At 40.1% G+C, this 72,089-nt stretch overlaps 1 protein-coding gene across 7 annotated transcripts; it reads left to right on the forward strand.

Moving 5' to 3' along the window:
- Nucleotides 1–5,513: 5,513 nt before the first annotated feature.
- Nucleotides 5,514–54,482, forward strand: CD47 (CD47 molecule). 7 transcript variants are annotated; one of them, XR_003518649.2, is made up of 12 exons: nucleotides 5,996–6,188; nucleotides 17,865–18,212; nucleotides 27,035–27,124; nucleotides 38,150–38,257; nucleotides 39,433–39,525; nucleotides 40,561–40,653; nucleotides 41,453–41,545; nucleotides 43,732–43,778; nucleotides 47,101–47,132; nucleotides 48,482–48,506; nucleotides 49,146–49,178; nucleotides 51,017–51,263. XR_003518649.2 is itself a non-coding variant. In XM_027587338.2 (11 exons), exons 2-11 carry the CDS (start codon nucleotides 17,978–17,980, stop codon nucleotides 51,019–51,021), a joined length of 807 nt encoding a protein of 268 aa, XP_027443139.1. In that variant the 5' UTR covers nucleotides 5,514–5,691; nucleotides 17,865–17,977; the 3' UTR covers nucleotides 51,022–54,482. The 7 variants fall into 7 exon arrangements, 4 of the variants coding, with proteins under 4 accessions (XP_027443139.1, XP_027443134.1, XP_027443135.1 ...); XM_027587338.2 differs by lacking the exons at nucleotides 5,996–6,188; nucleotides 43,732–43,778 and adding an exon at nucleotides 5,514–5,691 and having other exon boundaries at nucleotides 51,017–54,482; XR_003518648.2 differs by lacking the exon at nucleotides 49,146–49,178.
- Nucleotides 54,483–72,089: the final 17,607 nt, after the last annotated feature.

Below are 72,089 nucleotides of genomic sequence, written 5' to 3' on the forward strand. Positions count from 1 at the left end.
TGACAATAGCCATGCCTCCAGTATCCTAACAGTCTTCTTTAGCATATGAAAGTCCTTTTAGACACCTCCCTTTGTCCTTACCTTCCCCAACTCCCAGATATGTAATCAGCCACTCCTCACAACCCTGGTGCAGCAGCTCTTTATGCCCAAGGAGCCTGTCCCCGCGCTTTAATAAAACCACCGTTTTCCACACCAAAGATGTCTCAAGAATTCTTTCTTGGCCGTAGGCTCTGGACCCCAACAACACTCCATAACCACATCACTAGGATCCACCAAAACCTAGGAGGAGGCAAGGAAGGATTCTTATCTAGGCCCTCAGAGGAAGCATGGCTCCGCTGACACCTTATTTTCAGACTTCTAGCCTCCAGAACTATGAGAGAATAAATTTCTCCCATTTTAAGTCCCCTCGTTTGTGGTTGTTAGGGTAGAGCCCTAGGATACTAATACGCTGGGTGAAGTAAGTCACATCATCATACCCAATTGCAAGGGGATGGGGAGGGACAGTGCAGCTGTGCTGGGTACTCCCCCTCAGATCAGTTCTTCTTCTTCTTCTTCTCTTTAAAGATTTTATTTATTTATTTGACAGAGACACAGCGAGAGAGGGAACACAAGCAGGGGGGAGTGGGAGAGGGAGAAGCAGGCTTCCAGCCGAGCAGGGAGCCCAGTGTGGGGCTCCATCCCAGGACCCTGGGATCATGACCTGAGCCAAAGGGCAGACGCTTAATGACTGAGCCACCCAGGTGCCCCCCCTCAGAACAGTTCTGCTCTGCTCTGCGCCTGGAAAGCTAAGCTTTGAGAACTGTACAAATAGCCTCCTTTCCCTCTGGTTTCTGGTTGAGACTGACCCACAGCAGGAGTTCAGAGGGTGGGAGGAGAGTGAAGTTGGAGCATTTACCTTGCCCCCCGCCCCTTCCTCTCCGCAAGGCTGGCTGTAGCTGTTTTCCTCCACTAAAGCTGTCCTGCCAGGCAGCCCCCCTTCAGGTTCTCCTTCCTCTCAGGGTTCTGGTAACCCTGTCTTTCCCCCTTGCACCTCCAGACCAGGCACCTAGGGGCAGACAGCTGTTGTTAGATAACAGCATTTGGCCATTCCTTGTTGGTTTTCTTTTCACCCTGCCCACACCCTCGTATATTAATCTCCTCTAAATCACTCTATTTGAGCATGCCATCGGTTTTATCAGGGATCCAGTGGCTCATCGTCTCCCATACCTGGGAGGAGAGCTGGAAATCTGGGGGACACCTTGGTGACATCCTCACTAAGTTGAGAAGCAGCAATAGTGGGAAGTGCAGGGACAGCGACAGATCACACACCTGCTTTGCTTCCTATACTCCTCTGCAGAGGAAGGAGCGTGAGCTCTCAAGCAAGATTCACACCTCAGTCCACCATTTTTGCCTGTGGTATCAACCTCTCCCAACTTCAGTTTCTTCACCTACATGGTGGGTATGAACAATGCTTCTCTTACTGGGCTGTTACAAAGATTAAGGGAATAAATAGGAAAAAGAACCTAACTGCAGTACAGAGTAATGCCTCCCAAAGATTGCCAAGCCCTAATTCCTGCGAATCTGTATGTTGCTTTACATGGCAAAAGAGAGTTTGTGGATGTGATTAAGGTTACAGGCCTTAAAATAGTAAGATTATCCTGGATTGCCGGAGGGAGGGGCCCAATCTAATCACTTGAGCACTTAAAAGTAGAAGAGGAAGGCAGAAGAGTCAGTCATAGAAATGTGGCAGAAGAAGGGGAGGCAGAAGAGACATGCCAACATAAGAAGGATTTAGTGTACCACTGCTAGCTCTGACATACTCAGAGACCACATGCAACTACACACAATGGCCCAAAAGAGGCCTCTAGATGCTAAGCAGCACCTCCCAGTCCCCAGACAGCAGCCGGCAAGAAAATGGGGACCTCAGACACTGAATTCTGCCAACCACCTGAATAAACCTGGAAATGGATTCTCCCCTAGAGCCTCCAGAAGGGAAAGCAGCCCAGGCAATGCCTTGATTTTAGCCTGGTGGGGCCAGAAGCAAAGAAACCAGCTGAGTCCAGTGGACTTCCGACCTACAGAACTGTAAGATAATAAATGGGTGTTGTTTTAAGCCCCTAAATTTGTTCTGGCAGCAATAGAAAATAAATACACTAGTACAGTGAGGTCTTGGTGCATAGTCTGTACCCACTGCATGTATGTTATCTGCCCTCAAAAAGGAGAGTTAGGCAAGATACAGAAGGGCCTTCCCAGGACCCTAAACATTATGTGCTGTCAAAGAAATAAGTCTGCTGTGATTTTACAACCTAACCTAGAAGCTGGCTTTCTCTAGTGCTTTCCAGGTGTCATGAGTGTGGGTCGCCTACATGAGTAGCCTCCAGAAGGAGCAGGAGGGGGAGCAGGAAATGCTGTGTTTCCCCTGACTTAGGCAAAACAAGCCTGTGCACATCTGACATCCAGAAGGAAATTTACACTAGAGCCGACTGTTATCTCTCTGGTAGGATATTTCTTACCTGGAACCCTCAGTCCTGCCATTCTCCTACCTGGAGGCAGTTTCTGTTTCTAATATTTGCTTCTAATTGAAGCACGGACTAGGAAGATCATTTCCCGCTGTTAAAGCCTTCCGTTTCCCTAAGCCAAATCCATCTCTCCAACCACATGTCAGTATCTTCCAGCTGCCTAACCATCCAAACCTAGTCCTTAATCAGAGAACACAGACCCTCCTTGCTACACTACTTTATTTGATGACTGGAGCTCCTATGCTTTAATATCTAGGTCAAGTCGAAATAACACCCTAGGACACTGAGCCCTGAGCCAGGTGTCAGAGATGTGGGCCACTCAGCATTCAATCACTAACCAAGTGTGCAGAAAAGCAAGAGGATTAAGGGCTACCCACTGGGCACAGACATGTGCCTCTAGCTTGAATCAAACTGTAGACATTTTGCCAAGTCCCAGCACTTCTTTAAGGCTCCAGACCAGGAACTGGTGATCCTTTTGACAATAATTTTCACTACCCTTCCAGGAGAACCACCTCACTATAAGGAGATTGTAATAGTAAGAGCTAAATACTGTGTGCTTACTGTACAGCAGGCACTGCTCCATGTAACTGTGAAAGTGTTAACTTAGATACTCTCAAGGCAATCGAAGAGTTAATTTCTATTATTTTTATCATCTAGCTTTACAAAGGAGGAAACTAGGGCTCAGAAAGGTTAAGTAACTTGTCTGAGGTCACCTGGTAGTACATGGCTAGAGCTGAGACTCAAACCTAGGCTAAAATTTTTTTGCATACTATATATCACACTGATTTCTCTTGATTGAGTCAACGTAGACAGAGCCTTTAGGTCTCGACCAGGCACTGTGCCAGACCCTGGAGATGCAAATATACCCAGGAAAAAATTCATTTTCTCCGAGCTGACATGATAGAAGAGGAGACCGTTTTGTAGAAAGAAATATCTATTGCCACATTTTATTAGCGGCATGAACAAAGTGTAATGGAAGAAGTAATCGGACCCTCTAAGTGGTGGAGAATTATAGGAAAGAGAAAAAGGATTGAGAAAGTCTTCTTGGAGGAGGTCAAAAAGAGGACAAGGGAGACAGACATAAATGAAAGTCAGAGAAGTATCACATACAAGTGTGGGCAAAAAGCTCATTATCCCTCTTTCCCTTTGTTTCCTCATTGCTAAAATGGAGATCATAATACCCATTCTATGGCTGTTGCGAAGATTCATTTAGGTGATAAATTGAATGTGCATTACTTCTGTTCAAAACATTCTAATATATATTACTCCCTTGCCTTCCACCCTCCCCCACTCCACCAAAAAATAAAAAACAAAAAACCCTTATGTAAAGATCAGATGAACTCAAAAGCCAAATTAAAAGCCTTGGGAGCATTAAAAGGGAAACATAAATGTAAAGTGGTTAGATACTGGAGAAAGGAGCCCAAGGTTGTCTAAGAGAGATTTGGATTCTCTCTCCTGGAATAGGCCTCCTCTTGCTCCACCATCAAAACACATTCCCAAGAGTAGAGATATTCACCCGGGTGGCCTCTCATTAACCTGACTTAAGCCTACTGCATTTTCTGCACAGAGCTACATTAAGCATACAGCCTCAGCGGCTCCCGGTATGAAATAGAGCATCCCTCAATCTCTACCTCTGAAGATTGGGGACAGTCCTTCCCAGTCACTCTTCAGCTTTTAGGGGGGGTCGGTTGGTCTCAGGGACAGCTGACAGCCTTATTTAGGCAACCAGCTGCTCTGTGATACACAATGTCCTGAATGCTCAAAGTCTGGTGGATGATTCTTTTGTATCCATATAAGCAGCAGTTGGAGGAGAATCCATCAGTCCCTTTGGTAGCCTCAGGGTGTCAAGGCTGCCATTCAAATCATTACCACCATAATTATTAACCATTGTTTTAGTGAGATATCTGCTAGGCGATTGTTTTTCTTTCTTTTTCTAATCATTAAAAAACAATAAAATTTCACTGGAACAACGCTTGCCTCAAGTCACATCAACACATTTATTAAACCCCTTCTGTTTTCACAGTTCAACAGGAAGTCTTAGAGGAGGAAATACTTAAAATATTCTCTGATTTGAAAGAATTGATAATGCTGTGAGGAAGAGGTTAGACAACAAAGTAACTATAGGAAAAAGTCACACAAGTATACAATATACTGCTACAGTGTCAGAGAGGGGCAACTTTATTTCCTGGATTTTATTACAACGGGGATGGGGTGCAGTGGAGGCGTCACCACGGGTAAAAGATTCGGAGAAGTGGGATATTGTGGTGGGAAACTGCTTTCTTTGCCATCAGGTAAGAGAAAAACAACCAAGGGAGCAGACAGATATGCACCCATTAGAGTAGCCACCAGAGTCTGACTTTTCGACAAGAGAGTTCATTATTTAGGGTAAGTGTTAAAGGTAGAGCTTTTGCTTCAGGATGAATGATGTGTCCTGTGTGATTCAGTGAAGTCGTCAAAGTCCCTGTCCACATTTTGAACCCATTTTTCAAGCATGCTAACCCCAAACTGTAGAGGGCTGCGCGAGTTGCTGTCACTCACCAGGCTCAATGAGGATCCTGGACGGGATGTCTTGAGTGTGTCGTGTGTCGGCGAACGTGTACAACCATGCCTGATTGCCCCCGGGGGCTGCGGCGTTAACCACACCTAAAAATGTTTACCTCCACGACCGACCTGTTTGAGGAACCCTGTTCAAAGGAGGAAAATACTAACGAACAAGGCGAGAAAGCGCGCCGAGGGCTCACAACCGCAGCAGAAACAATAGCCCATGGGGCAGCGGGGGCTCGCTGAACTCCGGGCTGCTCGGGAGGCCCCGAGGCCGAGGGGGAGCTCGCTGCGGACAGGCCCGGCCGCCGGCCCGCTCTCAGCGAAGAGCCCCGGGCTCCCTGAACGCGGGGAAGCGTAGCGACGCCCCGACCCGACGCGCGCGCTTGCGGGGGCGTGGTGTTTAGGGGGCGCCGCCAGAGGTGGGGGCTAGGACGCGGCAGGGTCGACGCGCGAGCGGACGTCGGACGCGGGAGGGGGGAGAGATCAGGGGTTCGTGCGGGCCGGGGAGGCCAGGTCGGAGGGTGGCGCTCCTGAAGCGTGAGGGTGGGAGTGAAAGGGAGAGAGGACCGGCGAAGGGAGGACACCGGACCCAGGACGGTGTGAGAGGCGGGAGAGAACCGCGGAGAAGGCGGGTGCAAGGAGGTCCCCGGTGAGCGTAAGAATACACGCTCAGCCCTCAGCCTCCTGTGACGGGCTGACAAACAGACGGCGGGGGTGGGGAGTGGGGGATGACGGGACGTGACCGGAAAGTCCGGCGCGTGCCGCTGCGTGGGAGCGGGATCCAGGCCTCGTCGGAGCGGACTGGAGTGGGGACTCAAGCCCGCAAGGCAGGAGGGCGTCGCGTCAACAGTCCCGGCGGCGGGGCGGGGGCGAGTGCGCGTGCGCGGTTCGCGCGGCGGGAGAAGGGGGGTAGCGGGCGTGGGGTGGCAGGAGCGCGCGTGCGCGCGGCCAGGCAGCCTGGGCGGCGGGTCCTGCTTGTGACGGACGGCGGCGTCCGGTCCTGCCCGTGACGGCGGTGGCGGCCGATACTGCCTGTAACAGCTGCGGCGGCTGCTCCAGACACCTGCGGCGGCGCCGGCGGTAACCGCCCGGCGGCCGCGGAGATGTTGCCCCTGGTAGTGCTGCTGCTGGGCTCAGCGTGCTGCGGTGAGTGGCCCCTCTCTCCTGGCTCAGAGACTAGTGTTTCGCCGCCCCCAAGGCGCCCCCGCGGGTGTGTGGGCTGCGTCCCGGCTGGCCCGGCGGCGCTTTGGAGAGGGTGGTCAGAGCGCGGGACGCGCGGGCCCTGCTCGCCCCGGGTGCGGACGTAGGAGGGCCCGAGGGTAATCCTGCGCCCCCTTCCTTCCTTTCCCTCCTCTTCCTCTTCCCGCAGGGTGAGAGCGGGGTTTATCTCCTTCCCCCGTACTCCACCTCCAGATGCACACCAAGGAAGATTCTGAGCCGTGCATCTCACGCAAAAATTAACTGTAGAGAGAAAGGGCGCGATCAGAGGCGAGGGGTGGCAACTGTTAGGGCCCCCCCTCTTTTGCACCCCTCTTCCTCTTCGCTGCTCAAACGCATTTGGGGATGAAGAGGGAGAGTGGGAGGGCCCGGGCCTCTTGCAATAGAAGTGCGCATTTTGGAGAAGTCTGCAAGACGGGATTTCTCCTGTTTGCCTTCCCACAAGAACATAGAGTTAAAGAAACATAAAGGAACAATTAAGTTGCATTTCCAACCCAGCATTTAATCAGAAGAATCTTCTGGCCGCTTTTTTTTTTTTAACCTTAAAAATAAGCTACCTGGAAACTCCTACCCCCACGCCGTATCAACCACTTTAATATAGTCCAAATTGTACGTTCAAGTTTTTTCCACTTTATTTGGGCGAACCGTTTTAATAGTAATCCAGATTTCGCTTGAAATATGAAGACGTCAAACGGTATTTGCTGCAGAGTGGGATTTGGTGTCTTTCAACGCCAAAGGCGGTTGGCCCCCCAGGCTTTTGGAATCCATTATGCTCTTTTTTTTTTTTTTTTTTTTTTTTTTTGCGTGTGATTCGTCTGTAAAAAGTGAGGAATGGGAATTTTCGTGGTTCTACAGTGCCTGTCACACTTCACATCTGTACAGTCTTCTGTTAACTTTTTGTAAGATTCAGTATTGAATTTGAGTAGCGCAATTGTTACATTTAATTTTAGAATGCTAAATTAATTAGATTTTAAACTGATTATTAGCCTAAGTGTGCCATTTATAAACGCTTGTGGTTTCAAGCCATTTCCGTTATGCCTTTAAATGCTTGCTTACCACTTTCTCCAATCTCTGAAACATCCTAGGTTGTTGGAGTTGTTGACGATATCTTTATTATCTAAAGAGTTGATAATTAGATAAGGTAGTATTTCTTGTCATCATCATTAATGGCTTCTTACCATTACTATTACTATAGCAAAAATAATACTGCTTTCAAAAACCTGTTGTGTGATCAGAAAGCCTTCATATTGAACCAAATTACAAATATGTAATAAAATATCACTGATTCAGACTGTTGGCATCAAAGCTAGTCTGAAGAATAAAAAATGTCAATCATATACTATATTAAAAGCAGTGGTCCTGTTTCCAAGCAGATGGGAAAGAACTGCTATAATGGTACTTTTGGGGATAAGATTTCTGCTAGGCCTTATTTAATAATAGTTAAGCCACATATACTTAACACTCATTTACATGCAATATTAATGTGCTCAATTCCCTACAGATTCACAGAATTCACAATTTATAGTATTTTATTGTACTTAATAACCTGAAAAAAAAGTAAAATAGAGGCATTGTACATTTGAGTTCAGGAAGTGTTGACTATAAAACAGAAAGTGATAGTGTTTGTCCTAAGATATAATGGATTTTGTGTGTGTTTAATATGTAGTTTGAAAAAACACGTATGAAGATAGAACACAAGTCATTATCAACCAGGGTATTTAAGAGACTGAATTTAGAATTCAAAATGAGTAAAACAGTCACAGATGTGTACGTTTTGTACTGAAGTTTCATTTCGCTTTCAGTTTCATTTATAGATGACTGGTAATCCAAGGCATTTTTTGGAAGCCACTTAGTTTCAGTTGACCTTTGTGGTAAAAGAAGTTACCTGAAATGCTCCTTCCGTCTACTTACAGGCAAACTGCAACCCTATAAAACCCTATTGGTTTATAAGATGCAGAATGAATTACTACACTCCTTTCCTTCCCCCACCCCCCTATAAGTCCAATTATACTTTGTTTAAAAGCACATCAGTAGTTTCAGTAGTTTTTAGTAACTGGCAAATAAAATTTGACTTAGATAATGACAGTGACATGGACTGTCTTTTCAGTGGTTGAATAATTTTTCTTTGTTCCAAGTGAGTTTTCAAAATCAAGGGTGCACATGATTAGAAAACAGTTTTATTGTCTAACCCTGGTAGTAATTTGTCTTGCTTAAATGAAAACGTTTTCTCTTAAAGAATATATTACTTTTAAACACAGTTTGTTACTTTAAGGAAGTAAACGCCTATTAAAAGTATTTATTTATGGGGCCACCCCAGCAGTCTAGAGGCAGTGTGTTAAAGCATTACACTAAATGCCTAAATGTAAAAGCATACACTAATTACTGTTAGGATGCTTGCTCATGTGGTCATCTGTATTTTGGCAGATGTTTTATCTTTGCCACTGAGTTGTTAATGGAGATTTGAAAGGCCAGGTTCTAAAGAAGAAAAGTAGGTGTTTTTCCTAAGTTTGATAAATATTCTAAGTCCACAGTAATCACTCATATTATTAAAACCAAGTTTGCATTTCTTAATGTTCATTCACCTATAGCCAAATCAGCAGTTTTTAATACTTTAATGTTGTTTTTATGATACACTTTTCATATAAGCATTTTAGCCATCTTTTAGGTTTTTGCTGTTAGCTTTTTATACAAGCTTTTGTATAAAAGCTTGTATATTTTTTGTCTTGTATATTTTGATGTCTTGTATCTCAGCTTAATACAATGCACTCTTGGGTTGTCATAAAGCAAATTTTACGTTGTGTCTTAGTGCAGATAGTTCTTCCATGATAAAAGAACAAGAGTAATAGTGTAGGGTTGATTTTGTTAAACTCATTGTAGTACTAAAGTAAAAAATAGAGAGCACCCAAGAAATTTGATCCTGATATACCTAGACTGAGGCAATAGAACCTGGATTTTTCTCCTTCATAGTTGCATAGAGTTGAAACAGAAATTATAGTTCTACCCTCCTCTGAATATTGCATTCCTTATCTATGGGACAGTTAGGTAAGACTCAGAATCTGATCAACCCCAGGGTTTGAGATTCAAATTAAGAGAATAAATGTGCATATTTGAATACGTGTCACACTTATGGATTAAAGGCAAGGCAAGGCATTTGGCAAGTGCAGGGTCTGTCAAAACTGCTTTCTCCGTTGCAAGCGAGTATGAACCCATGCTGTGTTCTAAGCATTTTGCAAGGCCCTCTTGGTTATAACATAAATTTCAGACTGTATGCCTCTCAGTAACTTAAAATGTAGTGTACAAAGAGTAGGGATTTTTGTTTGTTTTTATCTCTTGGTGACATCTAATATATTTTAAATTCTAGATAAGCCCATAATTCTGGATGTTACTGACTTGAAACTGTTCTCTCTCCTGTAATTCTAGGTTTATCACTTCTGTTCTTATAAGGCCACTTTAAATCTAGTAGGGAATTACTTTGAGTCAGAACTAAACACTCTGTGGACATGCCTACTTTACCCTAGACCTTATTTGGTCTCTATTGAGGAGAGATCTGTCTGAATCCCCCTTTTTGACCCTAATTCTAGCCCGATTCAGTTTGAGACCTTCGTTCTTCATAACAGAAGCTTAATCTGATTGCAGAAACTGGTAGGATTCATTTTCAGCAGGTATCTTTGTTCATGAGCTTTGCTTCTTTTACCTTAGTGACTGTTGGGCTTCTTCCCCATTCCTGAACATCCATTTCAAGCAGATAATTGACTTCCTACTCTACTGCAAAAAATAGTGATGTGTGGTGTGGACTCTCCAAGCTTCCCTCCCACCATTACTAAACTTATCTACAAGATCTTAAGCAACCATCTCGTTCTCTTCCCTCCCCCAGTTTCAGAAGTATACGTATTCACCTTTCCAAGGAAAGGTTCACCTTTCTACAGCTCTTTCACTTTCACCATTTTGGAGACGGGCTCAACAGCTTAATTCTTCAGTCTTTCATCTTAGATCTTTCCCTCTCCATTGGCTCCTTCACTTTAGCTTGCACACATGCTCAAGTTTTACCCCATATTACAAACAAACAAGAAGAACCAAAAAACCTTGCCCTGGCCCCTGTCTTTACACTTTTCCTGTTGCCTTCTCTCTCTGCTTTCTTAGACTACAAAATTTAATGAAAGAGAATGCCTCTTCATTCTTCCCTCCCATTCCCTTCCCAAATGCAGTCTGACTTTTGATCCCACTAGTCTATTGACATTGCTATAGATAAAAAAGCTAATGATGTAGTTTTCAATCTAGAGGCTGATTTTACTCATACTATTTAACGTCAATTTTGTCCACATGAGGACCCTTCTTTAATGTCCTCCGTGGTATTTTTTGCTGCTCTCACTTCTTTTTCTCACTTCATTAGTTTATTCCTCTTTAACGATTTTTCCATAAATATTGGTGTTCCCCAACATTTTATTCCCTGGTTCCTCCTCTGTTTACTTTGCAGGGACTTTCTGGGCAATCTTGTTTATGCTCACAGTTTCACTTACCAGCTGTGATCTTGGTGATTCCCAAGTCTTCATTGCTCTGACCTTTCTTCTTAAATCCGGGTCCCTATGTCCTGGGGTCTACTGGACATCCTCGTTTCATTGTACCACAGGTACTTTAATACTCAGTCTATTAAATATTGAAAGAAGATTCCTTTGTAAATCTCCAAAATTTCTTTTCTCTATGAAATCCACAATATAGCTTGAAACGGGGAAGGGGGTGTTGTTAAAGTATATTAGGCAGTTACGCATGCTTTTAGTAAACAACTTTAATTCTTTCCTCTTCTCCCTTATTTCCCACATCCAACTTATGTTGATGTTCTTTGTTTTTTACTGTAATGTTTTGGCCTTCTCTCTAGGTGTCAATTACCTGGACTATTGCAGTGATCTCTTGAGGTCTCTCTTTCCCATCTCCCTTCTTGCCCTCAGTTCACCCTTCATGCTGCTGTATTATTTTTTTAAATGCAAGTAAATCTGCATATTTTGCTGTTGCTTATATTATCAAGTCCCAGTTCCTCAGAATGACATTCGGAAGCCTTTACACTATTTCTTAACCATCCCTTTTTCCTAGAGTTCACTTGAAGAATCTTCTGCCTCCAATTATTCATTTTTCCTCATTCCTCTGCACATGTTATGTACTCTGCCTAGAAAGCCTTTCCTTTTTTATATAATTCCTCCTCATCCTTCAAGACCTAGTTTAAACATCATCCTTTGGAAAGATCATTCTTAAACACATTCATGTAATTTTTAAGAAACTCTCCCATGCAATCTGCAACTGACTTGATCGAGATTTTCCATTAAAATATGTAGCTTCTCGATTCTATAATCAGGTCTATTGATGTGAAAAGCAGTGGAGGATTCTCTTGACAAATGGAAGAAGAGTGAATCCTCTCTGATATAGTTTTCCTTTCTTGGGATTCATACTTTAAATGCTTTATATTTATGAGGAATGTATTGGTTTGTACTTGCTGGACCCTGGATCCATAGGATACCAAATGAAGACATTGTCCTTCTTTCTCTACCTTTTGAGCCTAATGGAGAGATGAGTTAAGTAAAACAGTAATTTCAAGATTCAGTAGTAAGTGCAGTGACAGCACTTGAACAGGGGGCAATGGGAGCAATAAGGAGGGAATGGACACGATTGAGCAGTGGTGGGGAAGAGGAATAGGATTGAACATGTCCCTTTTGTTCTAGCAGGAAGAACTAAAGTTAGCAAACTATAGCTGCCATTAATTGAACATTCCCTATGTATGCGAAAGCACTGCAATAAGAACTTAATATTTATTATCTCATTAAGTCTTAACAAATTCTCTCTGAGGTATACACTCCCTTCACATTTTGTGGATGAGGAAACTGAGCTACAGAGGTTAAATAACTTGCCAAAGGTTATACAACTAGAAAGTGCAAGTCCTGAGCCAAGGTCTGACTCCACAGTGTGTGCTCTTACCTGGATACCAGATGAAGAAGTGTTTGCCAGCATGTCCAAAGGCATGGGTGGGGATGAGAGGGCATTTCCATATTCATGGAATTGCAGGAGGTCATTATGATTGGAGCTTAGTTTGGAAATGAGGGAGTCCAGGAGGTAGGGCTGGACAGGAGGAAGGACCTAGTTTGTATTCCATGCTAATGCATTAGAGTTTAGCTTGAAACGGGGAGGGGGGGTGTTGTTAAAGTATATTAGGCAGAAGAGTGCACATTTGCGTTTAGAACAGTTATTTTGAGAACTGTGGAAAATACATTGGGGCTGAGATGGGAAAACTTTTGAGGCTGGAGGTAGGGAGCTAGTTAAAAGGTTATGACAATATCTCAAAAGATAGGTGATAAATGTCTAATTCATAGAGCAGACATTGGATTGAGGAACCATTAAATAGGTTGAGCCTACTAAGAATTCTTCATAGCTAAGGAGAGGGAGGAATCTAGCATGATTTTTATTAGGTCCTGGTCTGGTTGACTGATTGGTAACAGAAAACACTTTGGATGGTGAGGATTTGGGAGGAGGCTAGGAAGAGGGTAAATAGGTTTTTGGACATGTTGACTTTGAATTAACTGTAGTACATTCAAATGGAAGTACAGCAGATAGTTGACTTTTCAGGTCTGCAGTTAAGGAGAAAGTGGGGCCTGGCTAAACAAAAAGTGTGTAGGTAGTTAAAACTGTGGAGTAAGAGAGAATGGTGGGCCCCAGGGGGTTGGGAGGAGGGCAGTGCTGGATATGAAGTTTTGAGGAACACTAATATTTATTGTGAGTCAAGGAATAGATTTCAATAAAGAAAGAAAGCTCTAATGGGGTGGACAAAGCAATAAGAGGAACTTCAAAATCAAGAGCTATTACAGAGGCCAAGAGATAAGCGCAAAAAAGGAGCTGCCTACTGGCTCAGGGACTATACAGTAGTCAAGACAGAGAGTAAAAACCGTGCACATTCCATTTTTCATAAGGGATTATTGGCTTTGGCATGAACTGTTGTAGTGAAGAAGAGGTAGAGGCCGTGTGGCAGAGATTTAAGAAGTGAATAGGAGGTGAAGAAATGCACTTAGATTATTATTTTAGGATGCTAGGGAGGAGACAAGTATGAGTGATTTTTTAAAAAGTTGGTCAATATTTAAGCATTTCTTTTATGTTAAAAAACACCTATGAACGGCATGGGGGGTGTAGGAAGCTGATAATCAACTAGGGAAAGTCCTTGGGGTGACTAGTGGGTGTGGAGGCAGAAATGAAAACTAATGGGTGAAGGGATACAGTTGTGAAGAGGAGGAATGTGAGGGGTCTGTGGATAGTTGGGGTTGCAGGTAACTTTGTAGGTGGGAAGTTTTGGAAGCTTCTGGCTTCTCATCTAAAGGACTCAAATTAAGAAATATGGCTTCTTTGGAGAGTACAGGATAAGCTTTTGCAAAAGGGGAGTGGTTTAAGGGTTACAAAGGAGAGAGAGAGAGGTTTTGCATGGAACATATAAAAAGATAAATGATTGAAGGCCCAGATGGGTGGGAGCTGTGACAATCTTCTGTTGTTCCCCTAGTAGCAATGCAAATTTTCTTAGAAATCTGTAAGACTGATTACTCTCCTGCCCATCTATAACACTTTGTTCATACCAAAGGATAGCACTTATGACCGACCTCCTGTTATAAAAAGTATGTATCATTGTTCCAAATGAGGATTGGAAGCTTCCAAAAGATAATTCCCATTTTTTTCTGTCATTGTATCCCCTCATCCTATCACAGTGTTTCAGATCAGATGGTTCTCAATAAGTGTTTGTTGCATTTGTACATTTCAGAGCTAGACTTGTGTGCTGGTAGTCTCTGCAACATGTAATAGCTGTTTTCAGGACTGTGGTCTGAGATGGTTTCAGTTGGTGGTCTGTATTTATAGAGGTTGTGAAGTCTAGTATTTTTGGCATTTTATATAAAATAATTTCCCCATTTCATTTGTTAATTTATCTGTAGCTCTTGCATCACTGATGGTTAGTTATATTTACCTATTCCTATCTGATTTAGACTGCTATAGGCATTTCTTGATTAATCAGTTTCCTTATGTTAATTATCTACATACTTTTATTTGCTCTCTATATTTTAAATCTTGTTTTTTCACTTTGATGTTTTATCAGAAAGCAGCAGGAAAAAGAAAACCCAAATCAGATAATTTTACTACTTAATAGTTTTGTTTTTTTAATAAATGTTTATAGAGGATGAAGCTGTAGTTAACAGTTGGTGGAGTGACATTTTTGGACTACCCTTATTTATTAATTAGCACAAGGGTTATTCAAGTTATGGCTTATTTAGGTCAATTTTACTTTTAATTTTATTGATAGCATTTATTCTACTTAAACTGCTTCAGCTATAAGATTGTTTTATTGCAACAAAAAATGCAGTACAGTTAGTGCTTTCTGTATTCTTTAGAAAATTCATTTTCTGTACATAAGATGAAATTGTGGAGTTTTACCAACCACTTCTTACTTAGAGCCTTCTAAAAAAGTTTGCTAGGATAACTGAGCTCTTTACTTATATCTATTTATTAAGGGGTAATTTTTAGAAATAATTTTTAAATCTTGACTGAAACAAATACAAAATGACCACATATCAAAGATTTTATTTCACATGTTAATTAGCAAGTAAACCAGCAAGATGGTAAAACCATCTCAGTTTTAAAAGAAGATTTAGAGAACAGACACATTTATTGGCAATCAGGAATGGTGAAATGAATTTTCAGATAGATGCAGTATTATCCTCAAGGCAATAAAATGTGGTTTTTTGAAATCTTCTCTTCTTTCACCAGGGAGAAGTGAATTGCAGAACAAAGTTTATTTGTATCTCTATGGACACAAATCATTTGCGTTGCCATCAGTTTTACCAAAATTGTAAAATAGCTCAGACAGATAAACACAGTGAAAGGCATAGGCCCCTACAGAATGAAATATTCCCAAGGAATTTGTCACACAATTCCCAGCACTCCATTGAAAGGACACTCAGTAATCTTTTTGTCCATTTCAAAACCTTTCACTATATTTTCTGACACGTTCCTTTCTTTCTGATTCCAGCATCATACTTTTTTCTCTCCTTTTTTTAAAAAAGATTTGTTCATGGGGCGCCTGGATGACTCAGTCAGTTAAGCGTCTGCTTTTGGCTCAGGTCATGATCCCAGGATCCTGGGATGGAGCCCTGCATCGGGCTCCCTGCTCAGCACAGACTGCTTCTCTTTCTCCCTCTTCCTCTGCTACTGCTCATGTGCTCGCTCTCTCTCTCTCACTCACTCACTTTCTCAAATAAATAAAATCTTTAAAAAAAAAGATATATTCATTTATTTAAGAGAGGTGGGGGGGGAGGGCGGGCAGAGGGAGAGAGAAAAATCTCAAGCAGACTCCCTGCTCAGTGTGGAGCCCGCTGTGGGGCTCAGTCCCACAACCCTGAGATCATGACCTGAGCCGAAACCAAGAGTCTGACACAACCGACTGAGCCACCCAGGCACCCCTACTTCTCTCCTTTTTGTACACTGTAGTTCCTCCCCTCCCCACCCCCAGTGCTTCTTTTTCAGGGAAGACAGTTCCCAAGCCCACGGCTTCGAAGAATGCAGCTGAAAGTCCAGGTTTTGCCGGAGGCTTCCTAATATTTGGATGGCAAGAAATGTAGAGAAGTGGGAAGAGGTGCGCTATGGATATCCCCAAGGCTAGTTCAAACTGCAAATTCCCAGAAATAAAACAGTTTGGACCTGCCAGTCAGAGAAGGTCCAGATCATTACAGTAAAATGCCATATCCCCTAACTTTTATAGTATTGCCCCTAGTGTTTATAGCACGGTATTGTTAGCACTTGCCCAGGTATTTTCTCCTTTGATGCTCACCACAGTTCTGTGAAGTAGCCCAGTGTTTGTTTTTGATCCTCTTATTCACAGAGAGTAAGCCAAGGCATAGAAAAGTTAAATGAACTGCTTAATTTGTACTCAGGCTTTCTGAACATTGTCCACTTCATATTCCACTGCATCCTAGCATTCAACTCAGTGGGCAGTTACTGAATAATAATTATGTTCCTAAAGTAATAACATCCGATGCTCCTGATTTCTTTTCCCATTTTATAAATGTAGAGAGAAGAAATCTTAAGGATGAACTATTGAAGTTGATGTTTTATTTGTATTTGTTAGTGCTTTGTTTTTTGAGGGAGGAGCTAGCTAACTACTTAGGTAAAAGAGTTGATAAATGGTTGAACAGTATGGAAGACAGCTATAATTTCTCCATATTCTCATACATATTAGATGAAAGGTAAGTGATTGAGTTTCCTTTTCCAGTCCCTCTTTTGTAAGGCAATGATAGTTTAATCTCTGGAGAAGTATTGGTAGAATACAGTAGTCCACCTTATCTGTAGAGGATGCGTTCCAAGACTGCCAGTGGATGCCCGAAGCCAAAGATAGTACCAATCCTACATATACTATTTTTTTCTATATGTATCTATGATTAAATTTAATTTATAAATTAGGCACAGTAAGAGATTAACAACAATAACTAATAATAGAACAATTATAACAATGTGCTATAATAAAATTTATGTGAATGTGGTCTCTCTCAAATATCTTATTGTACTATACTTACCCTTCTTCTGATGATGATGTGAGATGATAAAATGCTTACATGGTGAGATGAAGGATGTAGGCAAGGTGCTGTGACCTAGAGTTAGGCTACTTATGGATTGTCTGACCATGTGTCAGAAGGAAGATAATCTGCTTCCAGACTGTGGTTGACCACAGGTAACGGAAACCAAAGAAAGCATAGCCATGGATAAGAGAGGACTAGTAAATATCCTATTTATTAGCAGTACCCGCTCTTGGTATTAACTTGTTTCTTAGCTTTTTTTTTTGAGCGGTTTATGGTTTCTAGGAGGAAGAATACCTGTAATATATATTTGGAAATGGTTGTTCCATAGTTTCAGTGAAATATAGGGGTGGGAAAATGCCTTTCTATTGTATATAAACCTTCCTAATACTTACATACAAAATGACTGTTGCTGGCTGTATTTTGCAATGGGAAAATAGCCACAGAGAATGTTTTTTCTTCTTAGCATTCTAAGACTTTCCATCCTTGTGGAGAGATGTGATGTGATTCATTTGGTTTACTTTTTTGTATTAAAGTAGACCCCGTCATCTTTTTTGGAAATGCAACATAAGGATAAACTTCCTATCAGTTTAGCAAGTTCTATTTGGAGGAAGTATATACTGAATATAATATTTGGTTTGATTTTCTGTTCAAAATTTTTCCATGGTTAGGACACTATTTTTCTACATCAGTCAGTAGGCAGTAATGATTACTTCAAAGCTCCAAAGCCAGATCGTACACCTGCATGTTCCAGCGGGGTTGCTGCATTTATTCCCAAGATGTATGTTAATGTATACTTTGTATTACTGAGATTGAGTAAGTAAAAGTTACAATGTTGTCTACCAGCTATGCACATTAATATTAAAATAATTTGGATTTTTTTCATCTTGCCTGTCTTCTCTGTGGTTGCACTGTTTGCTTAAATGAACAAGTGAAACATTGCTTTTTATCTTAAGGATTTGTAACAATTTTTGAAGTATAGAATTCTATAATGAAATGAAACAATTTTCTTTTTCTTTTTCAGGTTCAGCTCAGCTAATATTTAACATAACCAAATCTGTAGAATACACTGCTTGCAATGAAAGTGTTACCATCCCATGCTTTGTTAATAATGTGGAGGCAACAAACATTAATGAAATGTATGTAAAGTGGAAATTAAAAGGAAAAGACATTTTCACCTTTAATGGAGCTCTACAAAAGACCACTCATGGAGATAAGTTTAAGAGTACAAAAATCGTACCACAAAAATTACTAACTGGCATTGCCTCTTTGGAGATGGATAAGGAAGAAGCTGTTGTAGGAAACTACACTTGTGAAGTAACTGAATTAAGCAGAGAAGGCGAAACCGTCATAGAACTAAAATACCGAATTGGTAAGATTTCTATAAAAGCTTCCCATTTATTTGTCGTGTAGCATCCTGACCCTGTTAGAAATGGGGCAGAATGGGCCTAGGTACTCCTATTAATAATAAATGTTGATGTAATGTTTAACAGCTTTAAGATCATGAGTTTTATATTATTTGTTCTTCTACTTTTCCGAGTAAAACCCCTTTGTTGTTGGCTAATTTGTATATTGTGTGGTTCTCAAACTTTTGGTCCAAGGACTGTTCTGTTTGGATGAGCAGTCCTGAGGTCATCTACTCTGTATTTCTGTTTGCTGCCATCAAAAGTACTTTCTTTCATGTGATTAATTTTCCAGTCTCTTTCCAATTATTTGGCCTTTTTTTTAAAAAAGATTTTATTTATTTGAGAGAGAGAGAGAGAATGAGAGATAGAGAGCACGAGAGGGAAGAGGGTCAGAGGGAGGAGCAGACTCCCTGCCAAGCAGGGAGCCCGATGTGGGACTCGATCCTGGGACTCCAGGATCATGACCTGAGCCGAAGGCAGTCGCTTAAGCAACTGAGCCACCCAGGCGCCCTGGCCTTTTTTTTTTTTTTTTTTTAACCTTACACTTTGATCAAGGGTTGACAAGGCCTGGCCATGTCCCCTATGCAGAGAATTGATTAGAAGGAGAATCAGGAGATTAAAAAATCAGGTTATCATGGATGAGTCCTTGAGGTTTCCTGTGTTTAGCTTTGCTTTGGTATTTTTTTTACTGGCCAAGATTTAGAAGAACTAGAGATCCAATAAAGTGTATCTGAATTCAGCCTTGATTATAGCACCATGATTCTGCTTTTTCTTCACAAACTTGGCTTGGTGAGTTGTATAAAGCAGTAGTTAGCTGAAGTAAACAGCCTGGTTTCTTTTCTATTCTTTCTCAGCCAGCTGATTTCTTCAACTACATACAAGTGCGTTATGACTCTCTGTTTTGAAATATGTTTACAATCACTAGACATACAATCGCTGATTTTAGGATTAGACCATGCTTTTGAGAACCTCTGCTTTAGATGGGATTAGAACAATTCAATTGTATCAACTCTTTACCTTCTATTCTTCTAGTGTTCGTGGTTATAAAATGTCTGTTACCAGATTGAGAGTGGGCTGTTTAGTTTGATGGAGCATTTTGACATGGTTTAGGATTAGGAAATCAGGAGATCTGAATTCTGTCCCCTATTCTGCAACTTAATCATTTGCCTGTATGATCTTGAGAAGTTTCTTCTCTTGAGTCCAAGTTACCTTATCTCTGGGATGGGGATGAAAATAGATCCCTGCTTTTATGTGTCCTACAGTATAATGAGCATCAACTGAGATCTCTTGTGTGTAAGTTCTGTGTCAGCCAGAGTGCTTTGCAAATGTTGGTTGTGTTCCTGGGATCTTTATTTTATGAAGTAAGATAACAAGTTGTTGAAGCTGGCCTGGGATATTGTGAGAGGGATTTCTGTACAGTGAGGAATGGGCAGGAGGTAGCTTAGAGCAGATTGGCAGAATTTGGAAGGTGTTTCTGCTAGAAAATCTCTTACATTGTAACTTTATAAATTGATATTTATTTGGACTAAGGAGCTTTTTAAGAAAATGTATGCCTTTCAGCAGGGTCTAATCATTCAGATACAGCGACTGGAATTAGATAATCTCCTACCTAGCTGAAATTTTTCTGAAGGAATGTATACTTTTGTGGGAATGGAAAAATAAGACCAGGGGAAGCAGTAATTTTGGAGTGTAGTGTCAGTCACTGAGAGGCAAACTGTTAAACTCTAGATATGAAATTTGAAAGGCTTGACAATGGAATGAAGGTGGATGGGGAAGAGATACCAATATCTGAGATGAAGACAAAGTTTATAATTTTATAAAAGTGTAATTATTTTATCTTTGTTTTCAAAGTAGTACCCTGTAAAAAAATTAGTTGTACTTACCTTTCGGGCCATTAAAATGAGAAGGTATTGTTTTGTTGCAGAGAATGTAGAAAACTCTACCAGAGGTCTCAGACATTTGACTTTGCACCCAGTTTTATTTTTTGAAATAATTAAAGGTTCATAGGAAATTGCAAAGATAGAACAGAAAGGTACTATCTACTCTTTGCCCAGTTTCCCCCAGTGATTACTTTTTATGTCACTGTAGTAAAATATCAAAACCAGCAAGTTCACAATGGAACAATGTATGTATATTTCTTGGTCATTTTATCACATGTATATATTTAAGTAACCACTACCACAATCAAGATACAGAACTACTACTCCATTGATACAAAGATCTCCCTCATGCAGCCTCTTTATAGTCACCTCCCCCACCCAACTACCCCCAGCTTGGCAAGCATTAATATGGTTTCTGTGGCTGTGATTTTGTCATTTCAATAATGTTGTATAGGTGGAATCATACAGTATTTTGAGATTGGCTTTTTTCAGTCAGCACAGTGCCCTTGAGAACTATACAAGTTGTTGCTTGTATCAATAGTTCATTCTCTCTCTGCGTGTCTCTGTTTGTCTCGCTCTCTTGGCTAAGTAGTAGTATTCCATGGTATGGATATATCATAGCTTGTTTAACCATTCACCTATTGTAGGACATTTTGGTTGTTTCTAGCTTTTGGCTTTTACAAATGAAGCTGCTATGAACAATTGTGTACAGGTTTCTCTGTGGACATAGTCTTCTTCTTTTCTCTGGATAAATGGCCAGAAGTATGACTACTGGGTTATGCTGAGTTTTTAAAGAAACTGCCAAACTGTTTTCCAAAATTTTTTTTTTCATTTTACATTCTTAACAGGATATGAGCGATCCAGTTTCCCCACATCCTTGCCAGCATCTGGTGGTGTCTCTGTTTTATACTCATTTTTTGACTGAAGAAAGAAAGAAACCTCCTCTGCTCAGAAATGTTAATTTGGGGCAGGACTCTTACTGTGGAATGCAAAGTTACTGTAGTAGAGATACATACCCATCATGTGGACTTTGGGGATTTAGGCGGTAGAAACCATTTTTACTATGTTGTGCTTTTTTGCAAATGTAGGCATAAAGGAGGAATAGAAATTACTTAATAGAGAATTCTACTTAGTGGAATGTGGAGTAATAGTGACCATTTGTGTTCTTTTTTTGAGCACTAAGATGGAATATGTACACGCACTATATATGAATTAGAGTTTTATATGCCTCCGGTGTCTGTGTATAGTATCGTACCATGCAAGGAGCACAGGACTTGAATTTAGAAAGCTTTTTCTATACTTTACCACTTTCTAGTTTAAGAAGACTTGTTTCAGAAACTCAACCTCTGTGTGGTCCTCAGTTTTATCTGTAAAATGGGGATACCATTTCCATGACAGAATTGTTTGAGATGTATGTTAAGTTAATATCTCTCTTTCTTAAAAAGATTTATTGAGTACCTGCCATGTGCCAGGCACTGTGCTAGACACTACGGATTCAGCAATGACTAAGACATGATCCCTATTTTGAAGGAAATGATAGCAGTATAAATAAGAACAGTAAAATAACCTAACATTTATTTGAGCACATACAATATACTTCATGTATGTTGTATCCTGTGATCTTCTCAAGAACTCTAGGAGATAGACATGGGTCTTACCATTTAACATTTGAGGAAACAGGTTAGATTTAAACTACTTGTTCAAGATTTGAGTCACAGCCAGGATTTTAACCTAGATCTATCTTCAAAACCCAAGATTTTTACCACCATGCTACATGGTTTCTTTCAAAACACCTTGTAAATGACTAAATACTAAATGTAAATAATAGTTATAAAATTTGCCATTAATATCTGTATCGATATTATTAATAATACAAAAACGTGGAGGCTTAAAATTTTACATTTCTCCAAGTAAGTTATTAAGGTTTTGTTTTAAAAAAGTAAGTTCAGATTCAGTAGAGTTGCCATTTCCATCATTGTCAACATGATATACGTTATGCTCATGATGTTGGCATGAGGGCATTGCAAGATCCTTGCAGTAGTTCTCTAGTGCTGTGTAACAAATAACAAATGTACTGGCTTAAAAACAGTACCCATTTATTAGCTCACAGTTCTGTAGGCTACAGTTCTGGTCATGGTGTAACTAGGTTCTCCACAAGAAGTCTTACGAGGCTAAAATCAAGGTGTTGGCCAGGCTGTGTTCTCATATGGAGTTCAGGGTCCTGTTCCAAGCTTACATGATTGTGGTAGAATTCAATTCCTTGTGATTATGAGATGGAGGTCCCCGTTTCTTTGCTGGATGTCCACTAGGGGCTCCTCTCAGCTCCTGGAGGTTGCTTCATTCCTTGCCACATGGCCTCTTCCATATGTAAACTCAGCCGAGAAGATCCTTCCTCCTGTAGAATCCCTCTCACATATTGAATTCTTTTCCAGGAAGACCACAGGCCCTTTTAAGGGCTCATTTGATTAGACCAGCCCCCTCTCTCCCATAGGCAATTGCTCTTTTGTGAAGCCAACAGGTTGGGCACCTTAATCACACCATCAAAATCCCTTTTGACGTATGACACAACATAATCATGGGAATGAAGTCCATCGTATTCACTGTCCCATCCCTTCTTCAAGGGGGAAGGAATTACAAAAGGCTGATTGCAGGGAGCAGGGATTTGGGGAGCCACCTTAGATTTCTGGGTTATGTAAGTAATCAGGGACTGTAGCCTCGCCAAGTCAACAACTCAAAAAAGTCATCACAATCCTGAAACATCAAGTAAAAATTTGGCTTGAATTTTAGTGTTGTAAATTTTATCGTGATCTTCTTTTGTAGAAACTGGTGTTTGTAAAGGTTTACCATGTATATATTTGAAGGAAAGGCACACTTACACTGATTAAAGTGATCTTTTCACTTTTTCCAGTTATCCCATTTTGGATGGGATAGGTGATAAAGGAAAAGGTGACAGTGATAAAGGAAAGAAGTATTGGGTTTTTATAACACTTAGGCTGGGAAGAAGAATTTAAACACTCATTCATAGACCATACCCTCTTAATATCATTTCTTTGCTTTTCCACTAATGAGTTCATCTTCCTGAGAGCCACACTACCTGAACAGGAATTGGGAAAGAAAAATGGGCAGAGTTGTCAGCCATAGCTTGAATGGAATAGCATTGCCTTTGGATTATCTTTCTTATTCCTAAAGTGGAAAAATATCTGATATTGTTCTTAGTCCATTTTAAGCTTATTTTCTTAGTGCCATAGACATTCAAAATTTGAGAAGGACCTTAGAGAAGTATCTTGTCTCTTTTCTCCCATTGAGGAACAAAAGTTAAAGTCATCTGACAATAGTACCAAAACAAATCAATAGCTTAATGGACATATAAGTGGTTTTATATAAAACATGGGCTTTTTTCCCCCCAGCATCTCATTTGGTTCTTGAATGTCCAATGTGGTGATCCTCAGACTCTCCATCTTAACAAATTAGAGAGAAGTAACACATTCATGTCAGTGAGAAGAGATAAATTATGGCAGAGGTGTGCAGCAGTGATTTTGAACTGAGAGAATGACAGAACACCCCCTCCATACATGTGTGCATGCTCACACACACACACGCATTTACTATGGAGAAAATATTAGAATCTTGGGGTGAGTCTGAGAGGGGAGTGTATGTGAAGTGTGAATAAACCTTCTGATGAGTTTCAATTAAGAATCACTTAGACGATGGTATTTTTTGTTTTATAGTCCCACCTTCTGTATGTCACTGAAATGTCCCTTACACTTCTTTTTTCCACAGAGAGGCTTGGACTCCTCCACTAATCATTTAGTCTCTCACCGTCTAATTCATGAATTACTTCTGTCACGCCCTAGGAAGTTATCATTCAGCCTTCTTACCTGAACACTTGACATGAGGAAACTCTCTTACTTCCCAAAGGATCTTGGTCTATTAGTAGGCAGTTCTAACTTAAGTCAGGCTAGAATTTGCAGTCCCTGTAATTTCTCACAAGGAGAGCTATGGTATTTCCCTCCCAAGCTGCTGCTTCTCTAAGATTGAAATCCCCAGTTCTTCCAGCCATTGCTAATGGTTTCAGGATCCCCCTTCTAGTCACCTTCCTTTGGAACAATTCCCTGTTAGGTCTTTAAATGTGATGAGTGGAAATGTACTCAAGACTGTGTTTGTGGGTCACACCTTGTCTTCCTGCCACTACCCAATTGCTGCAGCAACTTTCTGATCGATCCTGCTTCTGTAATCCATTCTCCACCTGGCTGGCAAAGATTTTAAATGAATCATGGTCATTTTTCTCCCCTGTTTGAAGCTTTCCAATCACTTTCCAATCATTGCTCTTACAATAAAATCTAAACTCTCATAACAAGCTATTAAGACCCAACATGATCTTTCTCCAGCAAGACTCTTCCCATCTCCTCTTGTATCACTAAATTCTAGCCACCATTTAGTTGCTTGAACTTGCTGTTCCTTTGGTGTCTCTTCTTCCCTGTCTTCATGTGGCTCAGATCCAGTTCCTCACCCCGGAGACCCCTCCTTACTACCCATAAAAATCTGGTCTTCAATTCCTCCTCCTCCTCGAGCTCATGGCCCCACCTGCCATGTTCCCTGTTGGGCCTTAAGTATCTAGAATACCCTATCCATGGTGTGATTTCAATAAATATTGTGGTCAGACACACCTTGTATTAATAGGTTTCTATCAATATATCCTGAGATTGTTTTGTTGCATAGGGAGGGAGGTCAGTGAAAGAACATTTCATTGTCAGCTCATCTTAAACACATACTGATTATGTTGATCCAATAATGGCTGTATTTTGAATGTAGAGCCCATGAGATTTGCTGTGGGACTGGGTGTGGGGTGTGAGAGAAACCAAGGAGTCAAGGATGACTCTAAGGTTTTTGGTCTGAGTAATTGGAGAAGTCAGCACTACCAAAATGGGGAAACCTGAGAAGGGGAGGTTTGGTGAAGTAGGTGGAGGGGTATCAGAAGTCCATTTGGGACATGAAAACTTCAGATACTTAAGATTCTTGGTTCATTATGTATCTTGGATACCAGCCCTTTATCCATAGGGAAGGGGGTAGAGGGATGGGGTAACCGGGTGATGGGTATTAAGGAGTGCAGATGTGGTGATGAGCATTGGGTGTTACACACAATTAATGAATCGTTGAACACTACATCAAAAACTAATGATGTACTATATGCTAGCTAATTGAACATAATAAAAAAATAAAAATGAAAAAAGATCTTTGCACTGTGCCTCAGTTTCCTCAGTATTAAGGAGGGGTTGATAATTCCTTATACAATAATCGTGAGGGTTTGAGGAGTTAATATAGACAACTCAAAACAAAATAATAGAGAAAATGGATAGGGAAAATAAATTGATTAGGAATAGTCATTAGGTCATAGAGCTTTTATCAAATTGGGCATTAGATGTGAAAACCTAAGCATAATTTACAAAATTTTTTCCTGGTAGGATTTTAGGCCAAATTAAAATAGGTTTTCTTTGGTGTAAGAAGATAGTCAGTAATACAGTTGGAAATTAAGGTATTGATTCAGAGTATCTGAAAAATCTGTCTCTTGCTAGAGATCTGCAAAAAATGAAACACAGTCTTCCATTCACTCACCGAACTATTTCATGACTATTAGAACCTTCAACAGCAAACCTATGGGGTCTCTACTATGTATAGGGCGAAATGCTAGATTCTGTAAAGGTAGTATCTCTAAGAATTTATAGTGTTATATTCTGTATATTGCGAAAATTTGCCAGGTTTTAATGTAAGGTTAATACAAGAAATGTATCGTTATGGTATGAAAGCCCACAAGGTTCTTCACATGCCAATACAGAATGGCAGAGCCCGGGAGGATTTCAATGAATAGGGTTGATTTCAGAGGAACCACCAGTGCTTGCTTTGGGCAATGTTTAGGAATGTTCTTCAAACAGCAAATTCCCCATGTACAGGCAAACTTTGAAATGTCTTTGGTGCTTTTATTTGGCTTTATTGTTAAAAAAGAAATTTCACAGATAAAATCAGTGTCTTACGTGTTAAGATGAAATGAAACTTAATGTTCTAAAAGTTCTCAAATTATTTGAAGTCTTAATGTCACAGTTTCCTTCATGTAGACTGTGTGGCTCTGTTTTCACTGTCTAGGTAACATGTGACCCACTTAACAGAAACTTCCTTAATAACATTATAATCATTGTAGTGAAGGTTGACTATTTGGTACATAGCCAAGCTTTTGTTTTAAGCCGTTTTCTTTTTTCTTTTTTTTTTTTAAGATTTTATTTATTTACTTGAGAGAGAGAGGAGGGGGAAAGCACAGATGGGGGGAGGGGAGAGGGAGAGGGAGAAGCAGACTCCCCGCTGAGCAGGGAGGCTGATGTGGGACTCGATCCCAGGACCCTGAGATCACGACCTGAGCAGAAGGCAGACGCTTAACCACCTGAGCCACCCAGGAGCCCCCATTTTAAGCCCTTTTCACGTAGTAGCTTTGTTAATAGTCACAATAGTCCTTCGAGGCATAGGTACTATGTTGTACTGGTTTGACAGTTGAGATCACTAAAGAACAGAGAGGTGTTAAGACTTTGTCCAAACTTACAAAGCTTATAATGTAGAGTTAGGTTTCAAGCCAGGCTTCGTGGCTGCAGAGCCCTGTTCTCAGCTCCTGTGCCATATTGTCTCCTTCCATAAATCATAGGTTAGGGAAAATGTGGAAAAAAAACACTTAAACTGGCTTCTTGTTTCATAAAATTTGCTGTATAAGTGAACTGTTTGTGTAATTTGTAATTATTTTAAGGCCACAGCTTTAATAAGTTATTTTTATTTTCCATCTTCACAATAAAAATATATTGTTGACCATTCATAGCAGGACTTAATGTGATTAGAGTAAATATTAATTGTGATTTTTGTTTTCTTCCCAGTTTCATGGTTTTCTCCAAATGAAAATATCCTCATTGTTATTTTCCCAATTTTGGCTGTACTTCTGTCTTGGGGACAGTTTGGTATTGTGAGTAAGTATTTATTTCTATTTTTTATTTATGTTTTAATGATGAAAACGTTATTTCTGGGAAGTAATATTAGTGAAATATTTTGTCTGAGTTGTATTAAGAAGTGTGATAATGTGATAAATAATAATATACAGTCTCAGTATTCTTGAAGTGTGTATTTTCCCCCACAGTTTGCTGCAGTTCACGTTTAATTCCTAAGGTTTTTTTTTTTAAAACTTCCTAAGAATGAATAGTGGGAATCCTAATAATAACAATACCTTAAACTCATACAGAGTATAGTGTTTTCAGAGCCTTTACACACATTATTTTGGCAAACAGATGGTCACACCCCTACATTAGTGTTAGGGTAGGATATTGTACTTTTGAGCATTAAGACTGCCCTGTCTTTATTTTCCTAGTTTGCACTTGTCTGTGTACATGTGGTCATCCTAGGAAAAGCCACATTTGAACCATATTTTATCATCCTTACTATGATTCTGCAGCCTCTAAGGGAGTAGCCACGGATGAGTTGTGGGTTTTGATCATGTTTTGCTGTAATAGTCACGTGACCAAACTTCTCAGGGTAAATCTTGATGCTATTTCAGATTTAGCATCAACAATGTGGAATTGTCACTACTAGGTAAAAAGGTAATATATATTCTGGTTGATACTTACACTCAACCTTATTTCCCTACCAGTTTGGTAAAAGAAATTTACTAAATTGGTGAGCTTCTGAGGTGACAGTCTAAAACATTTAAACTTCTAACATGTAAAATTTATTCCTCATCTCCCTATCGTGCAATGAAATGGTCAGTCATTCAAGGCCAGTTAGCATTTATACAAGGTAAGGTGTGAATAATGCTGATCTCATTGATTTCACTCTGCAACCTTTAAAAAAGTGAAAGCTAGTAAAATGTTGTAGTGGATTGGCCTATTGTATATTTCATGAATTTTACTTTTACCCAGAAATCTGAAGTGATGAAAATGGAAGAGAGATGACTGATTATATATTCTGTGGTCTCTTCTCCATGTACGGCACTCTGGAAAATGCTTTGTGATTTCAAAGCTGTTCTCAACTTTTGTCTAAAAGCAAAGAAAGGGAAGAAAGGGCTGACAGTGACAACTGTCAAGATATTTCACAACTTTTATTTTCAAAAAAGTGTCTAGACTTCTTGTGGAAATTTTCTTAGAATTTTGGTAAGCCTTTTATATCACAAAAAAGACTGATAGAGCATCAAGACCTATTCAGTCTATCCTGATGTTAGGGAAAGCCTTTATCTTTATTGGCAGACTCAGGCCTTAAGCCTGTGTCATATGACTGAGGGAGAGAATAGCCTTTTTTTAAGATAATGAAATTATTTCACAGTAGTGTGATTTGTTGCCTTTGGATTGGTTGAAGTTTGCTGATCGTGGCATTATCGTTAGTGACATTATTTTTATTGAATGAACGAGGAGTCAGTCTGTTCTCTGTCAGCCATATTTTCACAAAATAAGCTTTACAAGCTTTCTCACTTAAAAAATAGTAAATTAGAGAGCAAAAACAAAAATCTGAAGCCTCCCAACCTAGAAATAAATTATTGGTGTATTCTAGTGGGTTTCCTCCTTCCCTTTCAGTTTTTTTCTGTGCATTTTTGTTACGTTTCTTAAAAAAAGAAAACCATAAATGGCCTCATGTAACTGATATATTTATACCCTGATTTCCCCCCTTGTTTTCAAAATCTTTTTATAGCTGTCTGTGCTCTCATTTACTTAACTCTCATCTTGATGGATATTAAGGATGTTTCCAATTTTTTTTGATACTGTGGAAATGATTCTGCTAAAGATATGTAAGACTGGAAATGGCAGAGCTATTTTAAGGCTCTTGATACATACTGCCAAAGTGTTTTCTTGAAACTTTGTATCAATTACTACAGATGAAGATATCTGTTTTTTACCTCATAATCCTGACATAATTCTAAAATCTTTGCTAATAATTTGATGGGTGAAAAAAAATCTTGTTTTAATTTTCAGTTTGTATTAGGTTGAATGCTCTTTTTTATATTTATTCCACTGATCATATTTTAAAAAACATGCTTATGAAACAAAAAATATTTTGGTGGCAATTTTTTTTTAGGCTCTCCTTAGAACAAGTAAATGTTGGGGGGAATGTGGATGAGGGCCTATATGCTTGATTCACTCAGTCTGGACTCCCATTGAAAGGTGTTTATGATAAGAGTACCTACAAATTTGTGGAACCCTTGCTCTGTACAGTAGATGCTGAAAAGCACTGACCTCTGCAGTCACATTTCCAGCCCGCAGGAACTCGGTGGGGTTAGGTGTCATCGTTCTCGTTCCTATTTTGTAGATAAAAACGTGAGGCTCAGGTAGGTTAAGCAGTTTGCCCACAGTCCCCCAGTTCTTCTCTGGCGGTACTGGGATTTGAACCAGTGCTGTTTACCACTACAGTGTACTACCTCCCTGTCTTGGACTTATTTTGAGAACTTTTTTTTTTTTTCAGGGAGAGTTAACCTGTATCTGGTTACACATACTCAGTAGATGAAACTTACTGACAGAGCAGAATGTAGACCTACTTTAATTTATTCAACAAGTATGTATTGACAGGGTGCCTACTGATTGTTAGGCATGGGCGTAGAGGCCTGAGATGTGGAAATGAAATGCATGTTGCTCCTGGCTTTGTAGCATGCACTTTTCAGTTGAGGAAACATGTAAGTGTGCATGTTCTGTGCCTTCTGTCCCATTTTTGGGCGAGTCATGGATCTGAGTCTACCTTTTTTTGGGTACCCTTTCTTGTGGGTGGCTCAGTCGGTTAAGCGGCTGCCTTCGGCTCAGGTCATAATCCCAGGGTCCTGGGATCGAGCCCCGCATCGGGCTCCCTGCTCGGCGGGGAGCCTGCTTCTCCCTCTCCCTTTGCCTGCCTCTCTGCCTACTTGTTCTCTCTCTCTCTGCCAAATAAATAAATAAAACCTTTAAAAAAAAAAAAAGGCCTCCTGTTTATGGCCTGGGGGTTCACCAAACAGGAGAGCCCCACTGTTTTCCACTTGCCATTTGGTTATGTATTTTTTAGAGTGTGGTTATCATATAGTCCCTGAGTTATTAATAGTAACTCAGACCCATGACTTTCACTTTCTGGATTTCTAGTTGTCCTTAACTGTTTCAGGTTACCGTTTATGGTCTGTATTTGATCACAGGAGGTTTTCCACAGTGGCTTTTCTAGTTCTGTATGTCAGTCTTTTGGTAGTCCAAGATTCAACTTGGACTTTCCATAGGCTAAACGTGTAGTAAAGAACAGGTTGTGCCTTCATTTTTAGGGGAAAGAGTTACTTTCTACCAGAAATGTATCTTGAACTGTATCTCAGGATGCCACTGATCCTACTGAGGAAGAAGCCTGAGAAGACTTTTAAACTCCTGAAGCCAAGCCAGGACTTGGTGAGCCCTAGACCATGTTTTGAAGACAAAGGTTTCTTACAGGGAAATGTTCCTAAACATCTTTGCCTTTATCTTTAACTTACAAACTTTTAAGCAGAATCTTAATGCTTAGCAAACAGCTCAAAGATAACTAGAATCAAACACTGAGTCTTAACCAAAGTCACAGATCTCCAGAAGTATTACATTTTGGGCACTTGCTTTTTGTTCTGAAAATTATACCAACTCACAGTTTCCCATGCCAATGATACTTAAGTTACTGGCTGATTTCCAGATTCTTCCTTTGTCTTTGGTGTAGTATACCAGGTAATTTCTGTCATTAAGATGTTTGATAAATGATTTCAAGTGTTGCTCACCAAGATCTCTAGTTCCTATAGGGTTAAGGTTCAGTTCCATACCAGGGACTACAACATTCTGAAATTCTTTGAGTCAGGCATATCTATTTTACTTTTCCTTCCTTTGAACTTGTCTTTACACAAAGCTGTGAGACCATAAACATGACCAAATGAGCTGAAACTCTGCAAAGCAATCTAAAATAAATGCAAAAAAATTACTGTTGCTCCATGACCTTTAAAATTTTTGTCAAAACATTAAAAACCCTCTTACTGTCAGTAATAACACTATTAGGAAATGGGGAAAAGTAAAACTATTTAGTACATGGTAAATTGAAACATTAGAAACACTGAGAATTGAAGTGTTCCATCAAGAGTAGTTTGAACGGTGCTTGCCTCCTTCTTGTTATATAACTTTGAATACAGAGCAAGCATCTTTTTTTATGCCTCAGTGAATTGTCATACTCCTTTTAAGGTTTGGATCAGCTTCCAACATTTTATCCTTTGCATTTATAGTGTTATACAATATCTCCAAGAATTTCTTTTATGTGGAGTTTTTTGCCAGAGTCACCACTTCTGGGACATCTGCATTCCTTTTGTCACAACCTACTCACTGTCCTGATTTATGCGAATAAGTTCACTTTTACTGAGTTTCTCTGACTGTATATCTAGAGTTTCTTGAATGGCAGTAGTGTTGACATTCCCACAGTCAGTTATTTTGTGATGTCATTTACATTTTATTTGAATCTCACTTCCAACATTATTACTTTATATTTCTTTATTCTTTCATTTTTGCTGCCCTACTTCCTCCTTTGATAATCCATCGTAAAATATCACATTGATTTATTACTGGGAGACAAGGAAGTTACACAACACACATGCTCTGCTGTCTGTGCATGAACTGAGTAACAGGTGTTCAGTGAGTAGTCACCAACGGTCTTTGAAAGAAGTGACATGATTGGTCACTGACCCTGATACACACCTGATATTAACAGGGTGATTTGTGGAGTAAAGAGATAGCAGTGAAGTTTGCACTTCATCCAAGTACTTAGTTAATATGTTGTGGTATTGTGGTAGCTGAAATTTGTACTGTAATTTGGGGGCATTTGTGTTATTTAACTAAACCATGGTAACTGAAATTCACGAATATTGGAAGTGGACCAAGCAAGGACTGCTGTCATTTATTTCAAATTCATGCATTCTAGGCATCCTTCATGTCGTTTTCTAACTTTTCTAATCCTTTCTCAAGGTTATTCCACAAAGATTTTGGTTATTGCTCAGAGGCATTTGGTTTTATGTTCATGTGGAAATCATTGTTAGGAAATTCAAGGAAAAAAGTCCTCACAACAGCTTTGAAATCCTAGTAAGTCCTTGAATCCAATTTTTAGGACTACTGTATAAATACTGAAAGTAATTAGACCATGAGCACACATAAAAAGAATGTAATGGGACAGGGAATTTCTTTGTAGATTAGAAAAATCATTCTGAAGAAATGAGGACATATACTAACCTGCACTAGGAAAGTTCTACCCAGGAAGGTAAAAATACCATCACAATAAGTAATATTACAAAGAATCATTCTGTGACCTGGTTGATGGATTCTATTAATAGGACTTTGTTATTAAGTTTACTCTGAATTCTGTTCAGTAATCTTGAACTGCCAGTGCTTTCCCTTGGTCCTTGCCACATAATTATCACAGTTCTGTTATTAAGAATGTTTTTATGCCCTGGTGTTACTGTAGGAGGAACTGAACAAAACTAGAGTTCAGCGGTGTACGCTTGTAGAAATGCAGTTGTTATTCCTTCGACACTTTCCAAATGCAAGCGTCCCAACTTCCTGCATACATTCTGAAGTTATGGCACCATCCACAAGACCAGGGAACATTTGGAACCAAGAAAAGGAAGTTAGCATGTTGGACATCATCTTCTTTAATCTTCTGCATTCAGAGTACTTACTGCATAGCGCCTGGGCTTTTTTATTTCTGGGTCCTATAGACCAGGCATGTGTCAGTATTCATGTTTACAAAGTCGTTTCATCAAAGCCAGTTGGATAGTGTATGGAGTTTATTGTAAGAGTCTTTTACTTGCCTCTTGGCAAGTAATCGGTTTATAATTGGCATTAATGTTCCTTTTTCTCCAGCACCAGATTTACAAAGCCTTCAGTGTTTTTTTTTTAATGAGTATGTTAAATATTCATAAAACAGTAATTTAAATTTAGTTTAAATTTAATTTAAAATTTAAAATTAAATTTAAATTAAAAATTTTGAAATTGTGCTTTCACTTTAAAAGTGATCAGATGTGCTTTATCCTGATTCAAAGACAATGTTGATTAGCAACTTAACAGATACCAAAGAGATCCTACAGCTACTCTCCTAGAGTTGTCAGAAAATCGCACTTTATAATAATGAAATCAAACACATCTCCCTTTATGATTTATTCTTAATCTAGTATGCATTACCCTTCACTGGTTAGCCTTCTTATCTGACCACCAACTCACTAATCAGTCAGTAAGGGATCATCTAAATGTCATGTCTTTAAGCAGATATTGAATTCATAGATTTTTGGGTTTTGTTGGTTGGATAGACTGAGGTCTGTGTAGACCTATATGGGCATATTGAATCCCATCCTGGGAGTATCATGGAAACTAAGGTGGTAGATTTTATTTGATCTCCAGGTTGATCTAGTAATTTCACTAGAAATTTATCAACTACAACCTACATTTTGTCTTGTATGTCCTTTATATCAGTTACAAGGAGACAAAACCTAAACGGAGTATCTATAACATTAGCTGTTTCTTCAGGTGGCTAGAGGGACATGTCATGTTTTATTCACATGAATTTGAAGATTAAATACATGAAGGGGCTTTTTTAGGCTAAATTAGACCCCTACCTTTTATTTATTGAATTGGGAAAGAAGATCAGGGAGTAACATTCCATCCTTACTCCTGCTCCTTCCCAACACACACATACACACACACACACACACACATATGAATATAAGGGCCTTGAGGCAGGAGTATTTGGATTTGGCTATTTTGTTCAATGCCAGCATTTAGAGTAGTGATTATCACATAGTAGGTGCATAATCAATTATTGTTGCATAAACTTCTACCTGTACTTGATTTGTGTGATTTGGGCTAATAAAAGGGCCTGCTACATTGTAGGTGCATAGTAAATATTTCTAAAACAAATGAATTAATCAACCTAGCTCATTTCTGAGAAGTAGCTTGCTATATTTAATTATTTTATAGAAGGTGTAAAAGGGGAAAATTTTAGAATTTCTAATTTATTGTCAAAAATGTGATAGTTTCCCATCTATATGGTATTCCTTTGTGGCAGCATTAGGGTTATAAGTTTGTGTTAAAAATATACATACAACACCAAATGCTGATGAGGATGTAGAGCCACAGGAACTCTCATACATTGCTGGTGGGAATGCAAAATGGTACAGCTACTTTGGAAGACAGTTTGGCAATTTCTTACAAAACTAAATACATTCTTTCCATATGACCTGGCATTGTGCTCCTTGGTATTTATCCAAATGGAGTTGAAAACTTATGTCCATACAGAAACCTGCACACAGATATTTATAGCAGCTTTACTGTTCTACAGTAGGTGAATGGATAAATTGTGGTACATCCATGCAATGGACTATTATTCAGCAATAAAAATAAATGAACTGTCAAGCCATGAAAAGGCATGGAGGAGACTTAAATACATATTAAAAGAAGTCAATCTGAAAGGGCTACATACTGTATGATTCCAACTATATGACATTCTGGAGAAGGCAGACCTGTGGGGACAAAAAAATATCAGTGATTGTCAGAGGTAAGGGTGGAGGAGAGATGAACAGGCAGAGCACAGAGGATTTTTAGGGCAGTGAAAATACACTCTATGGTATCATAATGATGGATGAGCGTCATACATTTATCCAAAGCATACAACATGAAGGGTGAACCCTAAGGTAAACTAGGGATTTTGGATGATTATGATGTGTCAGTGTAGGCTCATCCTTGGTAGAAAATGTACTGTTTTGGTGAGTGATGGTAATAATGGGGAAAGCTATGTATGTGTGGGGATAGGGGATATAACGGAATTCTCTGTACCTCTCTCAGTTTTGTCATAAAACTAAAACTACACTAAAAAAATGAAGTCTTAAAAAAGTATAAATAGTGTTATTGCTCATACTTTATTTGCATATTGATTTCAGTACTTTTGACTGAAGATAATTTTTCTTTCTTTTTTTTGCTGAGGAAAATCCTTTAAAGCATGCTGATTTTTATTTATTTTTATTATTTGTTTATTTAAAAATTCTTTTTAGAGTGAGTGCGCATGAGCAGGGGGTGGAGGCAGAAGGAGAGGGAGAGAATCTTAAGCAGACTCCACACTGAGCATGGAGCCCAACGCCAGGCTTGATCTCACTACCCTGAGATCATGACCTGATCCGAAATCAGGAGTCGACGCTTAACCAACTGAGGCATCCAGGCACCCCAAAGCGTATGTAGATTGTCTTGCCAAACAGCAGGGGAGTTTGATAAGAGCCTGCAGTTAAGGTGTTACATTATCTTTATCTTAATGCTAAGTGTTTAGGAAATTACTTGAATTTATTTTGTTACATTTAAAGTTTTGATAGGTTTGATAAATAAGAGTAAGTCTACTTAATAAAGGACTAGAAAGAATCACCAATAACAGATCCTTGAGATTATTGAGTTCTCTGGCGTCTATATCAGATTCCTGACCCTTTAGCTATACTGAAAAAATTGGCAGCTGTGTTAGCAACAAGATATTTTCTCCACACTTAGTGTGGGACCTACATCGTAAGCAAGAAAATGAATCAGAAGAAACTTCTTAAAGGTTCACTAAAGAAAACTTGGAGATACTCTTTCATTGCCTATGGTTGCATAAGTTAGACCCCACTAATATATTTGGTAGAAATAGCTGCTTAATTTAAGGAAGAGGAAGGTAGCCTTGAGAAGAAGTAGCAGTTGAACCAATTAACAGGAACAACAGTTACCTCCAACATGGAGTGTATTTATATGCCAAGGTTTGAAAAGGCCATTCTGTGGTAAAACACTCTCAATAGTAGCATTTGCTGATGGTTTATTTTTGTGACTGTCGTTGGCATTATTTTTCTCCTAGAGCTCTTCTAAGTCTGAAAAGGTGGAATTTTATATGAAGTTCACACTCTGATTTTTGTTAAGAATGATATGTCTGCCTTTTTGCATGAACATCTGTACTTTAAGGTGAATTCTTGCCACTTGATCTTAGTAGCTCTTCTGTGTGTTTTAAACCTGGAAGAGTCTCATAAATGTTTGATTGTGAAGTACATTTGAAACACAGTTTCTATTTTATAAGCCCTTTGCAGAACTTTCAAATTCTATTTAGATAACGGTATGCATAGGTCTAAATGGAAAACCTGACATATGTCTAGACAAAGTTGTTTTTTTTTTAACCGTATTTGTGCCTTTTGTGACCTATACTTGGAATTTCATCCTAGACAGTGTTTGAACTTGGAGAATAGGAAAGATGTGAAAATCTGTCCCTTATAATAAGTCAGGAACATGACTGAGTCATAGTCATATAAGTTTCAAGGCTGGATGGATCAAATGAAAGCTTGGGGAACTTGCCAGATTGATTCTCACTCTTTTCTGATGAATGTGGATTCGGTTATTCAGCTTCAGGATGGATTATTACTTAGCCCTCCATCTCCCCCTAAAGAGAATAAAGTTGAGGTTACAATCTAAAGGATGATTGCAACCTAAAATAGGTAGAGTTGTAAAAAAAATCTTCAGGTGCCTGCATCATACCTTAAGATCTTAACTATAGATTATAATGGAACCCTAGGTTTTAATAACTTATATGTAGATTTTGTTATGGTCATTTAGGGGTTTATTTATTCTTTTTAGTGTATTTGACCTGTTTGTCATTTTAACGGAGGCAAGTTAAATGCTAAACACATTTAAAAATCTTTCCCTGAGGACACTGATTGATTAATGGTGTGGAAAATATCGTGTGTATGAAACAGCAGAATTTCAGTCAGTATCAGTCTGCTTTTAGGTTACTTTTATCAACTTTCTTGGTGAAAAATTAATTTTAATATTAACCAAAACAAAACCCAAAAGGTGAATATATAGGAAAAGAAATACAGTTAACCCTTGAACAATATGGGTTTGAACTCGGTGGGTCTGCTTATATGTGGATTTTTTTTATGGTTCAATACATACTATAAATGTGTTTTCCCTTCTTTATGATTTTCTTAACATTTTCCTCTCTCTGGCTTACTTTATTATGAGAATACAGTATATAATACATAAAACATACAAAATATGTGTTACTTGACTTTATGTTATTGGTAAGGCTTATGGTCAGTAGTAGCTATTAGTAGGGAAGTTTTGGGGGAGTCAAGTTATACTCAGATTTGGCTGCACAGGGTGAGAGAGGTCAGTGCTCCTAACCCCTGTGTTGTTTAAGGGGCAACTATAATATTTTTAAGTTTATCTATTATATTCTTTCAGGGAAGGTATTAGATACTTGACAGTAGAGCTGGCATCAAAACTAGTAACATGTATGATGAGTGCTATTGAGTATTTATGGTTTATTTTCAAGAAATTATTTTAATTGAACAATTTAAGCATTTTTTACCATCAGGATATCAAGAGGGTATGATTTGTCCAGTGTTTACTCTGCTTTTTCAAAACAAAATTATCTCAAATTTCATATGCTTTCCTAATTTTATATAAGATGGAATAAAGTTCTCTTTTTCTCAATATTACTAAAATAGCCAGTTATTTCTCATCAGTGTTATGTATATCAGTTGTAAACCTCAGGCGGTTTTCCTCCTCAGGGAACATTTAACAATGTCTGGAGACATTTTTGATTGGCACCGCTGGGGGGGCTGTTAACAGCATATAGTGAGTAGAAGCCAGGGATACTACTAAACAACATATAGTGCACAGAACAGCCCCCTGCCCCCGCACCCAAGGAGTTATCTGGTCCAAAATGTTAATAATACCTTAATTGAGAAAGCCTGATATATATAACTTCATTCCTTAAAGCGTGGGAGAATAAAGTGTCACCTTCAAATTCAGTATCCATATGTATACTACCATGACAACATTTAGACATTGACTTAATATCAAAAAGATTTGAGGTGGCTTGACATGATATGAAGGAGGTGTTCCTCAAAGATGATTCAATTACAGTAAGTTATCAGTTTGTCCTTGCACTTTATAAGTTACAGAAGTGGCTTTACTTCTTGTGATTGGGTTCATGTAATTCTTTGTTTTCTTTTTAAGCAATTAAATATAAATCCAGTCTTGTGAAGGAGAAAACCATTCTTTTATTTGTTGGTGGACTAGTGCTCACTATAGTTGTCATTGTTGGAGCCATTCTTTTTGTCCCAGGTAAGAAACACTGTTATATGAGGGAGATAGGATTGATGGAGATGAGGGGCTGGTGGGGTGGGGCGGGGCAGGTGTTAGTTTCCTAGGGCTGCTGTAACACATACCCGCAAAGTGGGTGTCCTAAAACAGTAGAAATTTTCTCACAGTTCTGGAGTACATAAATCTGAGATAAAGATGTCATGAGTCCCGTAATCCCCCCTGAGGCTCTAGGGGAGAATCCATTCTTTGTCTCTTGTAGCTTCTGGTATTTGCTGGCAGTCTGTAGCTCCTTGGCTTGTGGCACCATAATTCCAGTTTCTGCCTCCATGGTGTCTTTGTCAAATCTCCCTCTGCCTCTGTCTTACAAAGACACTTGTCATTGCATTTAGGGCCCACCTGGATACCTAGATAATCCAGGATAAACTCTTCCTTTCAGGATCCTTAACTTAATCATCCTTTGCTATATAACATAATACTCTTGCCACAGAAGTTAATATTCACGGATTCCAAGGATTTGGAGGTGGGCATATCTTTAGGGCCATCATTCAACCCACTGCAGAGGCAAACTTTATTTGCCAAGACATGGAAGTGGGAATGAATGTGGGAAGTCTGTCTGAAACCACTTGTGTTCGGAGGATGGGAATGGGGGTGGAAAGAAAGGGTATACGGCCCATGGAAAGACAGCAAAGGTAGCCTGGGACCCACAGTGTGGACTGGAGAGAGCCATTGTTGTTTTTGAGCTGAATACAGTATAGATATAATGTTTAGGAACATAAATTTGGCAGCTCTTTTTGCCTCTGGAGTTAGAACACAGGGAGGAAGGAGATGAATTCAGAAGATTACTTGCGAGAACAACTGTTTTGACTTTGGGACAGATTGAACATAGCCAGTGAAGGGAATGGCAAGAGGTGACTCAAGAGCTTCTCCCTGGAATTCTGTAAGGTAGTTGAAGAGGCAAAGCCAGTTTAAGGTTTTGACATGCTGAGACTTAGGTGGTGGCGTTTACATGTCATAAGTTTGGTCTTAATCTGAAAATAGTCATTTTATGTGAAGTTCTGGGAGAAATATATTTTTAAGCCTTTTTAGTTTGTAAGAGGAGTATTGAGACTGATACATTTAGTAAGTTTAAGTACTTTAACTTCCTATAGAGTAGGAAGTATGTAGGATAATATTTTAAATATTATTTTTATTAACAGGTGAATATTCAACAAAGAATTCTTGCGGACTTGGTTTAATTGTAATTCCTACTGTGATACTAATATTACTTCAGTACTGTATGTTTGTAATAGGTGAGTATTTGTTATAACATGATTTTGTCTGCCTTTTTCATTTCAAGAACAACATTTTTGGTTAACATATTTCTTGTATTTTTTTTTTTACAACTCAATAAAAGTTGGCTTATTAAAAGATTTTCCAAGCTATTCTTTGTGACATTTTCCCTGTATGGATTAAATTTAAGGTTAGCTTAGGTTTTCAAGGCATTCTGTTATTTTCTAAAAAGTAATTTTCATATATCTTTGATGCTAGGCAGTGGATTTTTCAAATTATGTTATTTTCATGTTTTTATTACAGTTTTTTCAAGTTATAAGTAGATATTAAACATATTTTTTCTTTTTTGCTAAGACTCTCTTAAAAAAGGTTCTACAAAATAGGGTTATCAATTAAAAATAGTGGAATTATATATCTTTTTTAGTTATTGGCAAATCTTAACATTGTAGTTTTAAAAGATGATACAGATATCCAACCTATAGTTGATATAATCTTCACTGCTTTTTTGGAGTCAGTCACTAACATATTTTTGTCATTATTATCATTATTACAGTCTGTTTTTTTCTATTTGTACATTTAAGTTTTGGTCTTAGAGCTTATCCCTGGCTTGATTAAAAGTTATTAATTTGTTATAAAATCACAGATCTAGACACTCAAGACAGAGGGTTGTGATGTTTACAAGGGCGTGTTTGCATAATGGTTGTCTCCACCATAGCAATTTTATGTGCATGTGGCAAAGTCATGCATAATAGCCATTCATACTGTAAAATGCACAAGTGTGGTAAAAGCAGCACTGTTCTAAGTTTTTGGGTAAAAAGCACCAGTCCAGCTGAGCTCACTGGGGGGAAAAAAAAAAAAAAGACTGCTGAATGTATGAATCTGGAACTAACTACTTGTGTGAAAAAGCGAAGTTTAGGTCATTGGGAAAGAAGCTACCATCTGACAAGGAAATCCAGAGTCAGTCTTTGGTCACTGGATGTTATTTTTGGTTGCACAGATTACAAGGAGGTGTGATTGCTTCTTAAGTGCTCTCAACCCACTCTTTCTTCCTCTAGGTGGTTGGATTTCTCCTTTCACCATTGCCATATTAATCCTTCAGGTACTGGGCTATGTGCTTTCTGTGGTTGGACTAAGCCTCTGTGTCTCAGGTAAGGGCCATGTTCTTCTCTAGTCCCAATTTGTCTTACTAGGAATTTCTCGTGGACAGCGCTCTTCTTTCTCTTCTTTATCCACTCACCTACTGAAGGACATCCTGGCCACTTTCAGTTTTTGATGAATAAGAATAAAGCTACTATAAACATCATGTGCATGTTTTTGTGTGGACCTACGTTTTCAGCTTCATTTAAGTAAATACCAAGGAGTGTGATTGATGGATTGTTAAGAATATATTTAGTTTTGTAACAAATTGCCAAACTGTCTTCCAAAGTGGCTGTGCCATTTTGCATTCCCACCAGCAGTGAATGAGAGTTCCTGTTGCTCCACATCTTTGCCAGCATTGGATGTTATAGAGCTTTGTGAGCTTTTCTTTTTTTAACTTTCATTTTTTTTCCCCCACTGAGAATAGTGTTTTCCGTATTGCCATGAGAATATTGGCTGTATATGGCCTGTGGGCTGATTATCCTAGCAGCCAAACTGCTACGCCTACATTTACGGGAGAATTTTTTTAAATAACCAGGCTCCAATTGGTTGGAACATTAGGCTTTATGCACTGTTTTACATTAATCTTGATGTGATAAGGTACATGTTATGCAAACATTTTCTTTTAATAATTTGGAGTCCTTTTCACTGGCTGAGTGAATAATGTTGAATATATAGAGATAATTTTTGTTTTTAGTAATTAGAAAAAGAATTACTGTCCTTAAAACTTGATGTATTACTGTTGGGTCTTTTAAAAAGTTCACTTATTTCATGTAGATTTCTAACATAAAATTTCACTTGTTTTTACAGAGTGCACCCCAGTGCATGGCCCTCTTCTGATTTCAGGTTTGGGTATTATAGCTCTAGCAGAATTACTTGGATTAGTTTATATGAAACTTGTTGGTAAGTCGATCTTATTTTTGTTAGCCTATGCCAAGAACTTCAAATATATAATTTGGAAAATTCCTTTGATTGGCTCTAATAATTTATGACTAAAGAAATTTATCAGTGTTTCCAGAAATGAGAAAATACCGTGAATGCAGCTATATTTTTTAAATAATAAAGTAATAAAATTGGAATGATTTGGGGGTGATGAAAGAAGAGTAGAAGTAATATGAATTAATGAAAAGTTTAGATTATAGACTAGTTTAAAAGAAAATGGCTTTGTTTTAGAATGTATAGACTTTTTTATACCACCTAAAAGGAGAGAACGTTGAGGATTCATTTTAATAGGAAAGGATTTTTAATTGGCCCATTAAAATTCATTTTAATAGGAAAGGATTTTAATTGGTTCTGTGAGAGCTAACTCTTTTACAGAGACCCTATTTGTTACTTCCTGTTCTTGCAGACTGTTTGTAGACCTTGACACCCCAAAGTAGACATGTTGAAATTCAAAATCTGTCACTTTTGTTAAAGAACAGTGTCCTCTGACTTTACTTGACTTTAAAATATTTTTAGTTAAAACTAATATAAAAACATGGAGTTTTAAAATTTAAGGCCTTACTACCTTTTTAAAAGTTTATTTGTTTTTAAAATCCAGTATAATTAACATACAGTGTTATGTTAGTTTCAGGTGTACAATATAGTGATTCAACAGTTCTATACATTACTCAGTGCTCATCATGATGAGTGTACTCTTTAACTTTCATCCCCATCACCTGTTTTACCCATCCCCCCCACCTCCCCTCTGGCAACCACCAGTTTGTTCTCTATATTTAAGAATCTTATTTTTTGTTTGTCTCTTTTTTCCTTTGTTTGTTTTGTTTCTTAAATTCTGCCTATGAGTGAAATCATATGGTATTCATCTTTCTCAGACTGACTTCACTTAGCATTATACCCCCTAGATCCATCCATGTTGTTTTTACTACTTTTAAAATCAATTGTTAGTAAGTGGGGAGTTCGCTAATTATTTCTGAACTTCATATTTAATCTGCCAATTTTCAAATAACAGATTTCTATATTCTTATTTTTTATATATATAGGCATGTGCTTTTAGCTAGTATGTTGTCTTATTTAAGCTAAAAATGTTCCCTGGTAATTGGTTTGCATTGGTATCCCTTTAAAAAAATTTGTTTTTTATTTAAGAAGTAAAGCAAAGCAAACTCTTAAGCATTTGTCAAAATAATCAAAAGTTGCCAAATAATGGAGTAAAAAAATCAGTGTTTCTGCTTTAGGGGAACTTTACTGTGTTTCCAAAAATTAATATAAACCTTGAATTTTTATAGTAAAATAATTTTACATATGACATAATACTCTCAAAGAAATTTTACCTTTGTTTCTGAACTTCAGTTTTTGCTGACTGATGAATGAGTTCAATTTTGTTATATATTCTTTGTCTCTGGTAATGCTTATTAGATAAACAATTAAAATACTTAACTAAAATCTCCCTATCTTTGGTTCATGTGTTCTTAAGTCAGAGTCGTTTCCTCAATGAAATTTTCTTAGTTTGTGACTCGTAAGTCCATAAAACACAATGAAGACTTCTCAGCAGAATGGTGTTCATTTAGTAGCTGTCAGAAGCATCACATTATGAATATTGGTACATATTCTATTTTTGTTGAGTATTCGAATCACCATTTGTATGGTTCTTGAAGATGACACTGCTGGTATGTTGCTTCTTATGAATGCTTGAGAACAGTATGTGACCTGCAACATGATGCAGTATTATGTGTCTTTGACTGATAGTAAGCTCTTTGTTCTTTTTATTCCTCATTATCTAGATCGTCCTCCCTTTTATTCCCATGCTCCCCCAAGCCTTCCATGTCTAAAGAATGATGCTCAGTAGAGTTGCCAACAGGTCTGTAATGCTGACTCAGGTGGAAATAGGCATCAGCTAACTGCCACCTCCTGGGCCCTGCTCTCTCCCTTCTCCATCGTTTACATCCCAAAGAAGCTTGTGAAACCACACACATACTTTTTCACCTTAAAAGTCAAACTGAAAGTGAAATCTTGAAAAGTTCCCCAAATTATTTTTTCTTTATCATAGTTTAGCATATAAATATGTCACGTGTAAGTTAAGAATTTAGTCCAATTTTATTGACATTTTGAGAACATTCTAAATTAACTTTCCAAACCTTGTCTGATGCCAGAATTCAGAGGCACACCTTCGGTCAGTTGAAGGGCAAGAAGAGAAAAGGTACAGGAAAGTTGCTCTTTAGATAATGTGGTAGAATAGGAAAATTGATGTGTTTTTCTTAAAATAATAATGTGTAAATGTGAGTATACGTAACATTAAGGTTGCAAATTTTAACATTTATCAGGAGGTAAAAATTGTAAATGTTTCCAAAATAAATCTTACTCATTGCTGATGCTCTGTTTTGGAAAAGCTTAATGAATGTGTCTTGACTAAAATGCAATAAAATCCTCAGTTTGTTGTTGTTTTTGTCGTTAAAATCCAAGCTAACTCTTTAAGAGTAAGTTAATGGCCCTATGAGAATTTTAACTTTTGTTGTTTTTATTTCCAGGCTTAAATTTGTAGCCTTAATTGTTACTCTAGAAGTAAGATTTTTAAATTTCATTTCCTATGATCTTTTTAAACCGTGTTGGATTTCATTTTTTTACTGGAAGCATTTAAGTTTTGCAAAATGAAATTGGGGCTAGAAACAATAACAATGTGAGATCATACAGAAAATTAAATAGAACTAACTAAACTCACTAGAGTTAGGCTTGTTGTTTGTATGCGGCATTAAATATCCATTATATTTTATAAGAGTCAGTACTTGTTCATTTTTTGTTAAAGTCATTACCACTTAGTTCAGTATAAGTGCATATAAACGTGTTTTGTTACAAATCAACCTACTGGTACACAGAAACCATATTTATCACAACATCCTAGTTGTTTTAGAATGACATGGAATATATATATATATATAATACAGTGATATTTTATAGCCCATTGTTAAGGAGAGGTGAGTCTGATATCAGTAGGAAAATTATTCCTGAAAATTTAAAACCTAGAAATACATTTATACTGTGTGGTCACATGTTTCAGGGAGAGAAGAATAAATCAAGAAGAAACCTTGCAAGGGAGCTTATATGGAACCCTTAAGGCTTGTGGTTTAAAAAATAAACAAAATAAATATATTTTATATATAATAATTTTATATATAGTAAGTATATTTATAGTTAATATATAAATATATATTATATAAGGTGTGTTATATATTTATAAATATATATAAACTATATAGTTAACATATATATTTGTATATATATGTTTAACTACATACATATGTGTAGCTGTCAGTGCCTTAGGTCCATTATAGTAACAGATAAACCATAGTAATTTTGTCACGATGATCATATGCCTCTGGAAGAAGATTAGCTCAAGTGAAATTAACTTCTGCATTTTTGGGTTTTATACTATTAGAGGGAGCACAGCTGACTTTTATCCCTCTGAATCAGTGTTCTTTATAGAGCTCTTTTTCAGAATGGTCTAGCCAAAATGTGATGTTCCTTGGACCTGAGAATTGGAACTCAGAAACTATTCTTTATACATTACTAGAACAGAAAAGGAGTTACTTGGAAGTTCTTAATAATAATTCTAATAAATTTATGATCTCAAAAATGTAGGTCTAAAATATTACCTCTGACCCTTCACACCACCAGTCAGAAATTTTCACAGCTGTTTTCTTTTCCTTGATAGAACACAGAGGGCATGGTTTAGTTGAAGTAAGTTGTATATACATGTAACTACCATGATGATCCCTAACGAAGTTCTGTAATTCTGCTTGGCTTCTTTGGGAGGCTGCTAAGTGTGACTCACCCATATTCCCAACCCATTTCACTCCATACTACTATTTTTTTTTTTAAGATTTTTATCTGTTTTTTAAGTAATCTCTACACCCATCATGAGGCTCGAACTCACAACACTAAGATCAAGAGTCACACTCTCTACTGGCTGAGCCAGCAAGGCACCCCACTCCATACTACTTTAAAAAAGTGGTTTCCTTGTTTGGCTGCCAGGACTATATCACTCCCCAAGTGCCTCTAGCAAGGGAGCTTTACTTTAAAGCCACACATGATACTAACAGAGAAGGGAATCTCCTGAGAGCTGGGACACAACCAGGCCTCATAGGGACTGGAACAGTAAGCAGTTTAGGAATTGGAAGTATCTGATGCATTTCTAAGAACTGAGCCACCATGTTGCCCTCTAATAGGAGTTTGTCAATGCCCATCTGCCAGTTATACTATTGAGTTCTTCTCTGGTTCTTTCCCTACAAGCTTATCCTCCTCTTTATGGCCTTATCTTGTATTTTATATTTGTCATCTCACTGATAGTTTCTCTTACCTTTGTCTTTAAGCCTTGAGCTTCTCTCCTGGCTTGCTGTCTCCGTGTCACATTCCTTTCCATCACCAACTTTCTGGTCTCTTTCTGTTCCTCCTCCTCACACTCCAGTGGGAGAGAGAAACTTTTCAGGCTAGTCCGTCGCTGTGGTCTCTGTTTGAGAGAGCCTGTCACATTCTGGCTAGTGTGTACGTTGGCTGCCCTTGGGTAGGGTCTCACTCCCATTGCCCATCGGCTTTGGAAGCTTTGTAGGGGTGGGCATGGAGGAGGAGTGGCAGGAAGTAGAGCGCACAGAACCCTAGAGCGGTCCCTGGGGCTTGCCTGAGTCTGCTCACAGTCAAATCCAGGCTTCCATCCAACCCCCAGGACAGTGTAATTGACTGTCCTGTAACATCACTGTCCTACCAACTGGCTCACAGGATGTTGCTGGTTGATGTTTTTATATATGTAGGACTCATTCTGTATTTAGGACTGGCTTGAGCTGCTCTGGGACCTTCTCACTTTGCTTTGTAAGGAAGTTCTCTATTTTTTCCTATGCGGCCAGAGTAATATTTTTTCCCTTTGTCACTTTCTTCATGCCCTATATTCCTTCATCTCCATTAACCAGTCCGTTCAGAAGCAGTGCCAAGGGTGACTTGGAAAGCTGAGAAGGAATACATAGAGAAGAAGTTGATTGTGGCTAAAACTAGCTGCTTAGAATAATTCATTGAACTCGGAAGGATCTGAATATTTTCTTTAGTTTGTTAGCTATTTGGAGCTTTGAAAACGGGAAAGATGGAAGCAGAAGAAAAGACTGGGCCACAAGGAACAAGAACAGTGAGCTAAGGACAGGCAGTGGAGTAGGGGGGTGGAGATTGGTCATTGCCACATTCTGTCCAGTTTCTGTCTGGGCTGAGTCGGGGGGGTGTAGAGTTCACAGTGGGAGTGAACAGATGATAGCATTTTTCAGCAAGAAGTATAACAAATAGCTGATTTGGGGGAAATAATAGCATGTAAAAATGAGAGAATGTAGATGTTTTATTTGATGTAGATGAATCATTTAATCATTTTATTCTGTCAATGTATATAATCATTTGCAATTAATCATTACATAGTCATTGAAATGAAACATTATATTGCCTTTATTTGTTTCATTTATTCAGTTCGTTTTCTCAATTTTTATTTATATCAGCTTCCAATCAGAAGACTACACAACCTTCTAGGGTAAGTTAAACTTTCTGAAATGAATTGGGAATGACCACTTGATGGTTTTGACTGAGGAATGGTAATTGAGATATTGAAGCCTTTTGCTCTCTGTTTAGTGGTATGACATCAGATTAAGAGAATATGGAAGTCATTTCATGACTTTGCATGAATAGATCCAACTCTGTTTTAAAATCTGTTTGGTCATTTTAGTTGCACTAGAATAGAATCAGTGATTCCTTAAGACTGTGCTGACTTCTCAAGTGACTTCTCGCTTTCTCAGAACTGGAAAGGTCATGTGTAAGAATAATGGTTATTATCTCTGCTGAAGGAAGCTGCCTCACCTGTTGGCTCCATTTGATGTGCACATACAAAGTGATATTTCAGGCTTTAAAATGAGGGAGAGGGATTCGTGTGAAATTGATTTCATTAAAAATAATCTATAAAATAAATGTAGATATTGCTGGAACATATCTGTTCTGAATTAGAATATATTTCCCTTCTTCCCTCATTTTATAAGTATTTTTCTTCCTCCATACTGTACTGTAGTTTTCACTGTGTCTTGGATACCTTAATAAGCTATCTAAGAAAATTTCGAGAAAAGGAGCAAATTTAAGAGATAAACTGAAACGGATAAATGAGCACGTGAAAAAAAACCCATGTAGAGATTGGTCATGGGACAGGCCCAAGGACTATTTTCTTGAAAGAAGGTCTGGAGAGGTCACCTTCCTAGAAAGGAATAATGGTAGCTCCACCTGGAAGGCCAAAATCGAGACTCCTGTCTGTGGCAGGAAGTGGAGATTACGTATACTCCTTAGGCCTGAAGAGCCTCAGAAGAAATGCCTGAGAGGCAAGGGGGCCTAGGGGTGAATCTTACCACAAGTGTTTATACTAAAAAGTTGAGTGCTACATTGGTCACCAACAGCCAGCAGTGTTTAAAGTGCCTCTGTTGGAGATAATCCAACCATTGGACCCTTACATCTTATCACATTTTCTTTACTTGTTACTGAATTCAGTTTGCATGATTTGAAATGATTCTGCTTTGGTCTCATCTCTTGTTTAACTCTTTTATTTATTACTGTATTGCTATTTATGTTTGCACTTTTTGAGAAGTTAGAATTTCTTGAACTAAAAGAGGCAGAGTGGGTGGGAAATTCTGCATAGAAAAAATATTAAGGTTAATACAGTTATTATTAAACTGTTAGGTAAGCTTGGCAAGCTTTGTTTTTCTAACCTTTATTACCTTATTTTGTTTTTAGACTGTAAGATTCACTCTTAACTATATAGTTTAAATATTAGAATATATAAATTTTAGTATAAAAGGACATGAAATTCCATTTTTACATAAATATATTTTAAATATTTTCCAGAAAGCTGTAGAGGAGCCCCTTAATGGTATGTGGTTGTTACAAACTTGTATATTCTTCTTGATCCATTACCTGATCATAATTTGAATAGCCTCCCAAAGCAGTTAGAATGCTCTATCTTTGCCTTGGGAAAAATCTAGTTTGTTTTTTGTTTTTTGGGGTTTTTTTTTTTTTTGCCTTGACCCCTCTTTTCTTGATTATTCAGAGTATTGCTATTGTAATGTTCTTACCTCTGAGAAAAATGCCCTGTTCACTCTCTCTCCAGTAGTTGCTTGCTCTGGCCCAATGACATTTGGGCGAGGGGACCTTGGCCTTATATTAGGCAAGATGAAATGTAACACCCCCAATAGAGAAGAATCTCAATTAATTTCAGTTTCTGATTTATAAATTTCAGATTCAGGCTGTCACCATGGAATGAGACCCAAGCATCTCACTTTCTTTCTCCCTATGTGTAGATCTGGGTTCTCAACTGACCTTGTTTCCTTTGTGGGGTCTGTGGGTATGATCCACAGAAAGGTTTTTTTGTAATAAAGTAATAGAGTTAAAATTAATTTGACTATAGCTGTGGAATAGTTAGCATGATATTACTGCATATTTATTTATTTAGAAATGATTTCTAATTGTGGAATCTTACTAACTGCCTGCTTGGCTTGTTACTAATTCTTAGCATTTAAAGAATCAAAAGGAATGATGAATGATGGTAAGTATAAAGTGCACCTACAATTATAGTTGGTTAAAATATGAACAATGAAAAGAAGTAAAATGGCTCTTGAAAGTATGCTCTTTTTTATATGTAAAAGGAACATTGTCAAATCATAAAGGTCTGCATTTCTTGATTTTATAAAACTTAAATCTCTTAAAAGTTACAAAACAAGTGCTAGAAAAGCTGTAGGGTGTCACTAATCAGACCCTCCAATCATACTGCTCATAGCAAAGAGAAATTACTGCTTTTTAAAAAACATTTTTCAGCTGCAGTATCTGGTGACTAACTTTTAAATGCTTTTATAAGACACATAGATAATCTGGCACAAATCTTTATCATCTTGACAGAGTTTCTTTTGTGTTTGTGTTGGCGATTTGTTGCATTTAATTCATGGGGACTTAATATCTCTGCTTTTCTAAGCAGGACTCAGTTCTGTCCTTTCGGGAGAGGATTTAAGAGAGCAATGTTTAGTCAGTCGAGCTTTTGCTTCTTGTTTTGGAACTCTGGGCTAATAACTTCTAATTTTTATTGAATATTTCAAGGACATACTTGTTAGTTTTTAAAAATAAGTTGGAGATACTGAGTGCTATAAGTATTCATTTTGATTTTACCTTAAGATGCTGTGATACTTCAGTTCTGTTAACATGTGATAACTTTGTTTTTCTTATCAAAAATTTCTTCATACCTTTGATATTTGCAGTCATTCCTTGATCATGTAAATAGTTTGCTATTTTACTGCTTTAACATCCGTGACCTACCTCCTCACTTCTGTGGCAAAGTGCAGCCTTTAACACAAGAGGCTATGTTCCCCTGAGTGCAGTTAGTTCTTGCATGAGATTAAAAACATGCTGATTATGTGTTAGTGGACAGAGTTTAAAACAAGGCTTAGGCCATGTTTGATAAGGAATCACAGAGCAATTCCACTTTTGTAAGTTTGTGTCGCAGCTACAGCCTTTATTACAAAGATGTATTTTGTTTGCCAACCACCACCCTCCTAAAAAATAAAAAATTTTAAAAAAGAACCAGTCCCTGGAATTGTGGCATGGTTTGTCCATATTTACATTCTCGTGGTTTATTTTTTAATTTCTTTGCTTTTTTCCTGCTGTGGTGTCAGTCTTCTGAAGCTGAATGAGGAAATGAAACTCCTTTTCTGTTTTCAGAAAACTAGTACAAGAGCCTCGAGTACCTCTTCCTTTTTTTAGAACCACTGTATCAGTAGATAGAGTAGTTTTTGTGTGTTCATAGCACACAAAATCTATGATGACCTTTGAAACTCCCTTAATTTTGCTAATATTTATCTGATTAGGATTTGTTGGTTTTTAAAACAAAAAACAAAAAAACCCTGTGTTTCTGGTGGGCTCGATGCTCACAGTGTGTCTGCCTGGTCAGTAAGTGAGTTTCAGACTAACCTTCTAGTGACCACAGTACCATTTTCTCTTCCTCTTGCCCCAAATCAACGTTTTATTTCACTTCTATCAAATGAATGGTAGAGGTCTGAAATGAATGGGGTAGAATATTATTCTGTGATCAGTATCTTCTGCTTTGAAAAATCAACATCTCTTGGCTTTTTAAGAGCTAACCTAGCAAACTGAGATTACCAGACTTTGCTGATTTTTATTTTCATTTGGCATTGGCCTTTTACTTACTACAACTGAAAAGGCTGGTGATTTGCCAGGTTTATGTCTGTGACCTTTGCAAATCTAAGATTAAATACTTTTTCTTTATTTTTAGATATCATATATATGACAATTCCAGTTTTTTAAAATACATCAACTTGTTAGTGCATAGAAAATAGACATGAATAGTGATTATATGTTCATTTTTCAATTTTCCAGAGTAACTGAAGTGAAGTGACGGACTCTGATTTGGAAAGTAGTTAAGACATGAAAGGAGTACAATTGTGTTTGAGCACCATGGCCTTGGTTCACTGTTCAGGAGAAGAGAACAAGAAAAATAACTGGTTCTCATCTGTGGAAAAAAGTAAATCATTGACCCTTAAATGATTATTGTTACAGTTTTTATTCAAAGCATTTGTAATGTAGTTAATAAAAGAATTATCATCTGTGTTGTGTGCCCAATTGAGATCCAGTTTTTTGTTGTTATTTTTACTCAATTAGGGGCAAGAGTAGAGTGGCCAACTTCCAAGAATGATGCCTTTCAGATCCTAGGGTCTCTTGACTTTAGGTCACCACTTTAAATTGGTTCAAGGTGAGAATTATCTGGCGCTACCCTCATGGTTTCCCAGAGAGATCTATGAAGAACAGTGGCTTCCATAGAACCTTAGCAAACTCGAGTTCACAGCCACGTTGGCAGTTATGGCTGGTGTTAGCCGAATATGGTTTGTACCACTTCTGGGTCAAGGGAATAGCAAATTTAAGAACAGACAGGAGTTTGCTTGGGAACATCTTGAATGCTGCCTGTGTGTGATGTGATCCGGCAGGAGATCATGGTCTTCATTCTTGGGGGTTGCCATTCACACATTTCTTCCTTCGACATACAGTGTAATGAATCCTTTCCAGATTTAGAGTAATTTTATTGATGGATGTGTTTTTCTTTTATTCACACAACCCTTTAAATCCTGTCTTGTCCTTCTGTTAATTGCTTCTGCTGTACAAGATGTAGCACCTTTTCTCCTCTTTGAACGTGGTCCAGTGACACGGTAGAATCATTGTAGAAAGGAGCCAGACTTATTCTCAGCGAACTATGTTCACACTTTTCAGCAAAAATAGCGATGGTTGTAACATATGTATTTCCTTCCTCGGATTTGAAGGCACAATCTACAGTGTTTCTTCACTTCTTCTCTGATCTGGGGCATGAAAAACCAAGATTGAGATTTGAACTATGAGTCTCCTGCATGGCAACATAATGTGTGTCACCGTCAGGCCGACAGGCCCACCCGCGGCAGGGTGGTTTTGTTACCATTGTATCTGTGTTGCATGATAAGCACTCATCTTCCTCATGTAGTCCTGCCTCTGTAAGCCCCACACTCTAAGATCGGAAAGCAAAACGAAACCCCCCACATCTCCTACCCCCATTAGAAGAAAATTAACATTTCTGACAGTCGTGATTGCCTGGAGTACTTTTAGATTCTTAGCACTCGTTTTCTTCCTTCATGGGTGTGTGTGTGCGCACGTGCACATGTATAAGATAGGCACATTCATCTTCTGTACGGACAACAGTGGGATACCTACAGGAGAGCAAATGTTAATTTCATGCTTTTAGTAACAACGTTAAAAAAGATCTTTATTGGGTGGAATTATATTTGATGCGAATATTTGATCACTTAAAACTTCAAAAACTTCTAGGTAATTTGCCAAGCTTTTTGACTGCTCACAATACCCTCTAAAAATACTAGTAATTCTTCCTGTCTGTGTAATAGTAAGATATTCATATCTGTAGTTAACATTACTTAATAGTTATTTCTTAGTACACTGAATGTTCCCATGTGCCTCTTTTATGCCAAATTAATTGTCACATTTCACGTTGGGACCAAGTGGTTTGCCTCTGGCAAACCTTATGACCTGCTGATGCTTCTCAGAAAACTGAGCAGACTATGAAGACAGCTCTTCTTGGGAAAAAAAAATTTTTTTTCTTTCCTAATTGTGTCCAAAATACTATCATATGTAGAGGGAACTGTATTCCTTTATATAAATATGATGGCTCTTGCTGTTTTTCCTCTGAAAATATATTTTACTAATATTGTTTACTTTGGAAATCAATTTTGATGAAAGGAGGAGAAAAGCAGATGAACTTGAAAAAGATCCAGATACCTATTCTCTATTAAGAAAAAGTAAGGCATGAAAATCTTTATAGCAAACTTTTTATAAACTCAAGTTGTACCTTTTAATATGCAATAAGCTCTCATTTATTTGGGGTTCAGTCTTGGGACCTATCCATCACCCTTTGTGTTCTCTTTAACACTGCCTGTCTTCTGAGGCACTCACTGCCCTAGACAACACACAGAGGAAGCAGGAGAGATGCCAGGTGACATCAACTCTTGCTCTTACTAGCTGTCAGCTTCTCTGGAAAAGGGACCACCTCAGCAGGAGCCCTCTTGGGCATCATTGGGCCAGTTCATTCACTTTAAATCAGACTTGCGGTGGCTCGCAAATTTTGTCACACCAAATTAGAATTGTTAACAATGTTTTGAGCATCATGTATCTGTCCCCGACCCCCCTGACAACGTGCTTTTTACTCAATGATCCCCAGTATTTGCCATTGACTAACACTCGATTTTATTTAGTGCACATCCTCTGGTGCCACTTGTCATTTTTGCAACAACTCCTCCAATGTTTTTGGCCAAATCCAATTTTCCGTCTCCTTCAAAACATTGCCTTCCAGCCCTCCCTCCCCTCCTGGCTCTCATCTGTAGCTCACCCCCATCTCTGTAGCTGCCTCTTTCATCTCTTCTATACCTTTCTTAGTACTTCATGTGTGTCTGCTGAGTTCTGTCAGGTTTTTTGTCTTGCTTCTCTCAATTTTGAAATTCTGTTACGGCAAGAGCTTTTTTATTTTCCTCTTTCTCTTCCTGCAGTGTTTTTCATTCATTAGGTGTTCGGTGCATAAGTTGGATGATTGAAAGTTGGCTGTATGCAGATTCCCCACTATTTTCAGTAGGGTGATTTAGATCGTTTTCTTTTTTGACAAATTTCACGTGCCCTGAAAACTTTAAAAGGTTATGACTTTTCACCTGGAAACTCCAGGTCCATTTTGTTTAAATTTCTGAGGATGTCAAAATGAAAAAATGGGGCTATCCCAAAATTTGAGAGTATTGCTCATGCCAGGATGCTATAGTCCATTTAGTAAATGACCAACCAAATTGTGATTTGAGTTAATAAAGCTCAAAAAGTGATACATTTACTCCTCCATCTCGTTGAGAATCAAGCTCTGTATCACCTTCTAGATATTTTTTGTCTTAAAAGGGGTATTCAAAAACAGATCTGTGGGATGTGTATGGAAATACATACTCCAATGGCATTTACCTGCCATTGGAAACCGGAGAAAGGATTGTTGGGCAACACTTTCTCTTTTTATTATGTTTTATTTAATGGAGAGTTTGTTTAGAAACCTTAGTTTCACATGTGTCACATTTTCAAAATCACTAACTGCCATCACCCACTGGGGTCCTTTTTTAAGTCATTTTCCGTGGCTAATAGGGATAATCCAGGTAACTTTTAAGAGCTAAGCAGTGAACAGAAAGTTTTCCTGCCTTTGGCTTTTGACAGCTCTTACTTATCATTTAAAACCAGCTTTCCCATAAATTGAGCCTTTTGAAAAAAAGAGCATTTGTAATAAGTTTCTCTGTAAGGCAACATCAGTGGAATCTTAAAAGTGTTATCAGGGTTGGTGAGAGGAGGAAACATTTCTGTTTTTATTAAATGGAGCATTATTTACAAAAAGCCATTGTTGAGATTTAGATCCTACATCATATAAATATCCATTAACCATTCTAAATAAAGAAAACTCCAGTGTTGCTATGTGCAAGATCCTCTCTTGGGGCTTTTTTCCATAGCAATTAAAGGTGTGCTATTTGTCAGTAGCCATGTTTTGCAGTGATTTAAAGACCAAAGTTGTTTTACAGCTGTGTTACCGTTAAAGGTTTTTTTTATATGTATTAAATCAATTTATCACTGTTTGAAGCTTTGAATATCTGCAATCTTTGCCAAGATACTTTTTTATTTAAAAACATAACTTTGTAAATATTACCCTGTAATATTATATATACTTAATAAAACATTTTAAGCAATTTTGTTGGGCTATTTCTGTTGCTGTTAAAGCAGACCACAAACACATTTCTAAGAAATTAGTTCGTTGTATCTTCAAGTTGTCCATATTCTAAGTAACAATGCGAAGGATCACTTAAAAATTAATTTATAAATTCTTTTTAAAAGTATATTAACCAATGAACAAACTTTTAATTGGAGCAAAGTTTTAACTAAAAGTTTTATTAAACAAGTCTGTCATGTTGAATTTTCCCACGGCCTGGTGTGAATGTCACCTGAGAAAGCAAGAGCCCTGGCTTCTGGTCCGGGCTGTACTGCTGACTAACAGAGAACCTTGGCAAGCTGCCTCCCCGCATCTCCGTGCCCGTCCTTACCTGTAGAGAGAGTCCTCTTCCAAGACTGAGATGCAGATTAAAATAGTTCTTCTTTTTAACTGGTGGTCACTTAGGACTATTTTGATTACCAGTGAAAGAAAACCTGTATCTAAGAAAAATGGGATTTATTGGCTAACTGAAAATTCAGGGGCACAACTGGATACTGGGTCTCAAAACGGTGTCCTAAGGATCCACTGTCTCCCCAGCTCTCGAGCTAGCTCTTGCCTGCCTTCAGAAGTTGCATGTGAAGGCAAAATAGACAATTGCTATTCCAGACCCACCTGCTGCCAAGGTCAGGGAACATGGGAGAAAAAAAAAAAAAGTGCATCTCTTGCTCAGTAGTCCTATCCACCCCATATTGCACCTCCGTGCTGTGACTGGTCCTGAGCCTCCTGATCTCACTGACTGACGGCAGGCATCTCTGACGTCCCACCGGGCTGGCCTGACTCCCTCGGCTAGCCTGGAATGGAGATTGTGGGTGCCATCTGGGGTGGGGGTGGGGATTGGGGGGAAGTAAACTTGAAGCCCAAGTCAGGGGATTGTTACCAGATGATAAGATGTCATTAGACTTTTGAGCACAGCATTCCTAGTTGGCACTGCATGCTTTGCAGGTATGTACTCTATGATTCTGCATTGTATGTGTGATTGTCGACTGTTTGAGTGGAAAATAATATTTGGTAGCAAGGTACCATCTCATTTCTTACCTCACAGGCAATTTAATTTTTTATGCATTTATGAGGACTTTTTCACTCTCAGCAGGAATAACTAATGGAGTTCAGAAAGCATTTAAATGGCCTACCTCCTGCACTGCAGCCTGCTCTGTGTAGCACGGAACTGTACTCAACCTGATTAGGACTCTGACGGAGGTGGAGGCTTGCAGATGCAACTGGATTTCATTTCTGTGCAACACCTTTCCAGCTCAAGTCTTCAAGTTTGACAGCTTTAGAAAATGCCGGATTATGGTAACACCATCTATGTAGGACATGATATCACCAGTAGCTCAGAGGTTTGAGCACAGTTGGTGGTGGTGTGAGCCGCGAGGCTGTGCTGGAACTCTATGCCCAGTGTTGATTTTGTGCATGTAAGCTTCATGCTCAAGCACCCATCCACCAAACCTGGGGGGTGAGAGGGGGGAATAAAGTATTTAACCCTGAGCTATGGATAATTGGACATATTATTTGATGTTGAAGACAGCACTACCAACTGCATCGAAGTGAGAGTGGACCTAGTCATTAGAACCCCACTCACTGAGCACCCATTCCTATAGTCAGTCATTTGACTAGAACGCGGCAGCGTTTCAGCTCGGGTAATAGCCAGTCGTGGAGGACCGCGGAGCTTTTCCCAGCGTGGACGATGAGAAATGCTTGCTAAGGAGTCCAGTTTGGAGAGAAATGATGTAGAAGTCTGAAAACTGCAGTCTGATGTCAGTCTTGATGCCAGGGTGCTTGCTAGATTTGCAGACCTTCAAAGCGGCTGCTCTTCTCTTCCAGTTGTTGCAGTACACAGGGCGCTGCGCGAGGCTCCGGGCTCCTCCCCCTACCGTAATCTTACTAGATCATAGACCTGCCTCCCAGAAAAGACAACTATTGTTTTACTTCCTGGTTTTCTTTGAGTTGCCTGCAAAATTCCTCAAGGTTAAACCGACAATATACATAAGCTGCTCGACATCCTAAACAAATGAATTGTTGGCAAAATTTAAGTGTAATTTGCTTAAAATATGGAGTATGTCTTCCATGGAAGCTCTCTACTTATTTACTTTTTTAAAAACTTTTTATTTATTTATTCATGAGAGACAGAGAGAGAGAGAGAGGCAGAGGGAGAAGCAGGCTCCCAAGGAGCAGGGAGCCCGATGCGGGACTTGATCCCAGGACTCTGGGATCATGACCTGAGCCGAAGGCAGACGCTTAACCATCTGAGCCACCCAGGCGTCTACTTATTTACTTTTTAAATATATAGTAATTTAGCAATTTCAGCCTATGTACCAGATTGTGTGGGGAGGTATCTCTCATGCTGAGGACAACTGGAAAGTACTAGAATCTTTGCCCTTCCACTGCTACTGTCATTTTTCCTTGCTGAATGAACAGACTAGACTTAGGAGAGAGACCCAACAAGTTCCCTCCTCATTCCCGACTGGTTGTAGGACTAGTTTCACCACTGCCTTGGGTGAGAGTCCTGTGGTGGCAGGTCTACCACTCCATCCCCACCCCCCCCCCAGGAATGCTTCTCACTCTCCAGGGAATTTCCACCCCCAATTCAACCAGACATTTTTAGAATGTAATGTTCATAAGCCCCATTTTCTCAAGCCAGAGGATGCCTATATTTGATTATCTGAGAAAACCTTTTTTTATTGCAATGTTATCAAGTGTTTAATTCTTTTGAATTGGTATATATCTTGATTTTTAAAAATTTGATTATCCTGGATTCAATAGAGCCCAGCTCTCCTCATATCTTTAGCTGTATGCCTGGCTTTCAACAGGGATTATTCTGGTAACGACTATTACTAAATGGAATAGAAAATGCTACTCTTCATCCTCTGCTGGGATATATTTGAAAGTATCAACACGTATCAATTGTTCTCACTTTCACTCAGAGAAAGTTGTCAGAAAATCATGGAATTTTTCGTTATGCTTTAAGCTGATTGTGGGGCATTTATTAATTGCCCAAAAGAATTGTGAATGAAGTTACAAAAAAATTTTCTTAATTTTTTAAAAGCATCACACTTAGTAAAATTAAATGCTCTTGTATTACTTTTATGTTTCCGGCAAAGTTCTAAATACAGTCTCCTGGAAGACATTTGGCTGAGAGCTTTGACTGGAAGAATTACCAAACCTCATCCTTGGGCCTTTTGACGAGAGTCATTTTTCCTTGCTGAATGAACGGACTAGACTTAGGAGAGAGACCCAACAAGTTCCCTCCTCAAAAGTAACTGGGAGCCTCCAAGGGAGCCATAATGTAGTGACAGGAAGGTCTCAGAACAGATTTTTCCTGAGTGACCGGATCCCCCAGGAGGCTACTCCGTTGCTTTAATGTGTGTTAATGAGGCTGGTGATCCCCACCTGAGCCAGTTCCTTCTTTATATGACTCTGTCCTGTTCCTCAAAGGACTCCAAGTGCCCGTTTGGGTCAGGTACCCTTACACAGAGAAAAGCTGCGCTCGTGATCACCAGCACTTCGGTGCTGACACAAATTGCCATGGGTGTCAGATGGGGGATAAACGGCTCTAAGCAGAACCGTGCCTCTAAATGCCTTGCTCAAAGCAACTGGACACAGAGGCCGAGAGTCACTCGTTCATATAAAGCACAGTGCTTTAGTTTTCCCCTGAGAAGCAAAGCCACCACGATAATTTGTACTATACATAGAAAACGAGTTTATAAAAAAAAAAAGCACACACAACAGAAAAAAAACCAAATTCCCCAGTCAATGGATCCCAAGTGCCTGGATGCCATCCAGATGAGCCTAGCAGTGACACAGGTGTGGATGAAAGCTGCATTTTAGGAGCCAGCCTTCTCTGGTGCTTTTATTCTTCAAATTGGAGATAAAAATAAGGGTTGACATCTCAAGTTTAGGAGAGAGAGAGCAGCATGTGTTCTTCAAAAGACCCAAATAGATAATAGACTTAAAAGAAAGAAAGAAAGAAAAAAGCTGTTTGCTGAGTGTAACTTACTTATCGTTTCAAAGGGTTTTTTTTGTTTTTTTTTTTTAATGAAATCTTCGCAAGCAATAGTAAAGAAATCTAGAACCCCCCAGGGTGATAGTTAGAGTCCTGTCAGGGATTTAAATCTAATTGTTAGCCTGAGAGTAAAGAGAGAGCCGGCCAGGTGTCAGCCTGGAAAACAGTACTAGCCATGGTATTGTTCAGGAGCCCAGTCATAGTGCCTTAAAGTACAGGTCAGCACATTTATTCTGACTCTGGAAAGAAGGCCACAGAGGTTTCAGTTTTCCTGATAGTTTCTTTTTCTCTGGAGGAGGGATGCTTCCTCTGCTTCAATATACCATCTTGTCGGAGGCCCCCGGTAGAACCTGGAGCCGGCTTTCAGGGCGGTTACTTAGAGGAGAGGCAACAATGCAGAGTCAGAGCCCCCCACGCCCTGCACACCCCCAGGCTGTGTGACCCTGGACAAATGAGCTGACTTCTCTGTGCTTCTGTATCTTCATTCTTCAATGTAAAGACTGAAAAGGATCAGGCACATGAAGTACTCAGCACCGTCCCTGACCCAACGTAAGCACTCAGGAACTGTAAGCTATTTCTCTTTTTCCTCTTCTTCTTCTTTTTAAAGATTTATTTGAGAGAGAGAGAGAGAGAGAGCAGGAGCAAAGGTGCAGAGGGAGAGGGAGAAGCAGGCTTCCCACTGAGCAGGGAGCCCGACACGGGGCTCGATCCCAGGACCCCAGGATGATGACCTGAGCCAAAGGCAGATGCTTAACCGACCGAGCCACCCAGGCGCCCCTCTCTTTTTCCTCTTCTTCTTAAACATGGGTGAAGGAGGGGGAAAAAAACCTGGCATGACAATCTAGAGATGAGCGTAACATAGAGTGGAACATGTATTTACCTGTGCAGGGTTACCGCCAAAGAAACAAATAGAACATGACTGGGAGTCTAAAATGATATGACAAGTGCAGCTACACTGCAGACGTGTGCACTCCAAGCAAAATTTCTTGTAAGGACACCCTCTGGTTCCAATGTTCACGAAACTAGAGTACAGGAGGGGACGTTCGAGAAAGGCAGCAGGTAATCCTATTTACCCTCTCCTAGAATGCAAAGAAGCTGGACGAGAAGGAGCTTGTCCTTGTAGCACAAGGAGGGTCTTTGGAGCCCCACTTCTGCCTTTTCCTCAGCTCATCCATTTATGCATTCCTGTCAGTGACTGATTCTCAAGACTTCTCAACATGTGTTAAGAGCAGGCCCTCCAATCACGCTCGATAGACTACTTAGATGAACTTAGAGCTGCCTTCAGGCTAATAACCAGTAGAAACTAAATCCAAGTATATAGGAGTGAAGATGGATGTCGAAAATATTGAGCCCTGGTAAATAATATTTCACAAATGGAATAGTATTTCACAAGACTTCACAATTTGCAGTCGGGGATTTTGATAAGGCTTAGGTTATACTGTAATCAGCCCATTCTCTAAAATGATTAGTCTGTTCCATCCTGGGTGGCTGTAGAAAGCAAAAAAGGCAGCTGGAGACATGCCGTGAATTGGAAGTAGCTTCTATTTCCTCCTTCTCCACCTACTCATATGGCCACAGACGATGCCCAGTTCGGGGTGGGGGGGTCATCAAACGCCAAGTGTGGCCCGCGGCCTGTCCCGTGTGCAGAGTGCAGAAACCTGCTTTCAAGAGCGCTTGATTAAAAGCCCCCAACACATGGGAAGGCCTGGTTTTCTATTAAGGCTTTAATGCTTACAATATTATACACTCTCCATAAAGAGGGAATCTGAGCTGTCCTATGTCGATGTTTTAGCTCCTGACTCCTAACTTGGCAAGAGATGTGTGGCGAATCAATATGTCACAGTCTGTTAAAAGATGCTTCCCTGTTTATGTTTGTTGGGTGTTTAGAAATGCAATAACTATACTGGAGCCTTTTCTTAGTCTGTCATCTGTTTCCGAGGGAACAGAAAGTGATGCAGAGAGCCAATCACAGCACCATACTCACACCCAAAAGTGGGTGCCAGTGCCCTCCGTTAGGGACAGCGCCATTCCACGCTACCAGATGAAGAGCATTTTGTAGACACCCTCCCCATTTCTTCCTCCAAACCAATCCCTCCCTTGGGAGGGATTCCTTCCATCCCAAATAAAAGTACCACATGGGTCATGACACGGACAATGAATTTTCAGTGGGAACGATGTTCTGAGCAGTGAAAAATATAAATAAATTGGTTCTACGCTGAAATTATCTGTGGAACCAAGAAGATAAACACAGCACAACTAATTGCATACAAGCAAGATTAACAAGAATGCTGTCCTATGGAAAGAAAAAAAAATCCACAGCATTAACGGAAATTAAGCAATATCTCAGTGAAACTAGTAAATAAATAAGCATATATCGGTATGTTTAATTAAAAGCAAGACTCTCTTTTGTCTTGTTTCTTACTGAGCTGTTTAAATTAAGAAAGTGTAATGTTAAATGAAAAAAATCAACTCAAGACACCTTGTCACCTGCATTTAATCAAGACTTCTATGTCTCACCCAAACTCGTAAGACAGGTCGTGGCAAGGGTAAATGTAGGAATCTCGTGCGAACTTCCCACAGCTTGCCCTTTACAGGTCTCTAGGTCTCCAGCTTGGAGATAGAAATCTCCCGGGAGTCTTGTGACCAGAAATTCACTTCCCCCATTTTCACCCTGTGATTTTGATGAAAAGATACCATATTGGGCTAATATAAGCAAAGCTTCTATCTATAGCGACAGCTAAAATTATTCGTTTGTTGTTTTTCTGATAATAAAAGTTTTACAGAAATGTTGAGCAAAGCGTTTACTTGAGGTTTTGCTTCTTTTCAGCTCAATTTCCTGCAATGTTCTAGGAATCCCAGTATCCATTAAAGGTCAGATTTCGAGTAGAAGACAAATCTGGAGACGTGTTCCCTCATGCTTTGTCTAAATACCTTACCACGCTCAATTCTAAGTTGTTTTCTCTCCACCTACTAAGCACCCAAGGTGACATTTGAGTTTACCCTCTTTGCCGAGGTCAGTCATGTCTGCTCCTAGGGGGCAGGGATGGGGAATGGGGGGGGGGCCCTCTCCCTCAAGGCATCTGAAGACTCAGGGGGGCGCAGAAGCAAAAGGGGGGCAGGAGACCACTGCGTCTGGTCCTTGAGTTGTGCGTTGGGCTTGGGTATCCCCACTTGCCAGGAATGTTGCCAGGATTGGTGGACAGATAAACCAGGTAACTGTCAGATACCTCAAAGTCTTTGGAAAAAAAGCTGTGACATATAAATCAAAGTCCTTTCTGATTTCATGATTAATTATGCAAACCCCTTTCTTTCCTTCTTCGTCCCGTGAGGTCTGTGTTCATCTTTCGTAAAGGTCTCATCACCCACTCGCTCTGCCATCTTGGGGAATAACACATTAGCAACTATTTATTGAGCACCTGCTTATGAGCACCATGCAAGGATCTGAGGATGCAGCCAGAATCAGACAGACCCTCTGAGCTGGGGTGGATAATTTAGTAAGTTTCTGACAGTTTCCGAGCCTTGATTCCCCTAATGGTTACATAGGAAAAGAATGAAAACAAAAAATAAGAATCCCTCCTTCCAGACTCCATGAAATAAGGTATACAAAGGTGTTTAGTGGAATATAACTAGGGTTTAATTAATGTTAGTCAGTCATGAGTGAAAGAAAAAAATCTAAATCCGTACAACTCCCTATTTCTTAAAAATTTATACTTTTAAAAAAAATATTGTTGGATAGAGTTGAAGCTCTTAAGTTCCCCCCCTTTTTAAAGATTTATTTATTTATTTGAGGGGGGTGAGGAGGGGGAGAGGGGGAGAGCCCCCGACCTGGGACTCAATCTCATGACCCGGAGATCAGGACTTGGGTCGAAACCAAGAGTCAGACCCTTAACCGATTGTGCCACCCAGGTGCCCCTAAGTTCTTGATTCTTAAAAGTGAGTGATTTAGGGGACCCCTGGGTGGCTCAGTCAGGTGTCTGCCTTTGGGTCAGATCATGATCCCAGGGTCCTGGGATCAAGTCCCGCATCGGGCTCTCTGCTCAGTGGGGAGCCTGCTTCTCCCTCTTCCTGCAGTTCCTCCTGCTTGTGCTCTCTCTTTCTGACAAATAAAATGTTTAAAAAAATAAAAAATAAATAAAAGTGAATGATTTAGGGTCAAATAGCAGATCACAGGTTAGGAATCCCAGGATGAGCCGCTCTTTAGGACATGCACCCCCTCCAGGAAACCTTCCATCGGAGGAAGCAAACCCTCGGCCGGAGTGAGAAGTGTGCAGCCTTGAAGTCCTCTGAGGGGAGGATGGAGGGAGAGCCGAAGATTCTGCGGAGCTTGCCTCTTCGCCCCACCTGCAGAAGCAGCTCTGTACAAACCCGTGCTGACCCGGGAAACACTTCGGCCAGTCCTCAGGCCAGATTTGCTTGGCACGGTCTAATAGGCTCTGGGGGCATGGGTGACTCCAGACCCTGGTGACAAAAGAAGCAACAAACCTTTTTTCTGGATGGATCTTGTGCAAATTCTGCTCACATGCAGAGAGCAACAAGAGAATGTTCCCAAAGCCCCACCTGTTTTCCTTCTGGCCTTCCCCAGTTTTCCCAGCCTCAGCTCTGAGGTTTGGCCATGTAGTCTGTTCCAAGGCCCACTTGGCCTCTAGAGAAGGCCTGGAGGGGCTAAGTGTGCCCGGTGGGGGCAGAGGTGGCAGGCTTGAGGAGACAGTGTTGGATGGTGAGGCAGGAAGCCTAGGATCTTGCCCCTTAGCTGTCACCGAGCAGCTGGGGGCTCCGGCAAGGTGGCTGGGCTTTCTGCTTCTCAGCTTCTACATGTGTAAGATGAGCAGCTTGGCCTAGAGGCCGTGAGGGCTCACCCCAGCACTGCTGGCCTGTCATCTCTGCCATGAGGCTGGTCAGAACAACAGCAAAGTGTCTCTTCTTTAACCTCCACCCAAGGAAAGTCAGGGGGTGGCTTACAGAAGAAGCCGGTGCCCCAGCAACTACCTCAGGGTGACATAAAGACCTCAGGAAAGAAATGCTGCTGACACAAGGAGATCCCTTCTCTGTCTGGCCTACACTAACCCCCTGGAATCCCCCGAGGACACAAGGCCCAAGTCAAGGTCAAAGACATGGCCCTCCCAGTTACTGAGATTCCCAAGGCTCCCAGCTGCATTAGGAGGGCTACCTGGAATGCCAGATTTGGAGTAATTTGTCAAGAACTCTTCAACATTCAGGATACTCTGTGGAAGGTGGGATGCCAATGGGCCACGGGCAGGTGGGTTTTATTTGGTGTAGACAGAGTTTTAAACATTTGCACCATTCAAAGGAAAAAAACATCAAAAACAGGACGTTCTACATTTAAAAAAATCTGGATTTCCAGCTGCTGCTAAAGGGGAAGCTGTGGCCACACTGGGTGCACACGTTCATGCCCCATGGATCCGCTGGGGTTGCCCAGCTTCTGCCCCTCCGGTGGGATGCGCACTCCCCAAGTCTCCGCAGTTCCTTCCACAGCTGCTACTGTATTTTAGTATTTTACTTGTAATAGGGAAATAATTTCTCTGTGCTTATGAATCCACGAGAAGTGAGAAAATAAAACGTACCCAGAGTACCATGTACTTTATCAGCAAGTAGAGAACGCGTCTCTGTGGAAGGACAGGGCACGGCCAGTGTTTCCCATGCAAATCCCCAGCACGCTCCACTCACTGGCACTACCCGGCCTGGCTCTTAAAAGCATTTTATTCTCATCCTCTGCCTGGAAAACCAGGAGGATGGAAATCTGCAGATAGCCTGCAACTTCTCTCCAACCCTCCCCCTTCCAGAGTTACCCAAAGGGCAGGGCAGGATTGCGTTGGCACCCAATCTTGACAGGAGTTCCGTTGTCCTTAGCCCTTCCTTGCTTCATCACCTGCAGGCAACTTCAGTCTCATCAAGCAGTCTTAAGCAGGTGGAAATTTAGTAAACGAATTGAGCCTGTTTTCTGGAAGTACTGACAATGTGAATTTCTATTTTGATCTTCCCTTTCATACAGATGAGGAGACTCAGGCTCAGACAGGTAGTGAGCTTGCTGACAGGGTGGAAGCAAGCACCTGCTGGGCTAGAGGGGGTGTTGAGAAGGGCACGTTTCCTTGCTCCTTTCCCCAGGGTGAACAAGGTGCCCTTCCCCTGGTGAGGAAGCGCGGGGCCACGAGGTTCCCCCGTTTTCTCTGTAGGGCTGCCCAGTGCTACCTGGTTCCCAGCAGAGAGAGCCTGGGGAAAGGGGAAAACATTCATCCGCATGGGCATTGATGGGGCAAACATCCTGCCCTGGATGTGGGTTCTGGGGGCCCATTCTCCAGTCACATTCAAGCTCCATCGCTATTTGATAAGAACTGACTACATGCTAGGTACCTAGGCAGGCACACAGTCTCCCCAGCATCCCTGGCCAAGGCCACACGATCCACAGAGGAGCATATCTGCTGAGCGTGAGTCAGACGTGCAGAAAATCCTGAGAAAGTTCTGAGGCTTCTGTGTCTGAAGTTCCAAGTCAGTGTGGAAGCAGCCAATTCAGCTGCTGCGGACAGACTGTGAACCCGCTCTGATGTGATTTGGAGGCAGGGCCTTTGGGAGGTGACTGGGGTTCGATTAGGTAATGAGGGTGGGGACCTCATGATAGGCATAATGTCCTTATAAAAAGAGAAGAGCAAATTCAGGAAGAGGGCCTTCATCAGATACCTAATTTGCCAGAACGTTGATCTAGGACTTCCCAGCCTCCAGAAGTGTGAGAAATCAGTGTTTGTTGTGTAAGCCACCCAGTCTGTGATATTTTATTAGAGCGGACTGAGCTGAGTCATCACCCAAACTCAGTTCTTTGGCAACTGATCCACCAGATGATAGCTTTGCAGAATGACCAGTTAACTTCAGGTACCTGTCAAAAGACGGCAAAATCTTTCACCTGTCGTGTGTGCCAAGGGAGCCTGAACTAGTTTCTAGAAAAATGATAAAAACTTAAGTTTCTACTGTGTCCTAACACTGCATTTGGTGCTTTTATATATGTTGTTCTTTCACTTAAATCTTGAAACCCCCAACAGTAGGTTTCTCCTGCTTATTTTATTCACAAGGAGTGTGAGGATCAGAGAGGGTAAGAAACACATCAAGGTCACCCAGTTGGTAACTGAGAGAGCCAGGTTTCAACCCAGTTCTTCCTGGCTCAAAGCCCAAGCTCTGTTCTCTGCAGCTGTGCCTGGGAAGGTCGTGCTTTTTTTGGTCTCAGACTGTTGAATTCACCTTGAATCACTGGGAGCTTTTTAAGCCAGCTGCATAGTTTCTAAAGAGCCTACCCATAGTTTACTTTTTCTGTCAGTATCTCCTTCCAGATGACTGAGACACGCTTGCTGGTAATAAGACCAGATTAACTTGATGGCTGGATTCTGACACACTTAAAAAAAAAGAAAAAAAGATCCATCAAAGACAAAAACCAGAGTTACACGGAACACAATAATATCCTCTCTTAGGAAAACTTCAGGTTTTACAACCAAATATTTACTCTAGATCCAAAAGAAAATAAGAATCACCATTCTTCCTTTATTCCAAAATACAGAGTTTGGATACTCTGAAATCAAGGTGTGTCTTAAAATTGATGCAAGATTTTAACATGGCAAACTTTTCTCTTCTCCCACACCCCGTCAGCTCAGGAGAATTCAAAAGCTGCAATTCAAACAATTGTGTGTCTTAAAATCAACGGCATCTTGGAAAAGAGGAAATACGAAGTAATGATAAGAAGTCTGGCCAGAAGAGCACTAATTTGTTCTTACAACCCCAATATTCTGTGTGTGCAACATGATTTCAATACATGTTGTTAGAAGAACAAATACCTCAATAAAAGAGGCACTGAACTTTTGTCATAGGGAAAATTTCAAACATATACCAAAGCATAGCATATTATAATGAACTTCCATCACCCAGCTGCGGTATTTTCAACTTCTGGTCTATCTTGTTTTCTGCTCTACTCCTTCCCTGCCCCAGATCATCTCGAAGCAAATCTCAAATGCCAGGGCATTTCATTGCTAAATGTTCCCACATATGCCTATAAAAGACAAAGACCACGCTTTTTAAAAACAGTGATGACAGCATTATTACACCTCTCTAAAAATCATCAGATCCCCTTAAAATCGATACGAATATGTCCCTAATATGATCACATATCCATTGAGTATTTATATATCCCTGATTATCCTATAAGTAGGCTCTTTTGTACTCACTCTCCCTCTCTCCTTTTTATTTCTTCCTATTTCCCTTGCTGAGGATCCAAATCAAGTGCATAGTCTTCTTCCCTATTTTAATGTCCCAACAATGATAGGAGAATTGACTCGAAGAGCAATAACACTGCTGTGTGGCCAACTAACATTGCCTTACATTTTTCACCTCTTTTCTCATAAAGAACTGCCAGCCGGGGGTGGGGGGGGGGTGGATAAGAGGAAAAGAAAACCTACACGGTATCAATAAGTTTACCCTTGAGACTTAGTCACTTTCTTAGACGGTGTTTTCACAACACATTTTTTAGGCATTCTGCTTAGATTTTAAGATGTTTGGGCAAAAATCAAACTTCCCTCTGGCTTTTATTCAGCACCACCTTCCAACACACACATATACACAAATGCAGGAAGTGATTTCTATGACGGGGTTAATTTCCCATTTACTAGGAGCAGGGAGCTCTTTCTCCAGAATATGATCAACTTAGAGGTGTTAGTGTATGAGTTTAATAATATTTTTGGTAACTTAGAAAGGAGGAAATAACCCATGAGTCATGAAAAACCTGAAAAGATTATTCTGGTGTTTGTTTATCTTGAACTAAATTTGCAGGGAAATAAAATCACTCTGGCAGCTAAAACTGCAAACTCACATTCTTTTGTATGAATTAATTATACTTAACTGCTCTGTAATGTCCTGATTAATTATTTCCTGTTCCAGTCAGTTGATTGTGCATTTTTGATACAAAACCTGCATCATGATGAGAATCTTGGACCTATTTCTCATGGTGCTTGAGGCCCCCTGTAGAGCTGATTTGAAAAAGTAGCTGCAAAGGAAGCCCATGTCCTCACTGGCACCCGAGGAGGGCCGAGTCAGCACAGGCAGGGACAGCACAGGGTATTTTGGGCCCAGGGTACAGGACCCCTACTTACATACAGGCAGCAGGGAGATGGAGGATTTAATGCTGCACTATTTGTGAGAAGCATAACTGTCACCTTGCACAAACACTGAGTACCTACTTGTTTGTATTCATTGTCTGTTGTGTCCAGAGTGATGGAGCCATAGGGGAGGAACACTTTTCCCTTCTTCCTTTCTAGGTTCTTTGGTGGGTCTAATAATTAAATTGGCAAATTAACAGGAGGAAAAAAAAGTTAATTTCATATATATGGGAACCCCAAAGATATGAGGCTTTCAGACAGTCAGGCAATTGAGACTCATAGGCAATCTGAGCTAAGGAGAAGGGGTTAAGGTTTCGGGACTTTGAAGGGGAGAAAGACAATTCACAGAAAGCCGGGAAGAGCAAATGCTTGGTACACACATGTTTGCATGCCATGCAGGTGAGTCTTTCTGATATAAAAAGTTATTTCTGGGAATCGGGAATAGCTCCCTTCCTGGTACAGGCCCTCTACCTAAATTATTTTAAGCAGTCAAGGGACAGGGAAAGGAAGGAAGGAAGGAAGGAAGGAAGGAGGGAGGAAGGGAGGGGGGGGGAGGGAAGGAAGGAGGAAAGAAAGAAGGGAAGGGAGGGAAGGAGAAAGAAAAAAACAACTCTTTCTGAGTCTATTAGGACTTGATTGCCTTCAGCTCAAAATCGTCTACATGCCAAAATGGTGTGTTTTGGCGTCCCATATTCTGCTCCATCTCAGGGCTGTAGAAAGCAGGGTGGATTGCCAAGTAGGTCCTGGAGACAGAAAAGGCTGAGTATTATCAGTTTCTTACTGCTGCTTCAACAAATGACCCCAACCCTAGTGGTGTCACACAACACAAGTTGATTATCTTATAGTTCTGTATGTCAGAAATCCTACTACCTCTTGATAGTATCAAGAGGTCAGCAGGGCTGTGTTTCTTTTAAAGGCCCCATGGGGCAGTCTGTTTCCTTGCCTTTTCCAGCCTCTAGAGGCTGCCACCCACCTTGGCTGGCGTCTCCTCCCTCCATCTTCAAAGCCAGCAAAGCACCGTCTTCCACTTCTCTCTCTGACTTCTTGCTTCTGTCCATGCATCTCTCTCTCACCTCCCTGGCTTCCCATCTTCCCGCATAAGGACCCTTGTGATTACACTGGGTTCCGAAAACCCACAGCAACCCCACCCCACCCCCTGTCTCCAAATCATCAGTCATGTCAGTCCCTTGGCTGTGTAAGGTACATGGTCGCATAGACATCTTCGGGGGGCTATTATTCTGCCTTTCGCACTGAGTATCCAGAGTCTGAAGGAGCCCATGTAGGTCAGACCCGAGCTTGTCGTGGCAGATGGCACAGGCACCAACCAGCAAAAGGGTGGAGCAGAAGTCAGCAGGTATGAGTTCTTATCTTGGAGGGGTGACTTAGACTACACACCCAAGCCACCCTGCTTTTTACTTGATAAAAGGTTGATTTGCATTCAGCCTGCCCTAAAACCATAGAACTGTTAACTACAACAATCCAAGATACTAAATTATCTTGTAAATGTGAACAGAGGACAGCAGAAAGGTGACACCAAGAACCCAAACAATGGGAACGCCATAGAGGTACATTACTGAAATCAGCCAAAAAGTTGGTTTTTTTTTTTTTTTCTTTTTTTGAAGCTATGCAGTAAATGGGTTAATCCCAAGCTCCAGTTAGCATTCACACATTTGAAGGAAGAGTATGAGGGTCAGGAAGGTCAATAAGCTTTGGAGCCGAAAGACACAAAGAGGTCAGGGTAGGCCGAGCCCCCACCTTGCCCCTCTACCCTGACAAACCCACTGAGCCTGTCCCCAACAAGAGATGGACACTTCAGACACAGGGCCCAAGGTCCCTTAAGTCCTCAAGTTGTGTAACTCACTGCTCTTTCCTCTGATCCCAAGCTCTCCATGAAACCCTGGGATAATTGGGCTTCCCAGGGAGCCCCCCATGCAGGGAGAGGATGAGCTGTCAATCTCTGGTCTGCTTGCCGGATCAACTCTGTTTCTCATAGAAAATTAACAAACTGGCATGCTGGCTTGTATATATTAATGCCTTGGGAGTGTAGCTAGCATGAATCAGCACCTCAAAGCTGTCAATCTCCAGTCTGCGTGACAGATAGACACTCTAATTTCTCATGGAAATGAGCAAACAGCTCTGCCAGTTTATATTTATTAATGCCTTGTGAGTTTAGTTAGCATGAGTCAGTATCTAAACTCAGATCAGCTCAGGGGTCCCTGCAAGAGTTAAGCTGTAGTAAATTCCCCAAGATTTTCCTCTAACCTAAAAAGTTCCACCCTACCACCTGCCCCCCACCCTCATCCCACTTCCCACCCCTCATCCTGGGCCATTTCCTTACCCATCTCCAAGGGGTCCACTTACACAGAGGACAGTGTGAAAGGCTGCCCCTGGAGTTGTGCAGCCCTGCCCTGAATAATTCCCAAGGACCTTCTGAGGTTTCGCTTCAATGCTGCTCCATTAAAGCCTCTCAGAACCCCTCAGTGCTCTCCAGGCCTTCCTGGTTTACTTCAGAGGATCCTACAGTTCCCTTCTTGTACTCATCACACTCATTGAGCATCTGTCTTCCCCACCAGGAAGTGCACCAGGTTCCCCTTCCTCCTCCTAGATGCCCAGGGCCCAGCACAGCACCTGACACAGAGGAGGTGCTCAATAAGTAACTGTTGGCCAAATAAATAGATGCTGCCCTGACCTCCCTTCTTCTGCCTCCTTTCTGCCACCACAGAGTGGAAAATGGATGCTCACACACCAAAAGATTCAGGAGGAGATACTATAAATTAAGGGAAAGGTCACTTTCAAGATAAGACAGAGAATGCCTTTGTGGAGTTAACAGAAGGCTGTCTTCCCAGGAGCAATGGAGAGACAGCCGCTGAGGACAGACTGTGACAGGACAATGCCGCCGCCGTGACAGGGCCACAATGAGGCATCGCTAACAAACAGCCAGACATTTCTATTTGAATGTCCTGACATTACCACAACTAAGCATGTCCCAAAGCAAGCTCCGAGTCTTTCCAATCTGGACTCCCCAGTGTTCCTATTTCTGGGTGTTTCCTAGGATCATCACTATGGAATTGTTTAAGATTCCTGTCTATGTAAAGTTCGTACCAGTTACTAAACCAACAAAACTCATTTGGGTTTCTAATAGTACTGCAGCCTTAATTCCAAATCCACTGTGTCACACACCTGGGCAACTACAATAGTGTCTTGAGTCGGCTTCCGGTGTCTGGTCTCTCACATTTTCTCCACCTATCCTGTGCCTTAAATTAATAAAAGGAAAACAACAACAACGACGACGACACTTTTCTGACCTCAACTCCTCTCTTTTCTGAAGCTCCCAGGGGCTCTCGGACTCCACATTGGGAGAAGACTGGCCTCTGAGGCCCTGCCCGGGTGCCCCGTGCCCCCATCCTCGGGGCTCTGCCATCTCACATCCGGAGCCCCCATCTGTCATTCTCAGGCCACAGCTGCTCCTCCTCTAGGGCGGGCACAGCCCATCCCTCTCCCTGTAGATGTCCATGCTTCTCCTGCCCCCACGCTTCCCTTCTGCCTGGGCTGTCCTCCCTTCGCTGCCCCCTGCTGTAAACCCCACCTATCACTGACAGCCCAGCTGAAGTCCCAAGGCCCTTATGGAAGTGTCCTCGATTATTTCAACCCACACTCGGAGACTCCCAGAGCAGAAGCACGTGTCGAGAGGACTTAGACCTCCGCTCAGGAAATTGAGGCTGGCGGAGGCCAACCTCGCTCCCTCTCTGAAGACGCCGCTTCTCTTTCCTATTCCTCAAGGCACCTACTCATCAGCTGCCTGTGTTCTTACTGCTTCCCATCTCCCTTATGGGGAGGTTGGCTTCAGGAGGGCAAAGGAATCTATTAGGCTTTTTCTGTAGCAACCTCAGTGTCTCATTCTGTGGTGGGTTTAAAAGGCACTCAACAAATACTTGCACGGGAAGAAATTCAGAGAAAGTGGGTTGTGGTGGGTACGAGTGCAGCAGTCCCCGGTAT

Source organism: Zalophus californianus, chromosome 1 (genome assembly GCF_009762305.2).
Source record: "Zalophus californianus isolate mZalCal1 chromosome 1, mZalCal1.pri.v2, whole genome shotgun sequence".
NCBI classification, from domain to species: domain Eukaryota; kingdom Metazoa; phylum Chordata; class Mammalia; order Carnivora; family Otariidae; genus Zalophus; species Zalophus californianus.

Excerpts from the sequence above, each read along its gene's own strand:
- CD47 (XM_027587333.2), top strand. The coding sequence starts at position 6,146 with ATGTTGCCCCTGGTAGTGCTGCTGCTGGGCTCAGCGTGCTGCG. Across the intron at positions 6,189-17,864 it reads GCTGGGCTCAGCGTGCTGCG|GTTCAGCTCAGCTAATATTT; the intron begins GTGAGTGGCCCC and ends TTTCTTTTTCAG. Across the intron at positions 18,213-27,034 it reads AGAACTAAAATACCGAATTG|TTTCATGGTTTTCTCCAAAT; the intron begins GTAAGATTTCTA and ends TTTTCTTCCCAG.